The 68,539-nt window shown below is 40.9% G+C and overlaps 1 protein-coding gene across 2 annotated transcripts; it reads left to right on the top strand.

Moving 5' to 3' along the window:
* The first annotated feature begins 22,156 nt into the window (after nucleotides 1–22,156).
* olfm1b (olfactomedin 1b) lies at nucleotides 22,157–41,851 on the top strand. Of its 2 annotated transcripts, none has more exons than XM_067484523.1 (6): nucleotides 22,157–22,846; nucleotides 29,092–29,241; nucleotides 30,061–30,216; nucleotides 32,018–32,237; nucleotides 37,023–37,129; nucleotides 39,662–41,851. In XM_067484523.1, the coding sequence occupies exons 1-6, from the start codon at nucleotides 22,781–22,783 to the stop codon at nucleotides 40,334–40,336; spliced, it is 1,374 nt and encodes a 457-aa protein (XP_067340624.1). In that variant the 5' UTR covers nucleotides 22,157–22,780; the 3' UTR covers nucleotides 40,337–41,851. The 2 variants fall into 2 exon arrangements, with proteins under 2 accessions (XP_067340624.1, XP_067340623.1); XM_067484522.1 differs by lacking the exon at nucleotides 22,157–22,846 and adding an exon at nucleotides 26,813–27,713.
* Nucleotides 41,852–68,539: the final 26,688 nt, after the last annotated feature.

Here is a 68,539-nt window from a genome sequence, read left to right as displayed (position 1 = left end):
CAGTAATGTTAGTGACTTCTGTGCTTGTCATGATACAACCTCTCAGCCTGTTTTCTGTGAAGAGGCCTTGTGCGTGCTGAATATGAAACCATCTTTAACAAGCAGCCTCTGCTGTTCTGCTGGAATGACATCAGAGAGCTGCTGAGAGGATTTTGTGAGACTGGACTAGCTGGACTGTCAGGCTTGAGCTGTCCGGAGCCAGACTGACTGATCGGGAGAAGAATTCATCTAATAGTATTAAGCTGACACTGTCAACACTTATCTCCGCTGCTACCAGCAGCAGTCCAGTCCGCCAGCTCCTCCTGTCTTTATACACACTCCAACATCCATGTAAACAAGCACACTATATTTTTTCACAAATAACCCAGGAGACTTCTTTCCCTTGACAATCCAAGATCTCAAAACTGGTTTCCTTGTTTTTTCCCCACTCACTTTTATTCTGACGTACAGTAGCTACCTTTCCCCCTTGCAAAAGAACAAATCTACAAATCAACAAAAACACAACATCTTTTTTGGTCTCAAACTGAGTTCAGGCGCCTGACAACATCTCTACCTGTTGTGCCTCGGCGGCATGACTCTGATCACCCTTGATTCAGGCGAACAGATCCTGTTTAAAAGCTGACTTCACATTACTTTCGTCTGCACAAGGTGTCATCACCCGTTACCTAAAACGACAGGTGGATTAGGAAATGTCAAGCACGCAACGTTAGAAGTTCAACAAAGATGTTACAACATCAAACCCCTACTGGATCAAATGAGAGTGGGTGATACAAATTTAATGGTGCCTAGCAAGGCATCAGGAAGCATTAGCTTTTTAAGGAATAATCCTTACTCTGTTAGCTATGACACTGCTCCTATGAAGAGTGTTTCTATGGTGCAACCACCTCACCACATCTGCAACTGCTATTTTACTGAGAGAATTTCAAAAGTCCGTAGCAGAAGAAGTTTTCATTGGAATAAGAGCATAGAAATATAACAAGCTTGCCAATTAGTACACAGGTGTGCGTCTACCGTTGTTGTCATGCCCTTTGTTCAAAATGCAGTTTGTCTTGTTCTTATTGCATTGTCTACTGCTGCTACTATGTGTGAACAAACAGTGCCCATTACTTCTTCTCGTGAAATGCCTAGTGGTTATTCCATCCATCCATCCATGCATCAATCATAATGACGTTTTTGTGTGGGCAGACTAACCAGGGTTGCAGATTGCAGCTATCCTGTATGGCTTTCTAAAGCACCACCTCACTTGAGTCCTTTTGATCTTATAGTAAAGTATCACTCCATTGCTAAGAGGAAGGAAACTCATTTCAGCGGCTTTTATCTGGCGTTTCCATTCTATTAGTCACTGCACCGAATACCACTGACCACGTGGGTGAAGTTCCTCGAGTAGAGAGACCAGTGTATCGAGAGTTTCAGCTTCAGACTCCTTGTTCACAGTCCAGTGCAGTGCTCCTATTACTGCCGACACACTCACTAGCCTGTCGATCTTAGGATCTGATGCTCTGTCTTGTATTAGCCTTGGGGCAGCTGGGGCAGCAACGTTTTCGTCACACAGAGTGAACAGTTTGATATCATGCAAAATCAGTTTCCATTGAGGCCATCGCGCATAGAGCATTTTGGTCTCAAAAAGTAGCCTTGGCACCATAGAAATTCCGATTTGTGCTTACATGTGTCATATTTGTAAATTCATGCAAATTAGCCATTTGCATGCAGTTCATGTTCTGCTTGCAGGCTATTGTCATGATGAGAAATCATGTCTTGAACATTCACTCAGTCTAGAATCAAACAACAACTTGTGCCTGGATACATGAGGCACATATAATAAACTACTGTTTTTTGTTTTTATATACAAGGAAAATATGGCAAAGGCAGAAGCACGCATGCTGTTCAACTCGATGTACAACATTTGTCAAGGTAACAGTATGTTGTGACAAGCTGTTTAATGTATTTTTGAAAGCAATGCGAGTCTATGACTCCCTGCTGGTGAGACATAGCTGCAACAGACAGCAGCGTTGCACTGTGCTGAATTAATCATGCCTTTAAACTTTTTACATATATTAATGCTGATGGGAATACACCTGTGGCATACTTTGAGGTATTTAAGGGTATTTTGTCCTTCAGGTGTCAGATCCTAGATGGGTATCAGCTGGATATCAGTCTGGTGGGTTTAGAGGGAAGTAAGATAAAAGCACCTTAGCGCAGGTTGATTCAGATTCTTTAATGTGCTTCTTTGCACTAAATTGATTTGGTTTCATTTCCATTCCTCTTTCTGCTCAGTCTCTACTCTTACGATTAATCTATACCAGAATCTCCAATCTTCCTAACGCTGCTTTATTAATTAAGGTACATTTGTTTTACAAATAATTGCCTTTTTCTGTTTCTGTGTCTCTCTATTGCTTTTTTAGATTTAAAGAATACTTTTATTCTATAAAGGATAAATCAAGAAGATTGATTTCTTCCCCTTCTTTCTTTTCTGCTTTTTTTTTTTTTTTGCTCGATTGCAGAACACGAGCCCACACATACACCCTCAGAAATCTTCACTTGCTCTACTTTTTCGAGTGTAACTTCTTTATGAGATAAAAAGGGATACGTCTCATGAGCATATGCTTTTCCTTAACTAATTAAAGTGCTAAACATCTCGGCGGCCACTCGTTTGTCATGAAGTGGCAGATTGTCACCGAGACCCAGACACATCTCCGTGCCTCTCCACCCCTGTCACCAACTGCTAAATTCAGGCGTTTTTCAGAGAAGGATGCAGCCGCGCTTGTCTGACATGGAAATGCTACTGTGAGCCAGCACAGGTGTGAACTTGGCGTCTTTTGCATACACAAATTTGATTTCTCACCAGCCACTTCAAAAACACAAATGTGTTTCTTAATAACAATGCAACATGAAGTGGAGACTGTATTTGGGATTTGTGCATTATTGAGAAGACACTGTGTATTAAACCTTTCTGGAACAAGTGAAGTATCCTCAGAGGCCTCTGTGGACCAAAAAACAAAGCAGACAGTCTTCTGTGAATACTAATTATATTGTGGCCCAGTTTGGAGGAAAACCCGTGGACAAAATGTTAACCTACAAAAAAATGATAATGCTCTGTTTGCTAAGCTTCTAATCCCACTTTGCACAATCCCACCTGTTTGGCGATCATTAGTTAGTGTTAACAAACAGTCTGGATATGTAGCTTGGCATATTGTACATTCACAGCTGTCAGGCATCCTCTGTACCCCTTGTCCATCATCAGCAGGGGCATTCTGTATTAGCTTTGATGAGAGCAAAACCCTGCAGCAGTTGGGGGCATAATTATGGGAGCCACGTCTCCGGCAGTAGCTGGTAGCTACAGCCCTCACTGTGGTGCAGCTGCTGACAGGATGGAATTAAAGCCAGTTTGAGCTCTGAGAGCGAAGGCCGTGACCGTAAGAAATGTTTACACCGGGCTTTCAGACGTCACAGCGGTCTATCTTTGAGGTCAGTTCCCAGTAAAGCGTCCTGCATAGCATCCACGATCAAAGGAACGGGAGTCGCAAGAATTCGGGGAAAGTTGCAGAACATTTGGTGGAAAAATGTGATCAGTGATTTTACGTATGTGTTGACTTTTGTGGAAGCATGTGGACAGGTGTAGTAGTACTTTTAATTGACAACCTGTCTTATGAAGACAAAGGATTTGTTCCCGGTAAATGTACATTTTGAGTGTCAAATGTTTGGTGGCAAGTCACAAATTATTGCACCTGGCAGAGAGAGAGAGTCGTGGTATTTGTTTACCGCCGCTTCTAGTCTTTAAGCTAAGCTAAACTAACTGTTACATGGCTGCAGCATCATGTCAAAGTGTGGTATTAATCATCTCATCTTTGCAAGTAAGTGAAAAAGCTTCGTATCCTAAATTTGCTAATTGTCAGTTCATTGCAAGAAAGAGTTGTGATCAAACAAAGACCACGTCCATGTAGATAAAATGTGTATATCTGGATGTGTTAAATAGGCAAATAAATAATATCCCACTCAAAATAAATGTCAAAGTGTCGTCAGGTCAAGGGTGATTCATTCACCACTGCACTTGGAGTATGCAGCTATAATAAAAGCACAACAAGACTCTTGTGAAATGTATGCATGTCTCTGGAAATAGGCTTTTCCTTCAGCCATCTGTCTTTGTTTACTCATTTCACTTCTCCCATTGCATCCACTACTGTCTTTCCTCCGATGCCTCTCATTCGCTATTTCTCCTCCATGATGTCCACAGTGCTTGATGCAGTGTGCCGGCATCCACGCATTAATGCCAAAGTCAATGAGAAGACGAAGGGGGGTGAAATGATTTTCACAGGACTGTGGATTTGTACGAAGGCTGATAATGGCCGTGTGATTAGTTGCGCAGCAGTCTGATACCCTGGGGTTACATAAGGAGGAAACTGGATAGAGTGGGAATGAGAGTAGGCTGTGTGATGTCATTTATTTCTTATTTATTGATTGGTGGTGAGAGGTGGTGTATCGCTCATTCCGGAGAGCAGTTAGCGGCCGAGCTACCGTGCAACACGACAACTGGCTGCAGGAGCCGTAAACTCCAACAGGGTCGTATATGTAGGTGGCAGTAAGTAACGGAGTGTGCTGTGTGGGCGTGAATTACTGCCAAAAGTAAGAATCATCTGCATTGAAGACAGGCTTGGACAAAGTCGAGACAGTCCTCGTATTGTTGTCAGCATCAGTATTCCCGCTGCCGTTGCCTGTGTGACCTCTTTTATTTTAGGATATTTATTATGTCGTGTAATCCTGTGAAGGCAGCAGCAGTAGGCAGAGAAAACATGGAAGGCTGATAATGACTCTGTGGTCAACAAAAAGAAAATCAGTGTGACACCCAAAAATAAATTCTGCTCTGTGGCACATGGTTTTCTTAGTCAGTGCATTATTAATGCTGTGGCTGTGATAACACTGTAAGGATCCAATAGCCTGGGACGCACACAAACAAACAAACAAACAAACAAAAAAAATTACAGTATTTGGCACTAAGATGCTCAGACAACAAGGCTTATTAGTGATGTCATCAACCCTGCCTCCCAAAAACTATGTTTCCAAATGCAATTGTGTTTTTTTATAATAGTCTCCCTTATTGCACTGTGTATAATAATTTTCACACATGTACATAACCTTCTCAAAACACGATATTAATACCATTGTATACAATAATCCCATTGTATATAACCGATTTTCTGCGTACTGATTATTTAGACTATTGACTTATTATTCATACCCATCTACATGTGTAAAGAATTATGTACTAATGAACTGCTTAGATGCTGACAGTATAACATGTGCAATGACAATAATGTTGAATCTGATCTAATGTGTTTCAAAGTTTTGTGTAAAATCACAGCAGCCTCGAGCTACCTGAACACAACCACAAAGTGCTTTAATAACCCTGTACTCACACAAACTGGGCATTGCACTGCAGGATCGTATAATACCGGGGGAAAAGACACCTGCAAGATTGTATATTTTGTTGGACAAAAACATGTTGCCTTGTAACATTCTATTGATATGTTCGATATCAAGGTATTTGCAGCTCGTTCATTTAGGTTACATGCCAACATATTCTTATTATGTTCACAGGAAACGTAACACGGTTGAAATCAAGATTCTAAAGGAGACAAGTTTGATATTGTGTTATTGTTGAATAGCTTCTCAGTCTTCACTGAGCACCAATGTGTCTACATTTTGGTTATTTTTGGATGAACATGCATGGTACAAATTAAAACAGATGCAAATAAGATTTTGATGCAGCAGACAATGATCAGTTATCAGAATTATCATTCGGAACCGCATCTTAGTTCCAGGTTTCAAATTACACCTGTGCAGCTCAGCGCCAGTAACCTTGCTGTTTGAATTGGGCTTATTTTGGTCTAAACTGGCCTCAGAGAAAGATTGAGGCTGGGGAACATGGAATTAGCTGGAAGCCAAGTCACAAAGCATTCAGCACCTGATTTTCAGCTAGGACAGATGGCGGAATTGCAGCATGATGGCACAAACATGCACGGAGACAGAGAGGAAGTGGAAGGAGCAACACACACACACACACACACACACACACACACACACACAGCCATGTCTCAGTGTTCCCTTAGGCGTGCGGCCAAGAAACTCAATGTTTCATAAGGATTAAAATCTCTCTAAGAAACCTATGACTGAACATGAGACATTGGATCAGGAGACATTGCCAAAACAGCTGTTGGGGGCTAGTCATGATACCGGCAGTGAGTCACTGTTCTGTCCACAGGCCATTTTTTGTCATAATATGAGGCTGCAAAAGGGATTTTTTAAATTCAGCGACCATCACGCTTTGCCCACCATGTTCTAAATCCTCCTCCACCCAAATGTCATAGCTGAGCTGTTAGACTTCCTGTCCCAGAGCTGGTTACTGTAGTTTGAGGATCACGACAGCTTCCTTATCACGCCCCAAATTTGTGCACCGGTATTAAGTGTACCCTGCTTAAGCTCCGCAGTTTCCCTGGGGCGGTGTTAATCCATCAATACTTAGATCTGCAACCCCCCCCCCCCCCTCACACACACACACACACACACATGCCCTTCCATGATCCAAAATGATGGGCAGAGCTAATAAAAGCATGGGCAGACAGAAGCTGGGGATAACACATTATCCTCACCATCTAATCCCAATTCTAATTAGAGACACTGACTTAGACTGAGAAAAAAAAAAAAACACAACAAACCACGGAAAACTGAAGAGAGACAGCGCCACACGCGCAGCACGTTGGTTTGTTGTTGAGCTTGTCAAGTAAAGGGCCACTTTGTAAGTATCTTTCCCAAAGAGCACAAGTTCAAAGATTGATTTCATCTCCTCAAGGCAGCCGTTTGTTTCATTTTAGTCCTTTTGTAAAACCTCGTTAACTCACAGTGAAAATTAAAAATGTCACGTAATGGGTAATCCATCAGAGTGAACTTTGTTTTTGGAAAAAGGCCGTACAGATGCTTCTGAATGCATTTATGCCCTTTTTCTTCTTGCACATTTTACTGCATTGTAAATGTGTTTTTAAGTTAATTTAATTTTTGTATTCGAAAATTTTAACTTTTTACAAAATTATTCACAAGTAAATTCAATTTTCTCTGGCTCTCAAACTTGAGTCCATCTGTAGCAGATGTAATAGTTGAGACATGTTTTAGTGAGACATATGCCTTTATATATAGTTCACACTTTGTGTTTGGACAAAAACCAGGCCACGTAGTCCATGAAACTATGTGTAGACCACCACCATAACATTTTGTGCTGAAGCACACATCCATCGGGGCAAAGGTATAAAATAACGCCTTAAGTGAAGAAGTGAAAAAATGTGGCTCATTCAGTTATGGGAAACGATGACGAAAAGAACAATATGAGGATAATAAAGAGCAATAACATTAGATATTGACTGACAGACCACTTGCATCATCTCTATTATTTTTTGACAAACCTGATAAGGAGATTACTTTTCATATCTGTCCTTTACTCATTTGGTTTAACTCCATCCAACCTTTCTGCGGCTCCTATTTTGCCTTTCAGGGAACAGTTATTGTTGTTATGAATTGAACCCCCCCCACCCCACCCCCACCCCCTTTCTTTTTGACTTTTTATTTACTTTCCCTAGTTGTAGCTTTTCTTTTTTTTTCTTTTTTTTTACAGCAACCACCAATTTTCTCTCGCTCCTCTTTTGTGTTCCATCACTCGCTGTGATTTCCGACCGCTTCTCATCCCTCCTTACTTCCGTCGTCGGACATCATTGCTGTCCTTGCCTCTCTGTTTGTTAGGGCAAGTGAGCTGTGGTAGGAATTCTTATCTCTAAGCCGGGCGAGATCTTAACGATGGTTTAATAAGTTTGTAGGTCACGAGGACTAAAAGAGAGAGACAACACGGCGGTAAAAAAAAAATAAATAAAAATGTCTCTTTTTGAACAATCTGAAAATTGTTTGCTAATTAATCCCGTTTGCCACATGAACTGAGGAGACATAACAGGGGGGGAAAAAAAATAACTGAGCTACAATAAATTACAGTTTTGTGACCTGGAAAAGCGTGACAAGCATGGCAGTTATGTTTCACAAAGAAGCTACTCTGGGAGTTTCAGAAGTTAACTTGCTCAAGCTGCTGATGTTGTTCAGACTTTGCTGAGAAAGGAGAATAAACTGGGGATAGTAGTTGACCTACTGAAGGCCTTTTAAAGTTTTACTCCCTTTTCGAGCAAGTGTTTGCTCTCGCTTCACTGGAGACATTGAATCACATATACCTCTGGACAACTCCTTCTCAAACTCTGGCCAACGCCCAGTGTCAAGAGTTGTAAAAGCTTCGGAGAGCTATGAAGCGAGTGATCTCTAATTGGCTCTGCACGCGTGGCAGTAAAGTCCCTTTAAACAAGTTGTATAACTTATGGATAGTAAGAAACACAGATCAGAGATGTGAAAACAAAAGACAGATTGCAGGAACGATGTGCTCTAAGCAGCATCCATTAACGCAGATTTGGTATTTTTATATCATCCATATTTTCAAGATTCCTGGAATCAGACACAAGAACAAGACGACTCACCATTTGTTTATTACCGTTTGTTCTTCATGGGGTTGGTGAGAAAATGAGTCAAGCCCCAGAGGGTGTCGGTGTCAGACCCATCATCCTCTACTGATACACAGTTTTACAACTCAGCCGACTGCAGGTACAGCAGTTTAATCCCAAACACCTCGTGGGCAGAAAAGCGGGAAATCGTCTGTGTCGGCTATGACAGCATTCTGTGTGAGCTCTTTGCCTGTGAAATGTAACGTGCACATATTATCGAGCTGAGAGCAGCATTAGCAGACAATAGAGCTTAATGAAGGTCGTGGGTTCTCTTTCAGGGAAAACATACAGTACCTTCCCAGGCCATTTGGCTGAAAGCTACATCATCTACAGCAGAGTAAAGTGAAAAATCTCAAGTTACCCCGAGGCACAGCCAACCTACTCTCAAGCAAATCAACTCCTGTCTTCCCCCCATCAAATGCCCCATTGTCTGGCTAAAGGAAAGGTTGATGTCTTGTTCATGTCTCTTCTCACTCTGTCAGTGTCTCTGTGTGTCTTTGTGTGTGTGTGTGGGAGAAACAGTTGTAAAGTAAAGGGACGAATGGGAAGCATGTTGAATATTTAACAGTAAGTAAGAACTGTTAGTTTTGCAGAGAATTATTAAAATAATTTACTTAATAATTTACTTAAGGTAACAACATAATAATATGTGTCTCCCACAGCCAATGTTACTGCGACAAGCTCCAAAAATAACTGTACGTGGCTGGAAATTAAAAAATTTAAACTAATAAACTATTAAACTATTAAAATGAAGGTGACACATAAAAATGTCATGACTACAAGCTCCAGAAAATAAAATAAAATAAATGCTCCATGTGTGGCAAAGTCGATATCAAGAAAACATAACCAAGACTAACAAATGACTTGCAAGTGAAATGATGCACTTAGATGCTGATTAATTGATTTGATACACTATTAACCTGCTTGGGTAGACAGAAGTTTCAACAGGCAAAATGAACCAAAAACAAAGTGTGCTTTGACTATTACCGTCGTCAATCAGTTTACTGCAGTAAACCTGCCACTGTTATTACTGTAAACTGCTTATGGGCTGTGCTGCAGTGGAAGCCTTCGAAGATGTAGCAACAGTAGCTAAGAGCAGTGGAGCTGGACAAAGGGTCACAAACAGGCAATGAGTGTCACTTTAATGTATTTACTGTATGGAGTATTTTAGAGACTGAAAGGAAAGAAAAGTCATTTAGATTATAGCAGACGTTGCTGCATCTTCTCTGGGCTGCACATTTTCAGAGGAAAGTCGCAACTTCTCTCATAAAAAAATTAAAAAGAGCAACACTTTCACTGTCCAGAGATTTGTAAAAGCTGCTAATGATGCCCAGTGTGATGCAAATTACTCATTCATAGTCAGGGCCTGGCTTTGCCAAGAATAGATGTGGGGAAAATTCAGACCTAATGATGTTTGGATGGAATCTCTGTTCTGCATTAGGGCTCAAATTCATTTGCAAACACAGTATCTTTTCTTGCACCATTGCAACTAAATCAAACACAGAACGGAATCCCATTGATGCCGGGGGATGCTTGTTCAAATTACATTAGAAATTCTATTTTAAAATGAGCAGTCTTCAGTGCCTAGACTGCTCTGATAATTTACCTCCCTCGGCCAGTTTGAGAAGCCGAAGAAGCTGAGCATATGGTGTCAAATCCATTCAGAAAAGTGTTGTTTAATGGTTAATACTTTGGGCATCGGGTCAGTTTATTTTGGTTGCATGCGCATCAAAACAGTGCAATCAAAATCAATTCTACACTGGCTTGATCTCAAACATATCACGTGCACAATAACATAAAAAGGAGATTGTCTTTTGGCAGAATAAAATCGGATTCATTTACTCGGTGTCCAGCTGAAACAAATGAAATTAAAAACATCTATCTGCTCCTTGCCAGCTACACATCAGCCCACACTTACATGATGCAGATCTGTCAACCCAGATCTAACTCAGGGAAGCACTCCATTTACAGGCAGCACTGATATATGGAGATGTCAGTAAGAGACCCACAACTTCCTGCTGTAAAATTGAAAAGAAAAAAAATAAAAGTCTTTTCAGAAGGCAGCTCTGCAGGGTTAGGTTGAATTACTAGCTTCAACTCCACAGCCGTCTGAAATAATGCAGGGCAGTGACTTTATAGCACGTTTGATGCCTGAAGCTAGATGACAGTATATCAGTCGCCACACGGTGCAAATGCTAAATTAAGTCCCCAGTATTTTCTTTAAATGAGGGTTTAACAAACCCCACTGATTTACGGAATGCAACCGTAAGTGTGAAGCGGCCTAGTGTGATCATCAGTAAATCACAGTATCGCCACGTGCAAAAAACGTGAGGAGCTGCTGTGCTAAGAAATCACTCAAAAATAGACCCTTTCTCTGTTCAAATGAAGCCAAAATGAAGTAGGGTTTTCTCTTTATGTGGCCAATTCACATTGTAACTTCATTGATGCTTTTTTTCAGATTTCAGAGCCTATGTTGTATCACTGATAACTGAAAATCCCTCAAACTTGCATGGACGATGCAGAAAGAGTCCTTTCTTTGTCTAAATAAATAATTTAGTTTATTGTTTATTACATATTATACTTGCTTATAACTTCATGGCATGTATTGTTGTAGATTAAAGGAAAACCACAAGGTGGAGATTTGCTGTCTGTGTCTAATAAATATTAATTTTACTCGTGGTTGTTTATTATCACAAAAAATAATATAGCAACATCAATGACAAAGGTTTATTAGGTTTTTAATATATTTCTACCCTGGTACAACTGGAACTTATTAGTTGGGTTAGGGTCAGCCATCATGTCATCATGTCATCAAAGCCATCATGTCATCATGTCAGCTTTGTACTGACAATAAGAGCAACTTTCTATGGGTGCTTATGACAAAATGTTCAAACAAATCAAGTGAGACTGAAGTTTACGTCAATTCGCTGAAATGAAGCCGACATAGATTTATACTAGCTACCTAATAAACTAACAAAATCTAAATCAACTAAACTAAACCAATAGTTTACACAACAAGATCCACATTTAATCGTGATTAACATTTAGTTTGTTAGGGTTGGGGAACATATTACATTTTATTTTTTTTAGATCACCCACAATTCTGAGGCAGCTCAAATTATATTTTACAGCGTAGAGATACATTATCTAGCTTGCCAATACTTTTTATGCAAAGATTGTGGTGTTGAGGTAATGTTCACTGCTACTGAATGAGAAATGTTTGTTTCTTGGCTACAGCATCATTGTGTACAGAGGACAGCTGCACGTCTGGGGGAGGGGTCAGAGTGACCTGAGGCGATGAGGTTGTGTCTCAACTGTACGGGAGAATTTGGGTCTCTCTCTTTCTCTTTTTGTCTTGTTCTGTCTTCCTCTCTGTCAAAGTGCTCGTGCTCAAATTATTAGGGGGGGGGGGGGTTAATGCTCCTGTGTGCATGCCAACTAGCAAGATGGATGCTTGCTGCCACACAGGTGTAATTGGATCATGCACCAGCCTCTGGTACGGTCATTGATCTCTTCCCCTGTGGAGCACAATATTTAGGGAGTGAGAAATGGCGGAGAGGAGGTGGTGTAGCTCAGATCCTATCTGTTTGGCAGCACCTTGAAGTCCTGAATCTGATCAAATTCTAAATATATGTCTAATTTCTAAAATGCCTCTGCTGTTCTTCCCATAGTTTCTCCTTTGGGCAGGGGGATCTGATACCGGGCTATATAAATAAAACCTCAAACTGATCCTGAGTCTTTGGACAGATGTGATCAGCACCAGTCTGTGTTCCTGAATGATGAACGGTCTAGCAGAGACTCAGGCATTTTTCTCCAAAAAGTCTTCACTCAGTGAGACATTCATAGATGCATTCAAGGGGCTCCACTGTTGATGCGGAATCAATGACACAGTGCTGAAACTCAGGGTGATTAGCTCAAGCTGGAGCTGAAGAACAATCATGCAACAGACTGAATGAAAACAGAATAGCAGTTTGTATCCTGGTGCGTGTGTTTTTGTTGTTGCTGTTGTTGTTTTTTTACAAAGGGAACCTGAATTTAAACTCAGGCTATGGGATGAATCATAATGTACATGTGAACACGTTTGTCTGTGGTGACTCTGTGGTGAGTTTGAGAAATACAGTTTGTTAACATTTAACCACCAATGTCACTTTCCGTCATTAGACTGCAGGCTGTGCGGCGTCTCTCCACTTATGCCATCACAAATTATGAATAACTATGTGCTGGGAGAAAGCATTGGGCATTGCATTCATATTATTATCACGAGCATATTAGCAACATCCAGGCAAACTAGCAGAAAGTATGATTTCTCCACAATAAACAACCAGTAACAGCCATTAAAAGCAAGCGCAGTAATAAATATTGTACATTTTATCTAATCTTGCCACACAATGATACACATTATGACGTTAATGCCACCCCAGTGAACTAATTCAACCGTGCACGTCTTGACATCTGTTTCCTGGTTGTATTTTTAATGCATTTATAAGCAGAAACACCCATTCAGGCAGTAACTGGACTTTTAAGGGGGGTGGGGTCATTAGCATTATTATCCTCCACACGGCCAGTCAGACAAATTTTATTCGTGCCATAAAAGGTGACAAACATGTTGAAGGAAATTATATTTAGATAGGAAAGAAGCTGGCTGTGTATATGTCCGTAGTCCACCTGTGTGTCTATAACATGCTTTTACATATTTGTGGTGAACATGTGTAATATATCAGGGGTATTTTTCCCAGTATTCCTCAACAGCCACGTCTTTCATATCCAGGAGTTCACCCAAATGCTGCCTGATTTCATGCTTTTCGATGATGCTTTTGGACCAGACACTGCCTTAGGCACCCGCAGCAGAAATATTACAACCGTAATGAATATCCCAAAAATGCAGTGTGGGGTTTTTAACAAGCGCTTATACACAATATATTAGGATGATGAATTCCCCTGCCTGGGCACCCTCCAGATACGGCACCAAAAAAAAAAAGATGAAGACTATGTCACACACAGAAAAATAAGAGACAAGCGGGGAGAAAAAGGGGGACACATAAGGTTTTCAGCAAAGTGTCTGAACTTGATTAAAGATGCAATGTCTTTTAATAGTCTGCAATCCATTAGAAGAGCACAAACAGTCTGGAAAATTACAACAGATTCATCCACCTGTGTCTCTCAGTGAATACTGTAGGTGGATTGAGATCACACAGATGTCTGCCGTGTTGTAACCCTGCAGGTACTGTTGACATCATCTGTCAAAACCAGACAGCAAATTAGAAAGTAAGCAGAAGAAAACCGCATGCAGAAGAAAACTCTGGAAAGCTAATGCTCCTACAACTTACTGAGGTTGCTCAATGCCGTCTGAATTATGGTCCGTTGTTATTTCTACACACAGAGGTTTTTTTTTTTCTTCTTCTTCTTCTTCTTCTTTTGATTCCTGTGGCACCCCAGTGTTCGAGCCCGTGGAACCTGCAGTCACCACTTTGAAGTTGTAACACTCACACTGCGGTGTCTCGGAGTAGCAAATACATCACTACAATCCAAACGCTCCCTTTGATGGGCTTTGAAAAAATGTTTGAGCTGAACTCCAGTGTATAATGTTCCTGTATAGGAAAGCTGAGCCACATTCAAATCGCCGCTAAACTGAGGGGGCAGTTTTTGCACTCAAGAACAAATCACAGATATTTGCGTTCGTAAATCACAGCTAGCAGCTTGGCAGAGTTCCCAAGTACCAGCTGATAATGTTAAGTCACTTTTCTTGTCTACTCATCTTTTCCTTTGTTTTCATGTGTGTGTGTGTGTGTGTGTGTGTGTGTATGTGCTGTTTAACCAATTTCACTTGTGATGTCTAACTAGGCATTTTATTTATGAAACAGTTGCCCTGCTGCTATGGAACTCATTCATTCACGGTTAAAGAAGTTAGCAGGGTTCAACCTGTATAAAGTTAATTTTTGGCTACTCGGCGACAGTGGAAACTAGTTGACAAAAAACTTTCTTTACCTTGAATTATAGTAAATGCTGGTTATTCACAGATACAGAGAAACTTTCAGAGTGAGTTTGTTTTTCTGGCCACTTAATAAATTAGTCCAATATTTAAAAAAGGGTTTAGATTAGATTTTTCTTTATTATTCCCAATTAGCAAATCATCCATAACAACAAACATAAAACATTGCATAATAATAAAAAAAAAAACATCAAATTATTTCAAACAGCAAAGGCAGCAGTAACAAGCGAATTTTTATATCTCTTTGTCCCACATGTTGGCAGATTTATACCTGCACCCAGAAGGAGGCAAATTAAACAAGAGAGGCTAGAATCAGTCAAAACTCAAATGGGCCTTTTTAGTTTTCGCAGTTTTTTTGTTTTTGAGAGAAAGTGACGCATTTCAGAAAATGACGGAACAAGATTATAAGTGTTCTTACCATCAAAACTTTAAAGCTTACAATCAACGGACATTTGCTGGTGGGCTTTCACACAAACTTCCACGAGACATAAGACTCAGCTTGTTGTCAGTAACAATGCCAGGATATTAAAAGTGTTGCACAATCTTAACAGCCTGAGGACTGATCTCCACAGGAGAGATTACTGTTAGATTTGCACTGAAACCAACAATCATCTCTTTAATTAATTTCTGCCATGACAGGACCATGGTCAAAGTCATCACTGCTCAGCAGAGACACAGCGACAGACCCATCTGCTAATTTAATGATATGATGCTTCGCATGTATTGGCTCTGGAAAAATCTTAGAAGAGTTGGAAGGACACGCCCCTGTGGTGATCCAGTAAAAAAAGACAGGACGCCATTCACCTTCACACGTTGGGATGTTACAGTTACAAAATCTATACGCCCAGAGATCAGAGCACGGTCAATATTGTAAAAGCTGTTTAAACTGCTTGCTAAGACACGAGACACAATTAAAAGCTCAGGGGAAATCAACAAAAATCAGTCACACAAAAGTCTTTGCATCCTCTCAGTGTGTCAAGTTCAACTGGGTTCCATCGGCATCATTGACACCTCTTTCGGATCGATAGGCCCACTGGAACGGGTCCAAATGTGCCTGCACTTCCTTTAAAAGTGGATCTTTAACCTTTCATAATAAGAGAGGTGAGGGCCACAGGTCTGAAATCTTTTAATGAACTTGGCGCTTTGTGTTTTTGGCACATGTTTAATGGTAGAAGCCTTCCAAAGACCAGGAACCCTCTGAGGTTTAAGAGATGATATAAAAAGGAAATATGTCGACCGGTTGTCCAGCCAAGTATGTGACTGCCATCGCTGTCTGATTCTGGACTCCACTTTTACACCTCAGAAAAGTTGAACCGTCATGTCCCTGAACTTGCACACTGTTGATCTACTGATCGTGAACAAGCTTTTTAAAAACTGGTGACATCTCTTTAAAATCACAAACGGAGGTGAAGATCCTTCTTTTTCACCAGCTAGTTGCTCACTTTGCCTGTCTGCTGCCCGTTACTGGATAAGTTGCCTAGAGTAGGTTTATTTAGAGCATTTTCTCTGAAACCAATCTAGTAACACCACTGCGAGTGGTAGCAGTGAGAATAAACCCAAACTGTAAAGTTGCTTCCTTCAAGCTCTTTGAAAAAAAAAAAAAAATAATAATGCCGTTAAAAGAGCAGAGTGGAACTGTAGGGTGATAATTAACTGTGAGCTGCAAGCAACACCTTTCACAAATCCGTGGCACGTTGTTCCATCGTAAATCTACAACTATCGATAATAGTAGCTTTTATCACCACATAACTAGTAATGAAATTAACAGCAACCCCAAAGTACAGACAATAATCAGGCACAGAAAGTAGCTTGACCTTTCGTCTTTGCTTCGTTCTGGAGTTTTTATTTGGCAAACAAAAGGAACCAGCATCCGCTCTACACGACCCCAGTAACAAGCATTCAGATACAATTACTAAATTACACAGCCATGACCTTCGAGGCGACTACAGCAGAGAATTCTGGAGCCTTAGCGACGCTATTATTTGAGGACATGCAGAAGGTGAGGCGCTGCTGCAAGCTTATACAACATAATTAAGACGTTCACAAATCTGGCAACTCAGTAGGGTGGAAAACACATTGCTGGGATGCGGCTCTGTCATCAAACTACTGATCTGGCAACTGGCAGCATCGTCCTGTAATTAGCTCTGACATGAATACAAGAGCCACACAGAAATGCTTTGTGTGACGAGCAAACAAAAGATGGTACAACAGTATATGGCAGAAATACCAAAATGGAGAACAACTGTGAGCTCTACTTGTCCTTCTCCCTTATGTTCTACTCTCTCCATTGTCTTGGTTTGCTTGTCCACCAGCGCATCTCCTGCTGCACTTTTCCTCACTATTTTATTTTTCGTCCTCTGTTTTTCCATGATAGCTCCACTCTGCTCAGCCGCTCCCTGTCTCCCATTGTCTGTCAGTGTCCCTCTGTGTGTGTCTGCGGCATCATTTCGGCCTGACCTACATAACCTCCGGTCATCAATTTTGTATACGGCTGATGCATTATGATGCATGGATCTCTGCGGCAGAGAGGTCTACCCCAGGGTTGTGAACAGTGGCATGTCACTTGCACACACGCATGCGCACGCTCACGCTCAAGCATAAATCAGAACTGTAGCAGTCGCTGGCTGACATGAGCCCCCCAGCAACAACACACACTAAAAGCACTGCAGCCTATTCGGGGGCAGAGAAACACGAGGAATGACAGCACAGTCTGAGTGGGGACGATAATCTCTCAGCACAGATGCAGCATGTAGTGAATAAAGAAATAAATGGCACAGATAATTAAGAGATGAAAGGAGGAATACACAGACCTTGGGTTTAATAGAGGGTTGAAGCAACTAACTGAACTGAAAGCACACAAATGTACTGTCACTCAGCTTTAAAGATGTTTGACAGTGTGGTTATGAGCAGCACATACAGTACCATCAGACTGGAAGCACTAAATAAAAGAGCATCTCCAGCAAGCGTGTTGCACAGTTAATGTGCGGGTCTTTGTGCAATGATTACATTCGTGGCAGAAGTTGTGGGACGCAGTTTGGTAATTTGGGATCTGGTGTTGTCGCTGTAACTATCTCCATTTGTCAAATCACAGTGCTTAGTCAGCAAATCAAAGGCAGGGCCTGAGGGCTGGCCTGTAGGCTTCACCGTCCTTGGGTGCAGAGTTGGCTGTGTTTAGTGTAAGTGGGTGGGTTCAGCAAGATTCACTGCAGCCTGAACCGCCTACAGAACCTCATCGGCTCGTGTAAACATCTCCATCATCTGCATTATTTTGTCTTTTGTTTTGTTTTGTTTTTGTCGTTGCTTTGGCTCATTTCTTGAAACTTCACCATTATTTTCCCAGCTTCGTGTTCATTTGTCATGACAGCTCCTACATGCAGCACAGCACCACAGCTCATGAGCTAAAGGACACACTTCACCCAAAGCCTTTAGCTCACATTCCAAAAGAAAATCCTTGTGTCAGTGTTAAAGAAGGAGCAGTTGCACTGCATGTGGAGACGATTATGTTGCAATACAGAAACTCGACACAGTACCACTCAGCAACACTGTAAAGCAGAGAGGAAACAAACTGCACACGTCCTCAGCACCGCCCAGTTTGCCGTCCATAATGTCCAACATAGCAGCACAAAAGCACAGTGCTGGATAACTTCATCTGAACGCTTGTTAATTTGGTTGTGTAGAGCGGATGCTGTTTCCTTTTATTTGCCGCAGATTTTCATCCACTTCACACCTGATGTTCTCGCTGCCAGTACAGCAGGGGAAGGAATCATCTGGCGTGCTGTATCCATCCCTGCATGCTTCTGCTACGCCGATTTGGACACACGCAGCATTCATGGCATCAAGCGTTGTCATTTGGTCTAAGAAATGCCTCAATTGACGCTTGACTGAAGTTTTGAAATAAAATTTCCTAATACCTTTACAGTGAAATGTGCGAAAAGTGAAGACGTGTGGATATTTTAAAAGGCAGCTGTTTATATGTATTTAATAACAGCAAAGAACTTGATGTATTTTGACAAACGCATTTACTACTGTGCATGTGACAACGTGAAAAGTGGAGTCATTCTTAAGGTCTTCTTAAGGTATTGCCAATCCCCACTCTCAACCAGTTTTTTCTCCGCTGTCACTTCCTCCAGCTGCAATGTCAACAGTTACTAGGACATTTTATCATAGCTTTTTTTTTTTTATAGCTAGCTACTGCGGAAAGATATTTATTGTTAGCTTTATTATTACATCCGTTCATTCATTTTCAGTGATTCTGAACCTCCCATTTAGCTTTAATTGTCTTTAGAAGTGGTGATTGGGGAGAGCATATCCAGTAATGTGTCTGCATCCCTCCATCAGGGAGACTGCTCGTGAATTGCTCCAGCAGAGTGTCTAGTGACATTACCATCTTGTAGCATGGGAGCACTGTGAAGGAAAAAGTATTTGCCTGCTGTAAACACAGCCTTATATCCCTCAGCTGGTATACAATCATGTAGAGCAATCATTGGATCCAATGTTTCACAGGAGATGGCTGGCTGTCTCACTCCACAGCTAAAACCACGTTTAAAAATCTGCCAACTGACACCAAACATCAAATGCCTTTTTTTTACCCAGTCACAAATCTGTCCACACAGAGATAACAGAGAGAAAAATGACTCATCAGACCACACACTTTTTTTTGTTTTGTTTTTACCATTGCAAGAAGTCCGTCTGAATTTGTGCTCAGTGCTTAATAATTATCAGAGACAGTTGTTAGTTGTATTCAGTGGTAATATTTAAAGTTTAATATTTAATGTCAGATCCTCTTGAAATATGATACCTTTACTGGGCGTCATTTGTCCTTGTAGATGGGTAGATACGAAGACAGATTCATTTAGGATCAAGACACAGGGACAATAAAGACATAGTTTTCAAGGAGCGCTCCTTGTAAGGGCAGAACTTATCAAAGTCCTCACCTGGTTTGGGGCAAACAACATGAAAAGAGCATATCTGAGAAATAACAGAAATACAAAACTTGTGTCTAATAGTTCTGCAGCATTGAGCCTGAAGAGCACAGGGAGAGGTGGTGATGAAAGGGGAAGCAATGGCAGTGTGCCCGGGAGAAAAGACACAATTTCTATTTGGACCTAAATTTAAACTGGAGCTCTTTTACCCCGTTTCTTTGCTCCCTCTTTCTTTCACACAAGCACGCACACCGCTTGCAAAACCCGAAGAGAAGAAATAAAGTCAACTGATAAAAGACCTCTCAAATGAATACAAATGTTGGAAGGTTTTTCTGTTCAACTTGGATAACTACAGCAAAACTCCGATTTTAGTGAATTCTGTGAATTAAAAAAGAAGTGAAGAGAATTGTAGAAACAGTGTGTGTGTGTGTGTGCGTATGTGTGTCTGCGGAGGGTCTCAGTCATCCTCAAAATTCAATGCATTTGCACAGCACATGCATTTTTGCATCTGAGAGTGACTTCCCCTCCAATGCACCTGCGATGGAGACATTTTACATATATCAGTATGCAACCAAGACAATGCCGCATTCTGAGCTCAATGTGCAGAAAATAAAGCCTGACTGGAAATATTCTAGCAGCCACTTTAAATCAACATCCCAGGTCAGCATTGCTCTGTATGAACCGTTTTCCCCCCCCCCTCTCTTTCTTTCAAATCAGAGTGGTGCTACATCATTTTCTATTTCCGGTTTTGACTTGAAGAATCTTTTCCATTTTTTTTCCATTCATAATTTGTTCACCTCTTTTTGGCTTTTTTTTTTTTTTTTTTTATCATGACTAGATTTAAAAATAGGAAAACACACAATATAATTGTGTTCTCCCTTCACACTAACTTACCTGCAAAAAATAATTAAACCTTTGACTATAATTGGTTTATTATTTTTGGCAAAAACTGAAAATATGCCATGGACTGCTAATTAATTTAAATGGGTGTCTGATCTCGTACACAAGTTCCAAACATCAAAAGACAAACACACGTGCGCAGTGTGCTTCCAATTCATTGCAACTTGCTTCAACATTGCCTCATATTAACAAACATTTCATCGACTGTGATTAAAGGTTCTGCTGTTCTTAGTGGTTTTCCACTGCGACTTCATGCTTTCAAGACGAACTTAAGCACTGGCCAAACAAGCAGTGAGATGTGTCTCCTGCTGTCCAGCGTGTGGGCTGTGTACCACCACGCAGGGGAGGCTCCTGCAGACGAACAAATGTTCATCTTAATGACTGGAACATTCCACTTTCATTACACACAGATCTTATTCCCCTGCCCCATAATCAAATCCTTGTTGAGTGAGCTAAATTATATTTACTAGAACTGCTTGTAGCCTGCAAAAATTCATGCATTCATGCGCATGGGTCTGCACAAGATGCAAGTGTTGTGTATTTGTGCATTATCCTGCTATTAAAATGTGATTCTACGTAAATCCTCAGTCTGACCTTGTATTACTTCTCTCAGGTGTGCGGCCAATATCTGCTAGTAGACAAATGAGAGCCATCATTACAGAATACAGATATGAACTTGCCCTGACTTCATTACTGAGGTGATTTATGCATCTTAGTGCCACCAAAAGAGAATTTGTTCCAGCTGAGTCTATCCACAGGCCACTGAGCTATTAGTGAGTGATGTGGTTCACATGGTCACAGGCAGACTGCAGCAGCACAGCTTCAGAACCACATGGCCACACAATTAAGAGCCTATTGTTGACATTCACAATGGATAGAGTACTGTACTGCCAACACACACACACACACACACACCTGCACGAGCACTGGCAGGTGCAATAAAGTTAACAGGAGAGTCAGAAAGATGTCAATCAATACTTAGGTAAAAAATACATTTAAAAAATGTAAAGTGTGTGAGCTTTTTAATGCTATATAGCCTTAGCTCTGGGCAGGAGCTCAGTGTCTATTACATGTTTTATCAAACTGGGGTAAGCTATAAAAATTGGACATTTTTTTAAATACATTTTTAAAGAATTATGTGAAACAATTGTAAAAATTCAATAATCAGGAGTTGACAAGGAGCCAGTGCCTATCCATGTCATACATTACAATACACCAAATGCTCTTTGGGGAACTTTGCCGAACAAGCAGAAATCTGAGGGGGGTACACATTTTTTATTGGCTTGGCCACACTCAAAATAGGGTGCTACCTTTTGATAACAATTTAAAGGGTTTTAAACATCATATTTTTAAAAAATAATAAACTCCAATACAATTATTAGGGTGATAGTTTGTTTATTAAGTGTTTGTTTAGTGTCAGAAATGTCGATTATTATTACTCTTTTAATTTTAAATAGAAATTATAAAAGAATGTGAAATTATAAAAGTCATCACTGAATAGATACAATATGAAATCACATGATCAAAAATGGCGGCTTCTTGTTGTTTGTTTGGCTCTCTCAGTGTCACCCTTTCCGTCGTGTCTTTGTGCAGTTTTGCTTGCTTGCCCCGTCTTCCCGCTCACCTGTTCCACAACAGGTGTTTGTGGGTGGGGCTAAGCAATAATCAATTAGCGCCCCACCCACAAACACCTGTCCCCGTCCATCAGTTGGCGTTGCTTTATTGTTTCAGGCCCAGTGTGAACTCAGACTTGCTCAGCCCGTTTCTCTGCCCAATTGCTGGATATTCTCCCTGGACTATTACACCTGTCTGTTTTGCTAAACGCACTTCCTATTTCCGGTTCCTGGTGGGTCTGAAACGCTGACCTTGAAAGGCTCTGTTTTCCCCCTCTCGCGTGCCAGTTGCCAGTTTAAATTTCCCTCTCTCGGCGATGCAACTTCCGCTTTCAGCACCATGTACAGCGCCGTCACTCTCATTTTTCATCGAGAGCTTATACGGCAGCTTTGACGCGGGGAGGTAAACTTTTGCCAAAACCGGAGTGGAGGTTTTTTAGCCGCCTATACGACAGGGTTTGCGCGCCTTCAGCCCAATGTCCATCACAGTACGTCGCAAGGATAAATAAGTGCGTCCGCGACAACCACGGAGGGGAGAGGCACCGAAGATAGGCTTCCGATATGAGATGAATATGCACAGAGACGATTCCGTTACACTGATCTGTCGCTTTGTGCCACGGGCTTGCTAAGGGATAGAAATAAGAACAAAAAGAACGGGGGAAAAAAAATCGAGCCACTTGCAACGCAGAAAGAGCCGGGAGGAACGGACTGCTCTGCGGGGGGACGCACAGGGACTCGATCTGTATGTGAGACCGCTGGTCCACACACCGGAGGCAAGAGATGCAGCCTGCGAGCAAGCTCCTTACTCTGATTCTCCTCATCTTCATGGGCACAGAACTCACTCAAGTAGGTTTTTTTTTTTTTTTTTTTTTTTTTTTTTTTGTTAATTCCTAACGCCATTTTCCACCTCCTGTATTAAAAAAAAAGCTAAAGCCCGCTGTTAATTACCCTGTTGCCTGGTATAAAGAGCTCCGGTGAATTAGCCCTGTGCCCCGCTTAAACAGATTAACGGGTGGGATTACATGATGTGAATACACGGTGCTTGACGGTAGATCCAGCAGAGCCCCACTCAGTACTATCTCCTCCGCCGGGGCTGACAAACGGGCCACAAATTGGTGGTGGAAATATCGCATTCATCTGTCGATTTCCTCTTTTGTAGTGGGCCAAATTAATCAGAGATTTAAAGAAATATATATATAATTTTTAATCAACACGTTGCATGCAGTTACTGATTCCAGCGTAAGGGGAAGGGGACATTTAGTCCGACTGTGGGAAAAACCACCCTGCTCAGTAGTAAACACAATCACTGATCAATGAAATCCATCCCTGCGATTCTTTACTGGAAGTAGTCTTCACTTCCTGTTATCTGAAATGCCGTTTGCAGCAATGCACAAAGTGGTGTTGCATAAAACTGTTGCCTTTACAAGTTCTCACGGGATTAGGATGGGGAGAGTGTGAGGGAGTGCATTTATTTATTTATTGCCAGGCCCTGCAGCCACTGGTTTCACAGAATCTGATGATTTAATTGCCTTTGCTTGAACAGAGAGTCATGTTTTATGGGCCTCACTGAAGTGCAAATCCAATTGTGACAAACAAACAAAAAAAAATCTGCCATTGAGGTACTGTTAGTAAATTATTGTGTGTTTTTACTTTACCTCAAATGTGTAGTGGGAGAAGATGCTGTAAAAGTGGCCTTTATAACTGCTATGTTAGGACAATATTGATGTAATGTTGCCTTGACAGAAATATGCCATCAATTATTTCGCCAAATTTACGAGAAATGTCACTGTGCTGTGAGCAGGTTAGATGAATTTTTTATTTTTTTTTATTCACGAGGCATAAAGCAACATCTTGGCTTTGACATTCTTGTAGAATTTGATCCACGCTATAACCTTACACACGGTAATGGCTGTTTTGTGTTTGTTTGTTATTTAAAATGTCCCTACACTGTGAAGCAGCAGTTGTGTTGGCCTATAATCTGATCTGGACATGCAGTACATCAGCAGAGTGCACAAAAATGCTGACACTGTGGAACAATGGGGCTATTTGCACTGATTGATGAAAGCCATCAGTCAGAGGGAAGAGGGGGTATAAAAAAAGGAGGGGGGGCGTGTTTTCCTTTGGATTTCATGACGGCTGGCTTGGGGTCTTGCACGGTTGCAGGTCAGGGCCCATGTTACAGTGGCAGTCTTTCTGTGATGGAGTGCGTGTTATCTGCTTGAAGGTAAGTCGATAATGGTCCACCGCCTTGAGAGTCTACTCCCTCCTATACGCTCAGTGTCTATTTTTACTGTTCTAGAAACCTACAGCACATTTCACTGTAGGAAGGCCAGGCCTCTCCACATCTCTCTGCCGTTTGAAGACAGATAAAGAAAGAGGTGTGTGTGGAGATGGAGCCTTTTAATGCCATATTACTCATCATAAAAAAAAAAAATAAAAATATTCCATGCAGGCGATATGGCCTTGACCTTTCGTGCCAAACACCAACACCCTCTTAATGGTCACATTAACCACCTTGCTTCAAAAGCCTCACACTGTTTCAGACAGTGTGGGGCAGCTGCTGCTCTTTTCTTAACATCTGGCCGAGGGAGCAGGGAAATGGATGCCTGATTAGTAGCTCGCTCTCCTCTTTAATTCCGCCCGCATTCATTCACCTCCCCTGTAGGATTTGGCGACTGCCTGGTGTTCACACAGAGAAGAATAGTAAGCAGCATCTGTTCCTCACCTAGTGGCTCCCCCATGGCTGCAGGCCCACATCCTTAAAGCATCTCACTGACACCTGACAAAACAGATGGCGCTGCTGTTAGCCACCCAACACCATGCAACTTATATTCTTACAGCTCATTGAAGAAAACCCCATCGTGCAAGGAGTTTCCGTAAAGCGTCTGCACACGTTGGGGTTTAGATGTGCATACAAGTACAGTGGAGGAGGCATTTCTGTCTTTGTTTTTTAAATTTTTTTTTTAACATTAGATTATAAATTGTACATAAAACAACTACATGTACTATGCTGCCACCTGTGTTTCTCAAGTGAGGAGGCATTAAAAGTTCAGGATTTTGAATGTAAGTTGGGGGGGAATCAATCTGATTTTTTTTTTAGGAGAGAAACTGAGAGTTGAGCTGAATTGCAATATGCGTGGTGCGATTGGCAGCTGGGGTTGGAGCTATTTATTATTCAGTATGGTTGGTTGAGCAACGAAGAAAGACGGGGACAGAGAGAGAGCGAACAGAAGAGGAGTAGGTGGGAATGCGGTGCATTTTGTAGTGCACTTGCCGGCTAGAAGTGTGTGTGTGTGTGTGTGTTTTGTGTTTTCGCTACTTTATGAACACTTATTACCTTGTACGCTGTGGTTGCCAGCCTTCAGGATCCAAACACCTGTTCACTGTAATACAATACAACACAATCCAATAGTCCGGCCAGAAATCCTGCCTTAAAGATTTAATCTTATATACTTATTTACTTTTGCCCATTTCCCATTTTTGTTAATGTTGTAAGATGTAACTGCTTGTTTGTCCCCTCAGGTATATCTAAACCTTTGACCTACACCTGAAAGTGTTATTTGTTTCTCACATTACAGAGTGGGAGGGAGTGGAGGGGGGGAGCGTTGATATCTATGAAGCATCAAAAGCTGCACTTTTTCAAAGTAACAATAAAATGTGATCATCTCCCACAGACTCGTATGTAATCACAGCTATTGCAACAAACCGAATATCTTTATACTCTCCAGCTGTTTTACTACACATTTGACAGATGACACAAAGCATGATTCAGTCTTTAAACAATCAAGCGTGGTAGTGCTATTCTAATCAAAGGTTTTTATGTGTGACGTCTTAAGTCAGTCTGGATTGACAAAACAAAAGCCTGATTGATGACTAATTGATTTGTTCACCGAGTCAGTCATCTTTTATGAGTGAGTCTGTGTTGTCTCTCTGCAGTTACTGGTGGGTTAAATACACACCACCTAAACTGTCAATCATTCCTTTCAGCTTGTAGGGAAAACCGAACGAGATCCGGACCCACAAGGCATAGCATAGTACACATGGTAAATGAGAGAGCCTCTCTGCCCCGAGATGTAGCGACAGACACAAGCCAAGCTCACTGGACAGCAGCACAGGCGTTGAGCTGGCCCCTGCCAAACTTGCACAGTAATCGCTCCATCACCACCGTGAGCTCGCACCTCCAAAAGGACGTAAAGACGTGGGAGAGATAAAAGAGGCAAGAGTGGGACACGGGTGTAGTGAGTGCAAACTTTGATTCCCGCCTTCAGGTTACCAGAAAAATGCATTAAGGAGACAACAGGAATAGCTGTGGATGCAGAGCCACTTTTGCTATTCCGGGGACCTCATGTTTCATGCACTACTGCAGTTTTACCCATGAAGTGAAGCATTAGCCAGCAGACCTGTCCACGTGGACACATTAGTGATGAGCACTGACCATATATAGTCTGTTAAAATGATCATAGTGCAAAAGATGCCATTAAAAAAACCAAACCAATTAACTGCACTTGGGAATTTTGTTTTATTCCCAACATCCACCTATAGTCGGTGGGTAAACATGGAATATAGTAGCAAATCACTCACGGTTGCTGGGCTTTTGTGTTATATCGGTTTCTTTTGTGGGATGAAAGCCCATGTCTCATGAGTTCAGCAACGCCACATTCGGCTACACGATGGCGCCAGAGTCCCACGAATCAAAAGCTCGTTCTCTCTGAGCTGAAAGCGTCCACTATCCCATGCACGAAACCGATGCCGAGTCCCGGCGCCCCGCTGTCATTGCAATGCGACATTTTTGCAAGTGTTTGGTGCGTATTGTGACATATTTAGTGTGTAGCCCTCCACGGCGGTGGGTGTTTTAGTTGAGCCAGTTTTTCCATGAATGATCCGAGGAGCTTCGCCTCTATATGACAGAATGCACACTCTCCTTTTGGAGCAGCCGATAAAGAAATGTCACTGTCCGCTATAAATAAACCCCAGGCATCACCGTCGGCCGCACTGCTCATTGTCATTCCCTCAGGGGACAGTAAGTGTCGGCCAACAATCCCAGATATTAGCATGAACGGACCCCAACCTGGCTGACATCATTGCATCTTGCTATATAGATGGTACCTCCTCTTTCCTCCTCTCCACCACTTGGAGCAGCCCATGTGTGTAGCCTGTGGCACTTAATCACAGAGCGCACCGAGGCAGGAGGCGGACCGACGGGCGTGAACGAAATAGTAACGGTGAGCTGGAGCGGCAGCAGTGTGCGGGACAGCGCGGAGCGAGGAGCTATACGGAGGACGTTTCCAGTGCCCGCATCCTTTTTATTAACAATTTTCTCCATCCTCCGCCTGGTCAAGTGTTGCAGTTTTATCAGCGTCCTGACCTTCCCGTTTCGGTTGTATCCTCTTTCCCGTCCAACTCGCCAGGGCTTCAGTCGGAGATGTCCAGAAAAAGACCAGGCGAACCGGAGTCCCGGGTGAAACAGCCAGCTTCTCTTGGGCAGCATGACTCGCCTCGCTTGTTTCTCACCGGAGTCTGTAGAATGAAGACGGCTTAAAGAAAGTAAAGGCAGAGCGCGAAGATGTCGGTGCCTTTGCTGAAGATCGGTGTCGTGCTCAGCACCATGGCGATGATCACCAACTGGATGTCGCAGACCCTTCCCTCTCTGGTGGGGCTCAATACTACGAAGCTTACGGCGGCACAGGGAGGGTACCCTGACCGGAGCACAGGAGTAAGTGCGCAAGTTTCGCTTATTTCCTGCGGCTTGTTGGCGTTGCACGCAATGATTTTCGACGGTTGCAGTTAAGGATAGAGATGAGCAACAGCCGTGCGCCTTTGGCTCATATTTAAGAGGATGAAACGCTGTTCTGCTTTGCGCTCGCAGGGCGCATGCAACAGTAAAAGAGACTTGGAGAGACATCATAGGTGTCTTCGTCTTGCGTGACTGATGTTGTGCCAGCTTCCACTGGGCTCCTCTTATTGGCACCAGTTGTGTATATGCAGTTACTTGTCTTTTTTTTTTTTTTTCTTCTGGAATGTATTTATATCAATGAGCGCTACATTGGCGGGAAATTAACAGATTGACGTGACAAATTCCAAAGCGGCGTTATTTATTTATTTATTTTTTTACCTTGCTACACAGCGGGAGTCCTCATTCTTCCTTTTATTGTCTGTGAATGAGAGACGCGCTCAGCGCCAAGGTTCTGCTACAGAGTCGAGATAAAGCGGTTCTTTGTCCCTCTGTCAGACTCCTGGCAGGTTCTGAGCTGCCTCTGTGCCAGGATAACATTGTGATGTAGAACAATGGCTGTTGAAAGGAATTTAATATATAATTGTTGATAGCAGAATGTTGTGAATTGCTGTTTACTGAGGCTTCCTCAGATTTTTCTTTACATCTGTAGGATGACATGTGAGATTCCATGTCTTAATGTCTGCCAGTGACCTGTAGCATACTAATGGTCAGGTAGGGATTGTGTTGTCAGCATATTCTTTGGTAAGCAGATTGGCAGTTGCTGTAATTGCACCTCCAGGATTTTGTAAAGTCAAATTCTTCTCGCTAATTGAATCAATCAGCAGGTCTGTCCAGTGATGGTTAGTTCTTTTTTTTTTTCTTTTGTTTTCTTTTTTTTTTCAAGTCACTCCTTCAGCTTTATCTGATCAGCAGGTCAGTAACTGGAGTTACCCCTCTGAGAAGGAAAAACAGGTTTTTGACGTCATACAAATCACACTTTACGCTTCAAGCTTTCTCACGCGCACACACACGCGCCCCCACCCACGGAATAATGGGAGTAGCTCCAGATCTCTCAATTGGCTGCATCCTTCTTCTATGTGGCTTTAATATATACAGAATGATGGTGCAAAACGGGTGGAGCCTTGTGGTTTGTGGTTCTTGGATGGTGATAATGGAGCATCAAGAAGGCAAATTAGACTCTGTGGGGAAATCGCAGTGAAGCTTTCTCTTCAGTTGTGTCTCATTGACCTTAAAGGTGCCATGGAAAAACACAGGGATGTGTTTGTGCAGTAGAGTGTCAACCTATTCCCGTGTCTTCGTCTGACCTCTGGCATTCTCGTTCAACCGCCCTATTTCCCTGTTTATGCTTCGTCTTCAGGTGTTGCCAGCAAACCCAGAGGAATCGTGGCAGGTGTACAGCTCAGCCCAGGATAGCGAGGGAAGGTGTGTCTGTACTGTGGTGGCACCCCAGCAGTCCATGTGCTCACGGGATGCCCGCACCAAACAACTGAGGCAGCTGCTAGAGAAGGTAATTACCTCTAAAACCCTCCGCAACACATGGTCCCAGCAGTTAAAGTCAGACCTCTTTCTGTTTTCGTCACGAACACACATTGTGCATGTAGACATGTTTTGTGGTCTTCAAATCACCTTTTTGCCCAGAGGATAAGAATAGGAATCATGCTCTAATGAGCTCCCTGGAAACCCATCAGGCATCATAGGAGGCAGCTACAGTATACACTGATGCTTTAAGTCTCAGGTGCACTGCCTTTATCCATAGGAACAACTCTAATGATGCAACCCAGCTCAATACTTACTAAAGTGAAGACTATACAATGGAACATATATATATATATATATATATATATATATATATATATATATATATATATATATATATATATATATATATATATATATATATATATATATATATATATATATATATATATATATATAAAAAATTAAGATGAATATATTTCCCAATGAATGCAGACTGGCTAGCTGATGCACATAAGCTGGCCAAATAAGCAGACATCAACAGATTTCTTCTAAATACATAGAAGATGAGCCAAGTGTCGGGTGTTTCTAGGCCACAACACTTTTAGAGAAACCAAATGTCCTTTAACAGTATGCATTCTGCACTAGCACCATGTGTCTGAGGCTCCTGAGTAGTTGGCCTGATGTCAGAGTTTGTGAATCGTTGCAAGAAGAATGCCAAACCAAAACAACATATTGAAATATTGTCTGTTGCATTTTCTCTACATCCCATGCTCATTGCTCTAATTACCGTATGAGAATTAAGTACTTATTTAATTACTTGGACCAATGTGTTCATCTGGCACCTCAGGTGCAGAACATGACCCAGTCCATCCAGGTTCTGGACCAGCGAACCCAGCGGGACCTGCAGTACGTTGAGAAGATGGAGGTCCAGCTCCGTGGTTTGGAGACAAAGTTCAGGCAGGTGGAGGAGAACCACAAGCAGAATATCGCCAAGCAATACAAGGTACAAGCCTGACCTCAAGCCATTGATCCAACTGCCATTGTATCATAGCTGCTCTGTAGTCCATTATGTTTTCCACTGTGGAGAAGATTCAGCATGGCCTAAACCACCATACTGCACACCAGGAAATCCATAAGGCATAAACGGTATAATAAGGGTTTACACACTTTAAGTGGATCCATAAAGTCAGCTGCAAGAATTAATTCTCTTATTTCAAGTCTCTTTTTATAAAACCACGTGATGGAAACCTAAGATTAAATAACAGGTCTTATGATTATCACAATGACCAGGTGAAATGTTGTGCACACACTATAGTGAACAAGATAGCTGCACATCTCATGCACACAGAAACTAAACCCACCAGAGAGTGGCCAGTTAATCTTCTAATGCAAAAATGCAATGGCTGAGTATTGAGCAAATTTCTCCTTTTTACCCAATGACACATTTTTCTCATCTAACCAATGCTGCAAATTATGATTATGATTTATAGTTTAGCCTCTAAAATGTCAAAGTTTTGGAATATAAAAAAAAAAAAAAGTTAAGAATAATATTTTACCTGGCTGAATTGGATTCAGAAGCTAGAGCTGAGGGATTTCATGTGTTTCCTTTTTTTTTTTTTTTTTTTTTTGATCTATTATTTATTGTAAGTAATGGGTTCATGTTTTAGGTGCAACTTGCTATTCAACATGGAACCAAAAAAGGACGTGCATTCAATACCCAGCCTCCTTTTGCAGTTAATAATCATTTGTGTGTACTGTGTACTCTGAATCAAAGGCAGCTTCCGTGTTTGTATCATCTAACCTGCACAGTTGTGTGATGCTGTCATCTATGCATGCTCAAAAACTCCCATGCAACCCATTCCACGTTCAGTGTACGTGTGCAATATTTTGTAACATGTCTTAAGTGCTTATGCAAAGTGTGTTTGCATTTGTTTGTGTGTCTGTTAGATAGGTTAGCAAGCTCTAGCCCCCTGTCAACAGTTTGTCATTTTCTTGCTTGCAGGGCTAACTTTAAGACATGTAAAGAGAGCCACAGGGAAGAAGAGGCAGGTCAATTCCAGATTCCACTGAACTGGGCCACAGTACTGAGAGCATTTGGGCGTCAAACAGTTAATTTACCTTTAGCACCATTAAGACTAAGAAACCCCACCCGTCTCCTAAACCAACCCACCACTGAGCTCCTCCTGCATGTTACTGCTGTCAAAGATTTCCATCTAAAAGCTTTCTTCAAACGTAATTACATTATTATTATTATTATTATTATTATTATTAATTGCTGTTATTCATTTTATTTTCCTTTGGCTTTTGTCTATGCATATTTGGTTACTCAACAAATCTATACGTAAAACTATAGACGTAAAATTCGAGACACTTTGTTGTGTGTGACATGTAAAAGCATGTAACCCTTAATACGATGTTGCATTTTAAACGATGATGACCAATAAAGAGCTTTCCCAATTGTTGTCGGTGTACCGAGGGCTTGCTTTTAAAACGGCTGGTCACTGCCAGGACGGCACCACCTGCTCTGCTCGTCCAGCGAGTGGGGAATAATTTCTGGGTTTGTTTGCTCAGACACACACCTGCACAGACAAAAACACAGCTCCTCACACACAAACACTGAACGTGGAGCTGAAGATTCATGTCAGTGAAGTGGCAGGATAGAGTTAGAGTAGTCAGGTTCAGACAGGTGTTTATTTTTTCTTTCCTTTTTTTTTTTTTTTTCTTTTTTCCTTTTGTTTCATGGACAGCGGGTCTCCTTTTTTGTCACGCATGACACTCAACCGAGCTTATTCTAATCCTTTCAGGCCATAAAAGCGAAAATGGAGGAACTTAGACCGTTGATACCAGTGTTGGAGGAGTACAAAGCCGATGCCAAATTGGTATTGCAGTTTAAGGAGGAGGTCCAGAATCTGACGTCAGTTCTAAGCGAACTTCAGGAGGAGATGGGGGCCTATGACTACGAGGAGCTCCACAACAGAGTGTCAAATCTTGAGGAGAGACTCCGAGCATGCATGCAAAAATTAGGTAGGCACAGAAAGTTGTTGGCACACATTTTGCTTTAAACACATGCATGCACAAACACAAACACGGTGTCGGAGTGGTTAGACAGAGATCCTCAGGCATATTTACATGACGCCGAACATCCCAGGACCATTATGGCTACGATGCTCAACACCTGCAAGGTAAATTACAGCCCTATGTCATATTTCTATGGTTAGCGCATAGTGCTTTCCCACTTCCAGAATTTGCTGATGGTTTGCTCTCGTGTTGTCTGACAGGGCTACTCAGAGGTGGTACAGAGACTTAGGCCTCAACTCACAGTGCAAGTATTTACCTAAATGCTAGCAACAAGTTGATATAGCGCTTCAAATTCATCATCCAAATTGTGACACTACAAAAGTAAAAGTACTCCGCTATGAAAGCAATGCAAAAGTGCTTTATTTTAAAAGCATTGAAGCTCATACATTATTAACACGTCTAAATGTGAAATTTATGGGAGACTTTAGATCTGTTACCTGTAAAACTGTGGAACTCAAACATCAGCTGGTAAATATGGAGCTCATTTGAACCACTTTGGTTAATCCATAATACTACATCAGCATCTATTAGTTCATACGTTTTTTAAAAAAAATATATATAAGAATCTAAACCTAAAAAAATACAGCATCTGTAATATAAATGGAGTAAAAGCCAAATAATTTAAAAAAGTAACATAAAATGGAAAACCCTCAGTAAACTATACAGAACGTGAGTAAATGTACTTACAGTATCTGGGGTTTGTTCATAGAACTTTAGTTACATCCCAGTAAGTTTATCTTCAATACATTCTTTCAACAAATATTCATGAAAACCAGTGCTGAACCCATTGGCCAATTAAGAGAAGGTCAGTCAACGCAAACTCAATTATGTCATGTTGCAATCAAACGTTTTCTGGGTTCCAGGTCCACATACTTATACATGGGCTACTTTACTGGTAGGTTATTGTAACTGAACCCTGATTGGATGAACCAGGCTACAGGCAAATGCAGCTTCAGACTCTGCAAAACTTTGAGCTTTTTTACTATTTTCTGACATCTTATAGAATAAATCATCAGTCTAACTTTGTAGTATTGCATGAAAAGTAGTATGCTATAAACTAGAAAAATATTTTACTTGGCGCACGTACACACACATACACGAAGGGAAACCATACACTGCAGAAGAAGCGAGCTACTGTACTGACAGCATCCTCAACTTGCAAGTTCTCATCTCACTCTTCTCTTTGCTTTTAGCCCCTGCCTCAGTCTCTTCACACCTCTGTCACAGCCCACAGTGCTAATAGATGCGCTCCCACACCACAGTGACTAAGATATATTACAAGAGCAGAGACACTTACATGCCGCACATCACGGGTATATTGTGTCCCTGTTTCATATTATTCACTGTGCGAGATGACAGAATAAAATTGGGAAAAGCTTTTTGTTACAATACCTACTGTTCTTTTTTGGAAGGCTGGTGGAGACAGTGATTATATTTGAATAGGAAATATAGTAGAAAAAGCAGACGCGTAATATCATATGTGGAGTTCTGTCTTTTGTTTTTTTGAATCAATGCATAAAAAGTGATTTGTTTACTGACTACCTCGGCTCTCACGACTCCTACAGTGTGGTAGAGTGTGTGTGTGTGTGTGTGTGTGTGTGTGTGTGTGAGTGACCACTCTCCTGACATCTATGGTCAAACTGTCAATGATAGCAGAGCACAGAGAACTGCAAGAGTCACTACAGTGTGTATGTGTGCAAGATCAGAGGAGATAAAGGCGAGGTCACCCAGCGAGGGACTGGCTCAGAAGGAGCAGGGGTGGCTATTCCTTTCATCTTCACACGATTGAAGAGGCACTGATGCATAGTGCGCACAAACACACTCCGATATACGCTATTCCCATTATTGAGATTAAAGTTAACGAAGGTCACTATCCATATTTCTGCAGAACAACAACAACAGAAAAAGCCAGACAAAACTATATAGAGGGCATGAGAAATTTGAGTCCTGAATAATAAATCGAGCAACAGGAGGAATTGAAGGTGGTAAGGGGAAGGAGAAAAGTGATAAAGTGAAGGCAAGCAGGAAAAGTGAAAGAGAGTAACTAGGGTCCCCGCAGAGCTGTCCTTCAAGCTGTTTTGTGCCGAAGAGACTAACAGCTCAGCGGCTGCTGGGACACAATGGCCATCGATCAAGAGGACATGCCAGCTTGCTGGGCAGTAATCAAATAAATAAATCACCCTGTGTCGTGCCCCAACAACGTGGAGGCAGAGAGAGCTTCAGGCAAATCCAGAGCCTTTGTGCTGAAATACTGATGAATGGAGCAGCAGGGTCATACCAGCACATAAAGCCTTCTGCTTCTTGCTCTGCTGCCATTGTTCTCACCTTCAGTTTCCTCAGTAGAGAATGTAATTACCAGGCATATTATAGCCAGGTCCATTTACCACAGGATCAATATTTCTCTCTTCACAAATAACCTCAGCCTCTTGTTTTTATTCTTCCCTCTCCTCAGTCATTATCAAAGAACAATTGCTCAACTTTTACAACTATTCCAAATTAAATTTAAATTTTTCGAGTTTGTGCTATATTGCTGCCCTAACAGAGGACATTAGCTAATACAACAAGGTTTAAAACCTTTTAAAAACCTATTTTTAACTCATCAGTTATGCAACTAAACAAGCTAATATTGTTAAAATGTCTTTGGGTTTTATTTATGAAATGTTTCCTGTTCAAACAATAAGCGTCTGCTTCATGAGGACTGTCGGTACAGTTGGATCAGATAGGACTGATAATGACGGAGCCACACGTCAATGGCCACCAAAACCAAAAATGTCTGATGCGACTAGGGATGGGAATTGATACAAATGCCGTTATCAATTTTCAAAACTCTCAGTGATGCCTTATAAATTTTTCGTGTGGGGTAAAAACATACAGTAAGCCTACACAGCTTTATTTGTCAGTAATCTTTGAGCCTGAGCACTCTTCCTCTCCGCCATGACTCCTACTCGATGCAAGTTTCCAGCTAATTGAGGTCATTACGTGTGAGTTTTTGCATCGTGTCAGCATCTGTAAAATGAACTGATGTCCTCAGAGGCAGACAATTCAGGTGGGTTGGACATTTTGGTACCAATCTTCAGCTCTTGACTCCAATTCCCACATGTGCAAACACGTGTTCTAACGTTGGCAGTGTGTTCTCGTAGGATAACGTTACTCATGAGAAGTTTTCCCTGCCGTAAAACAAAACCCCAGGATAAGATAAAGGCAATAGAAATTGTGAACAAATGGCAACTGGCTTTGTAATTATGCAAACTGACGGTTGCAAACATCCACCAAGGTTTGCAGGTCAGCACAGTGGTTCAAACTTTACTTTCATAATCGTCATGTTTCTGTGCAATTGACTACAGCTGCAATAGTTAGTCAGTCAATGGATTAGTTATCCATCAGAATGGATTTATAAAAAAATAAATCATAGCCAACAACAGCACCCATGTTCTAGTAAGTCTAAATGATTCCCTCCTCCTCTGGAATTGAGCATTCGTTCTGTATCTAAACCCTCATAATTCATGGTAAATGCTGATTTTGTTCAGCTACAGTTTCTATTAGGTTTTTCATTGTCTCTGCCCTCTACTTTGACCCAGGCAAATTTAGGCCAAAAGGGGATTAGACCCTGTGTGCATCTCCAGAATGTCCATCCATCAGCGGGCTCCCCAGCCGCTTGCAATAGTAGTGTCATCTAAAGATAGGGCCGTGATTTGATAAAATAAATAAGTCCATAGCCAGGGTATTACTATGGTCCCTAATCCCACTGAGGATTACGTAAGGGACTCAACCCCCACTAGAAATAGTAGATGCTGCTCATGTGACCATGTGTTTGTCTCTCAGCCACCACCGAGGTGCGATGCCCACACATGCTCACAGGCACAACATATGTTGCACCCAGAGACACACGACACATGCCTTTGCGTATGCTGCAACACGTACGCAAAGGCAGTTTCATTATGTAAGTTAAAGAACTATGGAGAGATGAGAAGAGACACGGAACTGAATGAGACGAGCTAAATTTATCTTTCACAACAGGGATGAAAAACAAAAGACGGCCGGGACGGTTAATGGATGCAATGCTTCACCGAGAAAGATGTTAATGAGAACTTAAAATGAGCCATCGCCAATGTCCCACTCTTTAAATTAGCGTGTCAGCTTCTTAAATTCGTAGGATAAAATCAACTAACCAAAATCTTTTGATTGACCTGCAACGGCTAAATGACTGGGGGTCGGACCCGGAGTGATCGGACCTATTGTCATTTGGTAAAATCTGTCATGTTTTTTTTTTTGTGCTAATTAGAAAGGGTACATAAGAATGACCAGGCTCCCAGTCGCGAGGGACACAGAGCCCACTGTTAGTTTTGTCAAATTCACATTAACACCTCACTCAACTCTAATTAACAGTACAGCAGCTTACAAGCAGCACACAGGGCCAGAGTATACTGAGGCTCCCCCTTTCCTATTCCCTCTTCCTCACTTTTTCACACATCCACACAGAGGGAGTAAAACAGGCATTGGCATGTGTGAACTGAATAATAAGCACCTCTAGTACAGTACATCATGCAAAGAGGAAGGCAGAGACATAGCAACAGGCGGGACATCAATTCCCTCATCCTTCAGGAGAAACTCATTTGGTTTTGAAGTAACTGAAAGTCAATATCTCGTAATAGGTTTGGGATGAGTCTGAATGCTCTGATGGGTGTTGCTCTAGATGTTCCCATTTCACCTTTTTTTTTTTTTTTTTTGCAGCATGCGGCAAACTGACAGGCATCAGTGATCCCATCACCATCAAGACGTCTGGATCCAGGTTTGGTTCCTGGATGACTGACCCTCTGGCACCTGAAGGAGACACACGGGTATGTATTGGTTGGATGGCAATCATCTCCTAATGTGGTACGGCATTCATTTTGATGTGCAGCTGGGCTTGGTTCTTGGTCAGATTTGTGCACTGCCTCACTTTTTATGTGATCAGGTAACTCGTGAAATTAAAAAGCCTATTTATTATTTAGTTTTATTTAGACTTTATTTCGTTTTTTACAAATTTATTGTGGCTTGTTTATGGACATTTGACAATTGGGAGTTAGCTTTGTTTTTGTTCATTGTTCATTTCTAAAATGACCCATTCCTATTGTTATAGCAAAAAACACTGCTTTCAAGAATTGTGAGGAAATTATGAAAATACAGCAAGCAACTGGTTAGCTACAATTTAAACACCTACTCCCCCAAATGTCCAAATGTAAAACTCTCTTTAAGGTAACCTTACAGTATCTGTATTCTGATATACCTGTAGCTATTTCGGAGATTCTGAGCTACTTGTGTGGGTGAGAATAACTGTCAGTTCCCCTGAGGAAACTTTTACGGCTGCCCACCCCAAAATTGTGATTCTCATTTCAGCCTTATTTTAGTTTCTGTTTTGTCTGATATGTTCCTCCTGAATTTCCTGAGGAAGGAGCCATAACTGATCTTTGTTTTCTATGTTTGAGAAAGAAAACAAGCAATTTTCCTTTCCAAGAGAAAAAGAAGAAGAAAAATGCAACACTCCATTGAACAACATTGAAATCCTCATGAATGGATTTATTACACAAAATTTTATTCACATTAGTTGCTGTACTATTGCGCTTCTCCAAAGTAAAAAAAAAGGCGGCCATCTCCTTTGTAATTTTCTTTTTCATCTCAAGGATGATTCATGTTTCACCTGTTTGTCCTAGAGAAATTAGGACAAACATATCAAAAACAGAAACATCAGACTAAAAAGAAAATATAAAATTAGGCTAAAATGAGACTCACAACTCTGTTTTCAAGCTGTGGAAGAGCAGTAAAAAATTTCTCCTGGCTTTCTCCATCTTTGACTTTGCTTTATGTCCTGTTATGCCCTTCACGCCTGCTGGTTCATGCTAACATGACAGCAGTGGCTTTTTACATCCCAGCACTCTAGCAGTGTAAACTTATTGCTTCACACTATATGCCTCAAATATATGCAGGAATATTTGTGATATAGAACATTGTCACCTAAAAACAAATTTGAATTCATCAGTCTACTATTGATGCAATCGAAAAGTTTAAAAGAATGACATACACAAGGGCAGCGTGGTAGTGGAGGCTCCAGCCCCTATGCAATCCTTAAAAGGATAAGCAGTTACAGATAATGACTAGATGGATGAACTTACACAAAGTGAGGTGGAGAGCGAATAAAATCACACCCTCTCTCCTTGTGTCATTGGTCAAGAGATAAGTGCCAGAGAACCTGCTACACAAATAGTTTACCTGACTTTAAAGCTGATCGTGACCTCCCCCTGTGATTAAGGTCAGCATTTGCTATGGAACATAAAACAGTGTGTTAGTTGGGCACTGTGCTGTCATCAGGTGCTTGCACATGACTTCCTTTAGAAGAGCGTGGGCTTCTGTTGGCTCAATAAATAGATCTGTCCTCTTTCATTAATGAAACACATTAAAATCAAAGGCTGGGAATAAATCTATACGGTGTGAAGAGCAGTAAAGAATGAAGATGGAAAAAAAGTTTGTCTGCAAAACCTTAGGATCCTCTTAATAAGAGACAGAACTCTCCGTGTCACAACTTGGGAAGAACCAGCAGCATGTAGTAGATTAGCGTGGAGCTAGTTATCGTGACAACACAGACTACATATTGTGTGTAGTTTAAAAATTCTTAGCATCGAGGCTGAGGTGAACTGCTGACTGAGATTATATTTAGCATACTGTAAAGACAACTTTTTGTAGAAACTAATACATTTTGAACAGAACACATGAAAGATGAGCCACGTTATCAAAGGGCAGAATAAGAAGAATGAGTGTAATTGACGGGAGCAGATAGGCTTTCTCCATTTCCTTTCATCTCCTGGTTTCCTTACCTTGGTGTTTTTTTTTTCTGGGCCTGTGGAGACCTGGCTCCTTGATGTGAATCGTTTTTTAAGTCAACCACACTAGCACATGGAAGCAGATAGAAAAAGGGCTTCAGGTGTCTCGGTCCTACCGAGAATGAGGAAGTGTTTAAGCCTCCAGTGGCTCTGGAATGAGAGCTCTCTGCCCACCACCACAGGGGCCAGCAGGAAGCTGGCTCCAAGCAGCTGAGACAAGCCTTTTATGTGGAATGATGAGCACTTTCCCTGTGGAGCCCGGCTCATGCCACCCTGCGGCTGTCATCCTGACTGTTTGCATTCAGAAGCCGCCCAATCAGAGCTTCGTCTGCTCCTTGAGGGACGCTAACTTAATTGGGATTCTTGTTGACTATGTGATTTGATTTATTCTGTGTGTGATATGCGTACGGGATTCGGATATTCACACACTCACAGGAGGTGGAAGGTGGCAGGGGTTTCTAGTGCTGCCATGTTTGATGTTAATTGTTCTTTATCTCTCTTGTTGTGATGTTTAAGGTCTGGTACATGGACGGTTACCATAACAACCGCTTTGTGCGGGAGTACAAGTCAATGCAGGACTTCATGACGTCAGACAACTTCACGTCTCACCGGCTGCCCCACCCATGGTCAGGAACAGGCCAGGTGGTCTACAATGGCTCCATCTACTTCAACAAATTCCAGAGCCACGTCATCATCAAGTTCGACTTCCGCACCTCGTCCATCAGCAAGTCCCGGCAGCTCGACTACGCTGGCTTCAATAACGCTTATCACTATGCCTGGGGTGGCCATTCCGACATTGACCTGATGGTGGATGAGGGAGGCCTGTGGGCTGTCTACGCCACCAACCAGAACGCCGGAAACATTGTCATCAGCAAGCTGAATCCCAACACGCTGCAGATAATCAAGAGCTGGACCACCAACCACCCCAAAAGGAGTGCCGGCGAATCTTTTATGATCTGCGGTACGCTCTATGTCACCAATGGCTACTCAGGAGGCACCAAGGTCTACTACGCCTACTCCACCAACTCCTCTACTTATGAGTACATTGACATCGACTTTCAGAATAAGTACTCCCATATTTCCATGCTGGACTACAACCCACGTGACCGCGCCCTCTATGCTTGGAACAATGGCCACCAGGTCCTCTACAATGTCACACTGTTCCATGTTATCCGCTCAGAAGAACTGTAACCACGGGAAAATGGATTACATACATAAATACATATTGTCTGTGTAGAGATCTCCCTATATACGAAACTATATCTGCGACAGAAAAAGACTATGGAAGGACCGTTCTGTTAATAATATCACGTTTACTGAGAGACTGCATCAGCAGTGAATGCAAAATGGATTGAATGTGCATATAAATGACACTGAAAAGAAAACTGAAAATGACGGGTTTCATTCCAAAATGCGATATTTGTTACGAAAAAAAAAAAAAAAGATTTATCAGGTAATATTAAAAAACATATGATTATTAGAAAAACAGAAGTTTTGTAAATAAAGGTCTACGTACGACTTCTAATGTCAGCAGTTACCCATAGTAGACTTTATTTCGATAGCTGCCATAATTTTGTTAAAGGTATTTTATTTTGGAATGAAACTCTTGGTTGCCACATAGATAATGATTGTAAAAGTAAAACTATATATCAGATGTAAAAGAATAAGAACAGATGCCAAAAAAATAACATCGCGCCTTTTTTTTATTATATAATAATATCAACTATAAGCTCCAGTTCTTCTGCAGAAATCCTCCCAGCTGAACTTTTCTTTCGGTCATTGGGGGTCCTGAAACAAAGACTGTTGATAATAAACTGTTGGATCCCCAGGTCCCAAAGAAGACACGACAGAGAAGCGGGGAGGTCAGTCTAGCCAGAAGACTTGCTAGCTTAATGGGTGCAGTCCGTCATCTTGTTTTTACCAAGTAGCAACTCAGAAGTCTGTAGAGAAACAGCAGACAACAATAAAAACATCCACTAAAAGACCTGAAGGCACTGACTGTTGACAGCACCGTTGTTTGAGATGAGTTTTCCGTGTTAGTGACTATGTGTGAAAAAGGCTTTCTTTGCATGAGTGTTTTCTATCACTCCGGTTTGCTCTTCTGAATGTCTTTTGCTGTATGAAATAACTAAATAAATGAATAAACAAGCAGGAGGAAGGGTGAGGGTGGGTAGGTGGGAGTGGGGTGGACATGGAGATATGAGGGTTTGCAAGGATATTTACTCCCCCCAACCCAGCCCCCCCCTCTGCTTCTTTCTATTTAGTTCTTGTTTTCTTTATTTCTTTTGCCATGATTTTTCTTTTTTCTCAAATGTGCGTGTATCACTGTAACTGTTGGCACCTATTTTTCCCTCTCTGTATTTGTTTACTTGGACTGTGTGGGAGAAATCTATCTAGCTCACATCTCTGAAGAAAAACATAAAACAAATAACAGAATGTATCAAGCATTGCATCTTTGGAACCTGGTCCTCCTCTATGTTCAATTCACATCGTGCACCTCTAGTTTTTTTCTTTGTTTTTTTTTTTCAGGAAAAATCCCTGTCTCATGCCATGTATTCCCTCTGCTGCTAGTGAAGGATAATGCTGTTTAAATGTATACCCTTGCTGAGAACAAAAGCTTTTCACTCTTTTTGCGCTTTGCTGGACATGTGTTGTATCTGAGATGAGATAGTTAATGATTCGTGTCAATAAAACAGAGAAATCTGATGCTCTGATTGGTGCTTTAAAGCTCCGAGCTGTCACGTTACAGCACATTCAGGCCTGGAGGTTCGTGTGGACTTGCTGTCTTTTGGTTTCTCCTTCATTAGGACTACACACAACGGTCTTCTCTAGTTAGCGTGTTGGCTAAGATTAATTAGGATTTACCTGCCCTGTCATGCTTTTAGAGGTCTTAAACAACTTTCTCTTATAGATGAAAAAGTTAATTCATATATAATAAAACGCACCCGTGCTCAAGCTCTGTAAAATTAGGAGTCTTGCTGCTACAGTATTCATTGCTCTTGTAGCAGACAGAGGCATGTTGGCTGAAGTTAATAACCTTTATTTTGATTGTCCATTGTTTTATGTATCTTAAATGGATTCGCTTGAGGAAACAGGATCCAACCGCATGCTATTTAGGAAATATTACAGGTTTTATTTTTACTCTTTGCCTCAGACACCTTCAAGATCACATTGGCAGCATCATGATCACCAGACATTAAAATGCATATCAGCATTTGCTGATGTGCCTTTGACAAACTGCAATAATTTTATTTATCACAGTTCAACAGTGTTATCAACTAAAATATATCTATTTGTGTTTTGTTTTTCCATCACTTGACATTTCTTTTATTTGTATGTTGTGATGTCTTATAAGAGCAAAAGTTTCCCCTTTTTGTTCACTCAATGGTTCCCTCTCCTCCTTTGATCTCCACTCCATTTCACTTACCCCCCCCCCCCCCCCCCCCCCGAAAACCTCATCCCACCCCTCTTTTTCTTGCAACCAGTCTATCTTTCCCGCTCTTTGTTGCTCCCACTCCCTCGCTGCCTCTTAGTCCTCTGATGTTTCAATCGATGAATAAATGATTGCTTCTATTTTCACTCCAAGTGCTTGGCCAACACAAGCTGCTTTGCTCCCCAGGAAGAGTTTGAGATATTTGGGAGAGAGTTGAGAGAAAAAAAAAAACACGCAGAGAGAGAGAGAGACAGAGGCAGAAACATGTTTGGTGGAAGGTCTCGCAGCGTATGACACGATGAGCTGTCAGTCAGAAGCTGAATTTATTTGCATCTTTAAGCGTGATTGACGCATCAAGGGACAGCGCAGCACCCCTCTACTCCCAGCTCCTCCACAACCAACATCATTACACATGCGTCTGCCTGTGAACCTGACAGTTGCATTTAATTTCATCATTTTGTGCACAGCCTCGCTCTTCGTATTTCTGCGTCGGTGTCTTGTTTACGCCAGACTTAAATAGGTGCAGTAGGCTAATTGCATTGTGCACACTTTGCCCTCTAAATGCTGAGACTACTGCAGCAGCACCTCTGGGACTAAAGGACAGACACAGTGAGAGCTTTGACCTTGCTGGGGCCAGCTGTAAGGCACATCATTCCCCCCAAGGACAAAACCACTAATCAGTGATAAAAAGCTAGTGTGTACGGCAAAAAATGTTGCATCGCGCCGCAGTGACTTTAGTGTGCTGCACATAGTTATGTGACAGCTTGTCACGATTGTAGACTTTCCCCCATGTGCATTATATAATTTATCTTTGCAACCTACTCGAAGGCAGTATCTCTTTGGGCTCTTTTGTCATCTGAAGGTTGAGCTCTGTAGCCTTGAAAACTCATGACTTCCGATGTTATTAAAGTTGACACAAACCACTATGCGATAATCAGACTCACATGACTCATTTTTGCAGCTGCCTTTTTAACTTGGGAAGTGACAGAAGGTGCTGCAAATCCATGTAAAAGTATGTGTGACTGTAATAATGAATGATGAGACAATGAGGAACGGGGATCATACAATTTTGCAATTATCCACGCCGTGCAATTATGCTTCACTTTCACTAGTTCATTTGTCTGCTCATGGGGTATCGGCTGACTATTACCATATTCATACAGGTGGCCAGCAGCACTACTACAACCCAGCACTAGCTATTAGGCCTATAGTCCACAGATACATGGGTGTTTCTTTAACAAATGACAAAAATATAAAGTCAGACTTTCAGCCAGGTGTCTGCAACATGAATTGAGGATTCAGTGATGCAGCTGCATTAAGTGACTACAGAGAAAAACCTGCATCTAGATGTAAAGCCAAGTGTAAATAAAATTCAGACCAAAATATTGTTGAATTTCAATGGCACTATGATGATATTAAACCATCATGAGCTTCTAGTTTAGATTATTCAAACATAAAGTGGCGTTTTATTTAATGACACGGACGAAATCACGCACACCTGACCCTCTTAAGTTCTGCAATACACTGTATAGTTAAAGTTTCGTTCAAGTTATAAAAACCTGATTAATCTCCAACTGTCAGGAGAATCAAAGCAGTAATAACATTTCCATGGCCTAGGACCTGCCCTGCACTCAAGCAATTACAGTGAGCCCTTTCAAATTTAATGCAAGATGACACATACCCACAGTTTCTAAAACACACTTTTTTTCTTTAACTGTTCCATTGAGATTCATCACACTGGCAGAAAAACAAAACACAAATAAAGCCTAGGTCTCATGTTTTCATTGAGCTGGAAACAATCTCTGTGCTAAAACTGAAGTCTGGTGTGGGTTGAAAGAACAGCCAATAATAAATCAATGGAGCCATAAAGAATAGGACTGCGAAGGCAAAACAACGGTAATAAAGACAATTCATTTTAATTATGGAGCAATAAAAAGGCAAAGTAATTCAGACGTCCCTTTTGCGATTCTCAGTGCACTGATTTTGTTTACAGTTGTGTCCTTGTCAGCAATCCAAACACCTGCTCTGAAACAAAATGTCTCCTTAATTACCATTTTCTTTAATGCACTGTTCTCACATGGTGTGCACACAAACACACACACAGACGCACACACAGAGCTGCATTCATCACCTTTAGACACTAAACAACCACACCAAGACAAGACTATTTGCTTTACAAAAAACCTTTTGGAGAAAACACTGATGCTCCTCGGGTCACATTCACTTGCAGCATGTTTTATTTCTATATTTTCCAAGAAGTTTGCAAAAAACCAAAACAATGAGCTGAAAGGCACTAAAACGATCTGAGAGGAGCTGCAGAATCAGATCATTTTTGCGTTTATCACAGCATGTGAAAGGTGACCTCTACTGAAAAGTTTTTTGATTGAACTAAACAACTCTGGCTTCAGTGTGTTTAGAGCAGATACCGAACAGCATCCTCTATTCAACAATTCATAATGTGCTCTCAGTAGAAAAAGAAAAAAAAAAAGAAATTATTTCCCATCTCGCAGGCACTAAATTACAACTCTCCACTATCACAATTTGCATGTCATGTCTAAATAATCAGGCGGACTTTGAGCAGAAAATGAGTAAAATAAGGATGAAGAACAGTCTGTTCCAATTAAACTGCAGCTGAAAAAGAACTTTTTGAAGTTTATAGTGGATTACAGGGAAAATAAAAGTTGCCACTACCTCACTTTGTCCCACAACTCTTTGGTGTGATTCCCTGAGCAGATACAGACAGAATGGGCCTGCTGCAGGTCAGGATTAGGGGTAAAAATAAACTTTTATCCGGATCAAATTTTGCACTCGAAAACAAGCAAAATCAATTCAGCCACAAAAAAAAAGAAACTACAAACCATTCGAAGATGTTGTTTTTCCCTGGTTACTTGGAAAACTCATAGTGGTTCCAAACTTCTTCCATTTAACAATTACTAAGGCCTGCGTGAAGCACTCAAGCTTTAAAAATGGTTTTCTACCTTTAGCCTGATCTATGCCTCAGCACAAAATTTGATCAAGCAGCGAGTTCTTTGAATTTCATTGCTCGGTTTTTGTCCTGACCTGTGCCTTTCTAAACTACATCCAATCAATTCAATTTGGGTGAAAGTTCTAAATACACATCTCAAAGGAAAAGTAAAGAAAAGCTGGGTTTGTAACCTGTATATAGGTTTGTAATACAGAGATTTCAGTTTTAAAAGTACAGTATTTAATGTCCCATGGGTGAATTTGGATCAGGAGGCAGCGTGGGGGTCCACTAATTGCAATATAAGCAGTTCAATCCGCCACTCCTCCTTGCATCACCACCATCATCAAGCAACATTGTAAAGCACTTTGGGTAGTGATAAGGTAGAAACACATTACATGACTTCAGACAAACATTTGCCCCAAACCAATGACTGGCTCACACAGGACTAATGAGTTGTTCATTTCTTACACCATTTCTAAACATTAAGGCTTTAGGACAAGTGTGTGTTTCTGTATCCACGGTTCTGTATATACAGCATGTAAATGTCTTACGCTCATGTAATGTGTTGTGAAAGTAACCATAACTGTGCTCAACCAAGTACATAGTACAGTTGCTTTCACACATGTAACGATGGCACTTCAGCCACATACAAAATTTGGCCTTGACAATATGGGGGATCTTTTGCCGAGGTTCAAGCCTCATGCATGCATGTGTTCATGTGTACTTGCATCTGTATTTGTGTGTGGGTATGTGTTGGAACTAGCCGTGGCGACAAAATGCGTGCCATCTGTGCACACGGGAGATTTCACACTCATGTTCATGTTTGAGTTGTGCCAGCGTTCTCATCAGGGACGTTGGACGATCATCACAGGGAAGCAAAGATCAACAGGCTCCAGTCTGTTAGCCAGTCACGTGATAATATATGGTCACGCAGGAGAAGTGTTTGCTCCTGATACTTGTTAGTGTTAGATTCCATAAAAGCCCATTGGTTTGTAAAGTCTAACGGTTATGAATAATGGGATCGTTGGAGGTAATGTTTTTTTATGCTTTTCTTTTAATCAAAATGACCACAAAAAAAATGCAAAACAACTTAAGAAAATAATGAAAAGTGACCTGAAACCATCCAAAAATACATATAAAAGGTCAGAAAATATGTAAAGCAATGTCTAAAAAAGATAAAACTTCCAGAATCAAATATAACCATATGACAAATACACTCAAACGACCACAGAAAAGGACTCGGGCCTGATTCATCCATGATATCAACATGTCATAAATAATAAAGTGTGGCATTCCAGATGCATCTCTATGAACAAACGTAGGCTGTGACTTTGAGATTAGAATCTTCTTTAAATTAGTCTTTGGTGAGGTGTGATCATCTGGAGCGGCCCGAGAAAGGTGAGTCACAGCTTCTGATTCAGTAATCCCTGCTTCCAGATGATTTGAGGACAGGCTGTGACAGAACAATGAATTATTCACTATCAGCTGTTCACTTGGAACGAAACCAAGGGGCAAAATCAAAATCATGTGGGTGATTGAAATTAAAGAATGGGAATGACGAGAAAAAAAAAAAATCTCCTTCTTTACTATCTTCAGAGCCTATCGCTGAGACTCCATATTTTTAAATCCACCACCTGCCTCTAATATGGGACTTCAAATAGTGCCGCACAGATCCCTCACCTGTGAACAGACTCATTACAGCAGTGCAGTTTTTTTGGGTGTGTTTCTTGATTTGTGACGGCACCAAAAGATGTCAATATCCCAATTATTTTGTAAAGACCCGCTCACATCGCTCATCTAGTTATTGTCAAATATCTTCAATTTGGAAACTAATTCCGCACGGTGTTCATTCATTTCACTCGGGGGCTCTTCTGCCGGAGTCCTGTCAGTGTTTCCTGATTACTCCGTTTCACCTGAAACCTCAAGTCCGGAGAGCAGCAGTGGAAACAGCTTTACATGCAACCAGATCAATACCTCCTGGCAATTTGCACCGTTTGTACCATCAGTGCGTAATTATGTGCTCAACCTATCCACCTCAATCACATGTAGAGACTGTGACCTACACTCTAAAGGTTACATCATACGCACGAACACCTCAAGCTGCTCTTTCTCATCTCTCAGAGAACCATAATTGTGTTACTTGTCTCCGTTGTCGACTCCGTCACATTTTATCACTCGCTGTCTCTGTCTCAGTCATCAGGAATGCAAATTGTGAGTGACAGAGCAATTGTGAATTCCATCCTGGAGAGATGGAGTGAAACAGCTTGGCCGAGATCTATGAGAGAAAGAGAGAGAGTCGAGTGAGTGTTGGTGACTAAACCCTTTGGTATCTGTTGTGTGTCATTTTGTGTGCATGTTTGATGATGTCAACTCCAAATCTCTCTAAACGTGAATAACATGAATCTTACGTTATGATGCACAATGAACAGGGAACCAACCTGAAATTGGACATACAGAACAGTGCACCTTAATTCTCATGACTGCTGATGTCTGAACACCAATCAGCATTGACCAATGACTAATCCTAAACCAATACCACAATCCAGTCCAAATCCCTCTGATCCTTGCACATACATTTGTGCAAATGCACATGCTGAGATCGGGACATCCATGTGCACTTAAGCGTGCAATACGTTTTAAGATGCCGTGATGCGGTTTCGAAACATCCAGACATTGCCTAATGCAGCCCTGTACAGCTCTCCCCACTCCAATCTCTGCCCCCAGGTGCACTGAGGCTGAGAACAGAATGGAGCAGAGCCGTGTGTGGTGACAGTGACATCCATCGCATGCAATGAATAATCAATGAACACCATCTGGTGCATACAACAGGGGAGCGCAGCTCCAATCGCTTACTCCAGCATGACTCGCTCTCTCTCCACATCCCACACGCTGTCTCTTCCTTTGTCACTGTCTCTCTCACCTGCGCTCTCACCCTTCCTCTCTGTCTTTTCCCACACATTACATCTACACAGCTACTTTCCCACTTTCTCTCGTTGTCGCTTAGTCTTTTTCTCAGTCTATGCCGTGTTTCCCCCCTTCTGCTCCTCTGTGGCCTCTGTGGCAGGCTAGTCGTGGTATCCCTCATTCTAATTCAGCGCTACAATTCCCAGGCAGCTAATAAGGTGACCCGTTGCCCTTTAAAGGACATCTGCTTCTATGATTTATAGTAACAGAATAGCTTATTAGGGTGGTCTAAAAGTACTGTAAAACCACCATTACACTCAAAGGACATCTGGCAAAAGAAAACAATTTCTTTAACAGAATGTACAAAGGTCTAACCACAGGAGTTGTCCTTTTATTGCCCCTTCCCCGCGTTATATGTCTTCAGCAATAATACTAGAACTACAAGTCCAAGTGAGTTGGAAGATCTGCACTTTGCATTTGCATTACATACCGTCTGTGCATCTACGTGGTCACAACAAAATGCAGCTAATGAGTGTCTGAGCAGGTCTATAACTCATTTCAGAGTTGGCAAATGTAGTATATACCACTCAGTTAGTTTGAAATAGGTTGAATGTGTTGCAGATGCTTTTATCATTAGAACAAAACAACAGCTGCAAGAATGCCAACTATTTGCAACTGGATATTCACATTTTAATTAAAATTTCCACTTATCACCTTAGAAACTTTAACTAACACAATGCATACACACAAAAAACCCATGCATGTGGCTTTTTCCATACACATGAACTGGTATGTATAAAGACAGGATGTTTGAGAAAGAAAGTTTTTTTTTTTTTTGCTTAATTTTTAGGGATGAGGTAAAAGTGCCTAATGGCTTATGTTTATAAAATGCATTGCTCAAATGCACATTTGTAGGTAGAAAGAGTACCTGTAATTTACGCCTTTCCGCTCACCTGTCCATTTCCGCTTCCCCTGTTGCTCCTATTACGTCAGATCCCTACATCTTCCTTATAAGGAAGACGCTACAAATCGCACGCGCGATTCTCGCAGTAACTTTTGCCAGTCCTTTTACGGATTGATAGGACGTTAACGCTCAAGCAAGGTACGTGCAACTGTCCACTCTGTCTGAAAGTTGACTCCTGAACTGTCCCCCTGTGGAGCTATGAATGTCTTAAGTTCTAGAGTTCAAAGCAAGACATTGTTTCATCGTCCACAATCGAGCCTGGAAGATCGTCTTTAGGACAACATATAGTTAACTTAATTCATCGCTACCATTCGGACGCATCAATTAAATTCAAAATCAATTTCCACTTTCTTTTTCTGGCTTGTCTTTGCCGATTCCTGGTCATGAATTTTCTGTGCTGGTTATTGGCACTTTTATTTTAGGTGACAAATAAGTGGTTTATTTAGTTCGTCCGGTATTTCTGTGATTTCTGTCTAGGCTCAGCCTCTGCTTTATTAGAAAAGGTTATAGCACGAGCCAGGCCCTGGTTTGTGTTACATTTAAGTGTTTGTTTTTTAACTCTCATGCTTTGACTTCTTAATAAATTTGAGCTTATTTTTAGTGTGTGTATAATAGCTACTGCACATTGGTTTGGACTAATAGCGTGTGTATGTCTTTAGATGCACACGCAGCGCGAAAGTTTTGGATGGCAGCCACTACTTCCCATTGGTGTTTGGTGCTCACCATCAGAGTTTAGAAAATCATTCAGTGCGGTTTACAGCAACCTAATAATCTAACCTGTTGTTATGTCAGTACTGAAACTCTGTCTTAAAGCATTTTCTCTTGTAACATAATATATATATATATTTCTGCAAATTAAAAGTACTATCCTTATCTTGCTAGCTACAGTTGAATTTCACATCCAGTTTAGTTAAAACCCGACACGACCTTCCTAGACACAGGTAACTTTACCATGAGGAAGGTTGCACCTCTCGAAATGCTCAGTATTCTTGAGCGTGATACTGAAAATGCAGCATCACGTCTAAGATCAGTCAAATTGTTCGGTTCAATGTTCAATGCTTTCTGATGATCCCTTTTGTGTTGACTAAATCATTCTGATTGTTTGTGCGGAAACATTTCTACTGATGCACAGCGTGTAATTAATCTAACTTTGTTGACAGATACGTCTTTTTATTTGCATTTATTACATTTCCTCAGCATCACTTAATCAATTTTGTATCTGCTATAAACATAGTGCACATGCTGTTCTAATTATGTTTTGCCTTCGTAGATTTGCACAATAAACACTTATCCTTCTTTTGGTAAGTGATTTATCCTCTTGTGGGCATCTCAACATTTCATTTTAATTCAAATTTTGTTTTACAAGGTTTAATTATTAAAGCTTTATTCATTCAAGACAATCCAAAAAGCAGGAAGGGAAAGGTCCATATACAAACAAAATCCGAAAAGCAGAATTAGAGTCAGCCCGAGACCTCAGGCCAGGTGGAATGATCAGCCTCTCAATTTGAAAGATATGTAAAATGTGCAAAGGCAAGCAAAGGCTTCATTAGCCCCAGGATGGAAGGAACACTGTGCAACCTGGAGGAAAGTGCACTGAGAATTTTGTGAAGCCTCATCAAGTCAGCATGCATAAAAAAAGCCTTTCAGTTCATCCTAGTACAAAACATTTTTAAATTTGATTATATTTCATAAAAAAAAAAAATATTCAGGACCTGTCAGTGAAGACAATAAGAACCCTATTGGGCAGCTGAACATAAATGCATCTCAGTTGCACCCCCCCCCCCCTCCAGTTTTGTATTTATTTTTGCCACTGAAGCAAACCTCCATTCAGATTCAGCACCTTCTCCAGTGTTTTTATACTTGTGAAAAGAAACTGACAACTGACTTTTTTTAGTGCGGGGGGGTCCTGTTAAGTGTCTGCAAACTTTAGATGGACCCAAATTGGGGGGGAAAAAGACAATTCAGACCATTTCAAAAGAAATGGCCACATCAAAATGTCTGTTGCATATTATCCACCAGTTTAGCAGTAACAAAACAAATTCAATTAAATTCACTTCTGACAAATCATTTCCATTTACTATACAGACGCTTTAAGGAAGCACAAGATTTGTCTTTTACAACCCAAACATCCACTTTTTAAAAAACTAACCTTTCTTCCGATATCTAATTTATACATAAATGACCCCTAACTGCATTATGTTGGCACAAATTCCATTTCTTTAGTAACAAGAGGAAATCTTGTGTGGGTGTGTCACATTATCCAAGAAATGTTCCTCCCTTTCTTTTATGATAACCTTGCTGTCAACACTCATTATTTTATAGTATAATATAGGGTGTTTTTAGCTAAATGGGATATATGGGCAAGCTCTCCTTTGATTCTACTATTGAGAAAAGTCTGTTCTTTACCAATTTTATTTTAAGATGGAGCCAAAAAACTTAATACAATCTTTGCTGTTGCTCTCTAAAACAAAGGGGTCTCAGATGGTCAATGTAGCAGGTACTTTCTAGTTCTCCGATTGGCTGGCTGGTCTTGTTTAGCCCGTGTCATCTCTAACTGATGCACAGTCAGATGGTGATGATGAAGAAACGTGACGCTCCTATTTTTGTCACTCGTAAGAAGTAAGGGGGAAATCAAATGGAGTTTGAGATGGACAGAAGCACCCACAGTTCTTTTGTTTGAAAACTGGGAAATCCAATGATCAAGTTCTGTGATGTCAAAGTCAACGAGTTTGCTACCAGATCAAAAGGGGATTAGGGCTTTTTCTGTGTTCCTTGTCAAATTCTTTGCCTCAAATCTAGTCACATTGTTTCTGGATGCACTATAATATGACTATATAGATATAGATATAGATATAGATATATAGAGATAGATATAGATATAGATATAGATATAGATATATAGATCTATCTAGCTATCTAGCTATCTAGCTATCTATCTAGCTTCTTTCTTTTCTTTATATCTTCACATAACTTTTTTTTTTTTCTCCCCCATTCATGTTGATCAATAGGTTTCACAAGTCACTGTATGACTTACAACAAATGGGTGGGCTCGCAGCAGCATTTGACTAATGCACAGAACAAAGCTGTCGCTTTGTTTTATGAACAGCAGCTTCTGCGTGCTTGTCGTCTTTTGAGTGCCAGGTATTCTCCCGGAGAGACGAGGCTTTGCCTTTTTAATTAATTTCTTGTATAATTGAGCACAGTTTAATAGTCCCTCCCTAGGTGTCCAGTGGTGATAACGATGAAACCAGCCAAATGGTTTATAAAAACCACCCTGTACATTTTTTTTTTTTTTTTTTAGACACTACTACATAAAAGGAGATTCATTATAGCGATGGTCTTCAGATAAAATAACTTCAGTGTGTATTTACTATTTAAACGTAATATAGAGTATTAGCAAATCCAAATCTGGCTTGCAGTTAACTGTAAAGGACAAATCGTGTCTTTGTTGCTGCAGAAGAACCCTGATCGTCACCCTCTCTGGCCCATCCGAATGCTCTTTGTAAATGGGGGGGGGCTTGTCACCCTAAATTCACTGAGGTCAACCACTGAGGTGTGCCTCGGTTTGGGGTGTGCAAACTGATTTGGGTTGCAGCCCCTTTAAGGCTGGTTCAAAACAACCAGTTCTTTGTTTAGTTGATCCCAAATGTCCCATTGGTCTGAGAAGATTTCACCTCTAGGTTTCTGGTTTGGAATTATGTCCTCGCTTGACGTCTTCTCTCCATGGGTTCAAGCAATGCTGATGCCGCTAGCTACAGTATGCAACTGAAATTGGCCTTGAATTCCATCCACACGTTAACAAGACGATGACATTTTTATTGTAGTTAGAGAACCCTTCTACGGCTTAAAATCCAATTTAGACTAACCTTTTCTTTCCATTCAACATAAAATGAAGATATATGCTATCTTTTAACTTCCTGTTTCACATTCTCTCTCTCAGTTGGTGCACTTTTATCCTCCTTTAATTAAGGCAAGTTAAGGGACACCCCCCACTGCTACATGGGCTGAGAGCTGCCGCTGCTGCCGACCTCACTGTGTAAAGAGGAAAAAAAATGGCAACGTGATGGTAGGTTACTTTTAATTAGCTGGGTAGCACTAGGAATCACTATATATTTTTTAATCTTATTTATTTCCTGCTTGAAATGCTTTCAAGCTCAAGGTTGAAACCCTTCTTCTGTGGTATGTGGGGATTTCTATTTATTTATTTTAATGTTAAGAACTTAACTGCAGCAAACCAAAGTCCCCAACTGCTGCAGTTTGGCAAAGATGCACAGCCAGACAGCGGTTGCAGTTCAAGATGGAAATGTTTAACTGCGCTGTGCTGCTGTCCATTTTAAAATAAATGTCGGTATCAGAACCGAATTGTGAGCTGGATGATGAATGTAAGGTCAATGTTTTGCTGAAAATTAGGATCTACCAGCTAATGTAGACTTCTTTTGGCAGTCTGCCACTTCCTTTTGTCTGCAACCAGGTTCTCGTGAACACTCTTGATTCCTTCACAGTTGCACACTAACAGTTGTCTCTAATCTCTTCCTGTATACCACAAGATTAAAATTTCATTCATTGTTTGCCCTTCAGAATGACCTAAAAATCATTTAGACAACTGGTACAAGTATCTGCAAGATGGGGGCACAGAGTTTTCCAAAACCACTTACATCTGCCAAAATAAAACCTGTCTCTGGCCTTGGGGCTGTGACACACAAAGCCAACGCTCAGCCAACATCAGGCTGGTTTAGGTGTGTCTACACTGTTGGCCCTAGTTGGACCCCATCAGCGAACCTATTTATTTAACCAATTCAGAATGTTGCATTGGCATTTGGTGAGACCACTTGTTGTTGGCTGTCGGCACACAAGAATTTAGCAAATACTTTTCATATAAACAATCAATTAGAAGTACCTGTAAACTGTCTGTGGTGAGCGAGAGCAGTGTGGAAATGTGCCGGCAAATGCTGCCGGTTTTACAGTTTGTACATTTGTGGGCCCAGGTCTTTTCCTTTCTGCTCATACAAGCACTGAATGTGCACACTACATACTGTACCTATTGCCTGTTATTTTTAATTGCGTGTTCAAGTGCAGTCTCCTTGCACAGACCACCTATTTATTGTAATGCTTTCATGGAAAGACAGTGTGAGATGCTGTAATTTAAACAAAATATCTAGACTTAACAAAACTAAAAGAATGCAGAAAGGGATAAACTATTGATGTGAAATTGTCAAACGCTTCTCTTTCACAATGGTTAATGTGAATCGGTGTAAAATTTTGAAAATATACTTTGGGATATATTCCAGAAATCAAATTTCAGTTTACAATACTCCTGACAGTCCTGGACCCAGTATTATCTACAGCTCTGCACCACAGTTCTTCGGGAAAAGAGAAGCGCTAGTGAGGGTACAGAGCTGCAGACTGATCTGTGGAACTGAGACAACCCCCAGAGGACTTGTGCAGGAAATGAGCTGAAATGTTGTACTATAACTATTGTATGACTGCTTTTCGTTAACTTCATATTTTCAGCGAATGTTATAATGTCGAAATCTAATTGTAGAAGAGCAGTGAGTTTAGACTTTAATATATACCAGACTGAAAATTTTCCTGGAATTTTCTTTATTTTTTTTTTTCCATGTTCGTCTACTCTAATCTCCCTTTTTTTTTTTTTTTTTTTTTTTCCTTCTGATTTGTAAAAAAAACAGAATCTGGTCTTAGCACATTAATGTGTGACATAGCTGGAAGCCAAGAGCTCATTGTACAGTAAAACATAAACTGTATCTCCTTTGCATGTTTCAAAGCTTAATGTAGGACACTGAAAACAAAAGGCATTCATCTTTTTTAACACTTAGTAACAATTACTCTTGCTCGTAGTAAAACAATCACAATTTTTTTTCATTGCCCCATTACTTATCAGGAACAGGAAAATCCTAGAATCTACATTTCATCTCTCCATTAACCTGCAACAGCTCTGCTCTAGTTTGCAGTTCCATAACTAAGAACTGTATAATCTAAATTAATTTCTCAGTTCTTTAAGAGATTTCTCAAATGTTTTGGGTTCAGTTCAACATTTTGAAATGGGACTGGATGAAAATACAAGCTCTAGCTATTAACTATTGCTGTCATGCTTGTTGGTAAAAAGATTGTAGAACAAGCAACAACCAAACAAATCTTCAATATAACAGAAATCCCACCTCAAGATTTTTACTTTGTGGAGTCATATTGCTGCATCGTGTGTGTGCACACACAAAAGCAGCTGACAAACGGAGTGATGGCAAGACAAGGTCATGTTTTCTCTTCTCTCTACACACACATTCCTGGACATGGCTGTTTACACAGTCTAATCAGGAAGCCGGTGGCTTCCAATGGTGGCTGACTTTTACATGCACTTTATTTTACAGTGATAATCAAGGGCATGCGAGCAATACATTTAAAATTTAATTTGTTGCAGTGAGGAGAAGATCAAAGAGGGTTGTCCAAAAAAAAAAGCACAAACATCAAAGAAAAAAGTCCTAAAACCATAAAGCAGTAAGCCAAACATACTTTCCTTATAGAAAGCCTGTGCTGATCATAAAGACCCTAAACTTTTTCAAATATTTATCTACATCATTAAATGCTCTATATGAACAACAAAGCCAAAGTTTGGAAACATGCATAAAAACTCCCTTTGAGTGTGCTTGAATTATTAATCTTTTTAACAGAATTATTTTTATTTATACATTTGTAAAAATATATATATATATTTTTTAACCATGTACATGGAAGCTAATACAATTTTGAAAATAATGCTTCAGATTAATTCCTGTAATAATATTTCAAACAAATTTACATGGATCTATATATTTTAAATGTTTCCGCACTGTATATTCTGATATTCTAGGTTCAAAGAATAAAATGCAAAGTTTGGGGAATAAACCACTAACAAGTTGGGAACTGATTAGTGGAGGCCCAGACTGGAATTCAAGTGAGGATGTGTGAAATGACCTTGAGCCATTCATGCCAGACATCCTAAGAATATGATGGTGGGAATCAAACCCACGGCCGTCTGTATCCCGACCAATGCTCTACCATTGATCCACCAGGCCCCCGACTTATCATATAGACTACTAGTAGATAGAAATGTGTGGCAGATAGTAATTTTTGTCAGTCTAAGATGTGACTATGAGGTGAATGATTGTCTGTCTCTACGTCTGCAAACTTTGATGGTTGAGGCTTGTTTTAGGATGAGCCCCCCCCTCGTCTCTCCCCCCCTCCCCCTCCTTATTTTCTTAAACTTTGTATCTTGTTGTTTATTTACTATTCAGTTTATTTATGCCATGAGTCCCAGACTCTAATCTAAAAGGTTACTTATTTAATTTTTGGGGCAGTCACAATGGAAAAATAACAAAACATTCATCACCTGTCTTTTCAGAAGCAGATACTTAGGTACTCCAATCTCCAGTATAGTCAGAGAATATATTCCTTTTTTTTGAGGTGCTTTTACAGACAGACTTGTCATTCAGGTGAACTTACCCTTTTAAATTACATTCATCTCAACATCCTTTGCAAATTCTTACTTTAATCATGACCACTACCTGCCTGTCAATAGTCCAGCTCAAGCTGAACATGGCAAACGGTAGTGAAAGCTAATTCTTAAATTATGTTCTATGGTTAGACAGAGTTCCAGTGTGTTAATTGCACTCTTTGAAAAGTCTGGGTCAGCGCAGCTTGTGGTGGTTTTTCAGCATTTCTGGAATGTAAAACTAATCTACAGTAGATGTTATGCTTCTTTCACTAATCAGACTGTTTGCTGGTTTGGGGAGTAATATTAAACATGTTAGTGCAACTGATGTAGCACCATATCTGCTAATTAATCAGGTCATACATTTTATCCCCGAATCAATTATGAATTTCTCGCTTTCCTACAAAAACAAAACACACAAAGCACACTGAGAGCCTGGGAACATAGAGGATATGTACTTTAACACCCTGCCTGCATCAGAAATGTCATTTCATGGGGGATTACAAAGGGAGGTCAGCACATCCAATCTTATTTGTTGGTTTTGCTTCATTTTCAGAGAGGTGCATGTCCTTCCCACATCAGCTGGGAAATGGGAGGCAGCAGGAGAGCAAGAGGTGGTGGCTGCTGGGGATCTGATCAAAAGCAGTTTCATCATCTCTTGATTGTCTTCGGACACCTCGTATAGATCAACGGCTTTCGGCTCGTCCCTTTAGGGCTCTGGCATTGGTTTTCTTTTTTTCTTTACAGATACCATGTCTGCCGCAACCCTCCCATTTGTATCTGGGGTTGGGACCAGCATCAAGGTTGCCCTTGGTGGCTGGGCGGGGCCACACCTGGTGGGCTGTGATTCGAACCTGCGTCATTCCGCATCCCAACCCACACTCTACCACTGAGCCACCAGGCCCCCTTCTGACACTGTGTGTACAATGAATTGATGATGATTGAAATAAGCTCATAGAAATGTTGATTCTCTTGCTGATCTTCAGCAGTCATTAATTTTACATGGCTGTTGTTTCATGTAACTGTACTTATAATAGATTTGATTGTAGGATGTTGGATCTTCTTTTCCCACATAAGCACAGAAGTGATATGAGAATAGTATTGCATATCCAAAACATTGTGATAAATAAATATTATATAGACACGCACTGGGGGATATGACTAATAGTTGAATCCCAATTACCAAAACTGAGCAGCCGCAAAAGGGGTCTGGAAATCAGAACCTTGTTATGCGAGTGTTCAAAGCAAAATCAGACGGGAAACCCTCAAAAGACGCCAATTATCTGTGGCCAAATTGCAGCTGCATTTAAATGAAGACCTTGACTGGTGTACTGTGCTATAAGTTTGTGTACTCTTGCCACTCCTACCTACGCAGGGCAGCTGCTCCTCTGTTCATCTATAATTCACTCCCTTCACTATGTTTAACTATGGCTACCCACACAATAACATAACATCACTGCCATAGTCGCTGTCAAGGTACAAATACTGCTTCTTTTCCTTCTCTTCTTTAAGATAAATCTTTATTTTAATATTTATAAAGGACCTTAGTTACCAATAATTTACAAGCACAAATGTTACACCAGCTAACGTGTTATTAAAAATTATTTAGCACTTTTTTAAAGCTGAACAAACATTTGAATATTGCCATTTATGTATAAAATAAATGATCAGAAGAGACAATTCGAAATATCACAGAGGGTCAACAAGTGCATATTACTGTTTGGAGACATCTAACACCTGTAGTGATTGCATGACTGTCACATAGTATTTAGACAATAAGAAACGTAAGATTTTCACACAGAAGACGGGACTTTGAGCTCAATATGAGCCCGTTGTCGCCATTGCCATCAGTAAAGTGATGCACATTATGTAACACGGCTTCACGTTAAAGAAGTGCTGCTTTCTAAATGTTTAGAGCAAAAATGAGTGTAAAACCGATCCCTCACTCCCTACGTGGTGTGGCTCGTTCAACAAATGGCTCATTGGGTCGTATGAGAGGGTAGGGGCCTACTGTATAGCGGCATTAGGGCTGGAGGGCATTTTTGTTCAACAAAATACTCAAGTTTTAGTAGTACATTACTACAAGGGTATTTTGTTACAGTTGAGGTTTACTATAGTCCAGTATCTATTGTGCTTTTTTTTAACAAAATTTTGAAATTAATGGTGTTGTATGACGTACTGCAGTCAGATCAAATACTCAAGTAGCTTAAGTATCAGTACTAAATTGTAAAGGTAGTTACTGTTGAGATAAGTCATACAATATTACTTAAGGATAATCTTAGTATATTGTCACCAAACCCATACAGAATTGTTTCTATTCACAGGGGATCTCTGTCTGCAGCCTGGATTAGCTTTTCTCAGCTCCAGCTTCAGCTCTGTGACCTGTTGTTCAAGAACGCATCAGCCAGACGCAAAGCTCCACTCTGTGACGTGTTTCTATATTTCAGTGCAGGTAATAATATGTTGTGCTAAATTGCTGTTACATTATACAAAAGTTTTAACAAAAAAATACTTGAAATACAAAGTATTCTTTTTACGCTGATGGTGTTAAAGAAATATTATAGATTATACAGCTTGAAGAATGATGTCTTCCCACTTCAGTGCTGCAATTGGTAAAGTTGGACCTTATTTTAACACACTATGCACTATTTTGGTTAGATGTTCATAAAAATAAAGTATTATAAGTACGATGTATTGCATAATTTATCAGATTTTGAAAACTACACATTTGTCTCTGGAATGTAGTGACGAAGGATGAAGTAGCAGATGATGTAAATATTCGTGTAAACTTGAATTGTAGCTCGAATCATTCTCCACCACAAAAACTAGGTAAAAATTGCAGAGGAGGGGGTAATTCCCACCCCCATGTGATCTGCAGTGGCTTTTCAAATGAGTAATCCACCATGAAATGTGTACAATGTCAGAAGGTGAGCCAAGACCACAGTTTGGCACTTTTCCATCATCGCTGCAGCCAGAGCAACAGCCTCCGAACGTACAGGCATTCCCTAAGCTGTAGTTGGAAACACTGCAGAGTAATAAGTTAGCAGTGTCCGCTGACCCAAACCGAGAAAAGTGGCAATTTATAACCTGGCAGGCTTCTTGCGCCTGCATTACTTGCTTCACAGTGGTAAGAACTTTTTGACAACCCTTTGACATTTTGGCCACATAATCTGCCCTGGTACATCACTCACTCAGTCCATGCATTTCTCAAAGCGGAGCCGCATTCTGCACAGGGGGAACATTGCTGGTTGACAATAACTGAGCATACCCAGAAAAGCCTGCATTTCGTTGTAGTTTAAGCCTCATGCCTCTTGCATGGACATGAAATGAAGCCAGATTGTTTAGGGCACATTCTAAAATTCACACAATCAACTTTTGGCAAACAAGATTACAATTTTCCCAGGGATGCTCTATATGCCCACGCTCAGCCAGCGTTTGCAGCAATACAACAAATCAGTCACACATGAGTCAGCAGATGTTGATCCAATTAACAGATCATCACAGTTTTGTACAAGCACTTAGCCACCGGGGACAGGTTTGTCTTCACTGTAGCTACTCAAACCACAGGTGAATCAATAGATCTATGTACACTGCTTTCCATAGCTGTGACCTGTGTGGGTATCTGGATGGAACTGAATGCTAAACAAACCACTGTACTGCCATATCTCATATGTCATGACTAGCTATATAAAGTATTTTCGTCTTATCTGGCACGGCTTAGATGTATAAACAACGTCCAACCAAGGCTTTCTCTCTATACTGACATGTAGAATCTGGTCTATGGACTATATTGAAATGGTATTGGTATGGAAAAGTAGAGAGGGCATACTACACAGGGAGAAGATAATTTACCAATGTCTGGAAAGTATGTATGTATGGCCCAAGAAGAAATAGGAGAAAATTTAAATTTGGAGGTCAGTAAATAGCTTGCAATTTGGACAGAGAAATGTTCTCAAAAGATCCAAAGACAATCTATGAGCTGAACAAGAACCAAAGTTGCATGGTTTTCCTATTCAGTGTGTTTATTAAACTGTCAGCGAAACATCATTCGGCACCTTCTCCTTGCATGCAGATTAAAAAAATTACCACTAGGCGCGTGAGCAATAGATTTTTTTTTTTTGTTTATGGGAGACGGACTGGCCCAGGTGTCCAGCTATATTTCATGACTGATGGCTACCAATTACCTAAATCATACTCAAGGTTTCTCTGAAGCTGTGTGTATTAATCTATGCAGCATTCCTCGTAGGGATCCCATTCTGTTGGTCGGTGTTCATCATACTGGGATGTGCTTTAGTTTGCTTCCTACTGCTAAAACTGAGGCAGCTGTAAATCCGAGACCTATTCAACCCAATGCCCCCATTTCCCATAACTATAATATTAATCCTTCTCTTACCTCAACAGTACTGTACTTGTATTCTGCTTAATTGTTAGTAGTTGTCAGTGGATAGAAGCTCTGTTGTTTCATAAAGGAGATGGATGGGGAACTAAGACATACACTGGTAATTGTACCTGCTGGCTATAGAGCAGTTATTTCATGAAATACCCTTGGACACAAAAGGGGGCCCTTACATGACCTTACTCAATCTCCATAGGTCCAGGTTTCCTACACTTCCCGTGATGCAAGGCAACAGCATATTTCATTACATTTTCCTAAATTTGTTCCTCCGCTTAACACCTTCTTACAGGGTAATATACTTTTCTCTTCATTATATGTATTGGACAGCTTTAGTTCCTATTTCCTCCAGACATTTTTACACAAAAGGATGATTGGCTCACCCAATTACAATGATCAGCCACAATATTAAAACCAGGTAAGGTGAATAACATTATCACATTACACATTAATGTGTTGGAAGCAGGAAAAATTGTCAAAGTTGCAGAGATGCGTATATTTTTCAAGGGCCAAAGTGATGGCTAGGACAGCTGAGTCATAGGATCTACAAAATGTCTGGTCTTGCCACTACCTTTTTTTTTTTTTTTTTTAATTTAAATTGCTCCTAGGTCGAATGCTGAACTGATGAGAGGCTCATGCATGAGGAATGAATCCCATCCAAATGCTGAAAAATGTAATACGATTATTGCACATCAGAACATACAGTTTACTGCAGCTTGCTGCGTTTCAGGATACGTAGCCACACAGTGCCCCTGCTGGTTTTACAGTTTACAATGCACTATATATTATACAGTATAACCTCTGCCAACTCCACTAACCACAACAGTAAGATGCTACTTACACTTTAATGTATTCACAAGATATTGGCAGTCCAGGGGGTACTTGTCTGGAATATGAGTAGTCTATTACTTTTTCAAATGTCATTAGTTGTCCGCTGATTTAAATGTGTATTTAATTGTGGCCTTTAAAGTGCAATAGAGCCTGAAGTTGACATCACCCGTGTTTAGTGTTGGCAGACGCAGGCACCACCTTGTGTTACATGGGAGAGAGTTCCCCTGTCTTTTTTGCTGGTGAGTTGGAGGCTGTGTGTTGACTCTCTTGCACGACTGTGCGAAGCCTCATCACAGTGGGTCAGTAGACAAATGCCACCTTACTTTTGTGAGTTTGACTGTACTCTGATCAGCAAGCAACACCAACAGCAATTAGTCATTTTTCCTGGGTTTTATTTCATTCTTTCCAACTCCGTCTTTATTTCAAAGATTTTAAACACATTTAGAGCCAAACGAGATGAAGGCACAAGTAGACAGACCACATAGGGCATGGCTGCCATCTTGTCACCTAAATGGTGGTGATGTCACATTCTCTTCACTAGGGTTTACCTCAAGTGCTCCTGCCCTGCTTTTTTCCCAACCTACCCACTGCTGATTACCTGGATCAGGTGTGTTCTGTCAGTTATTAGACACGCTGTCAATATATGGTTATTGGGTTAGGAAATGGAGAAGAATCTTAAATGTTTTTTTTCTCTCAGTTAATGAATAATTTAGAGGCCTTGCCAGTGTGCTGATTTAGGCTATACAGCAGGCAGACAATGATGGGAGGAGGGGAGACTAGGGGAAGGCAAAATACTGTCAAATAGTGAGGGAGAGGAGAAGAAGAGTCGGGTATTTGGCAAGACGGCTGTGAGAAGAAGCAAGGAGAGCGGGGGGGAGAGGAGACCAGAAAATACAGGCATATCAAGAATGATAGAAAGAAAAATAGTTTCAGTCTGTCATGATTAGAAGATGTATGTGAGTTGAAGGGAAAGGGGGCTGACTCTTCCCACAGACATTCTTCCTTTTGTCTTCTTTGAACTTGGGATGTGTCGGCAGGCTAAGGGAGTTCAGTTAAACCCAAAGAATCGCAGATACGAGGTGCTGCTTGGTCTTTGAATTAGTGGGTCTCAGAACACACTCGGAGGGGAAGTAAGGCGATCGGAGACGGAGGGTAGAAAGGGGAAGGTGGAGAGAGAGCGGGGGCACGAGGGAATGAAGGGTGGTTAAAGGAGACGGTTGAAAACAGAACGGTCAAGTCGGATTGATAGATGCATGGATAGAGGTGGGGGTGGGTGGGACAAAGAGGCTTTTACTGGAAGATCATAAAGCACTTTCCCATGATCCTCTTTTCCTACTCCTGCGGCTCAGATTTTTTATTTTTTTTTCTTCTACATTCTGGTGCCGTCATTAACTAAGTCCACAGAAAAGTGCCGATGAAATGCCAATGCTCTTGAAATGCTTAAATGGCCTCTGCGAGTTTACAATTTATGTGCTGCTGCTCGGCTCTTACGCCAGACGTTTAGAGGATTTTCCACGCACCCCCTCCTCTTCTTCTTGTCTTCTGCAGTAGCTTTGTGTTCATGCTCTGTTCCACAGCTCAGCACATATACTGTAAAATACAGAGCATCCAGACCATGACATATCACAATGTATCCTCCTTTCTCTGTGTGTATCCCTGAATATTTCATAAATGACACACACTAGATGTTGCTGTAAAACGCATCAATATTTGATGCACTTTCTGTCTCCCGCTCTGATATTTTGTATTCCAGTGACATTGGTGACGGCGTCTTTGTTGGCGTATAACCGCCACTGGGGTTTTGTCTATTATGAAACATTAGGTTTGAGCCGTGTTCTGCTTGGTGGTTAATGGAGAAAACAAGCCACAATATTGTAGAAATGATAGCAGGGTGATCGGTGCATCTGTTTTCAGGTGGCTAATTAGCAAGGTTTTTTTTTTTTTTTTTTCTTACCCCTAATCCCTCTTTCCAGCATGCTATAATTCTCAATGAGTGTCTTAACTACACCCTAGCAGTGCTGATTAATTTCATCAGACATTACAGTGGAGGTTGCTAGGAAAGCACTTGCATAATACATAAATTGTAGAGCGTCTTTTGAGTCACCCAGATGAATGGATTCAAGTTGGCAGAATGACTGCCTATGAATGAACATGAGGTACGATTGAAACATATTTCCAAATGTCAAACTATTCAGATTTTTTTTTTTCCAGCCTGTCTGGGCATAATGCATAAACTATATTTGTTAACACTAGCACATATGCCCTGCCATGTTCTTATGCCACACTCTGCTGGTTTTGGATTAATACAGATTAGAAAAAGGGGAGAGGGGGGAAAAAAAAAATCCCAATATAATCTGGATTACCAGAAGCCTCTTCCCCTTTGGCTGTGGCAATTCCCTGGAGAGTGAAAAGCCTGTGTGCAATGGCATTTTCTTTGACCCATTTGCAGCAGTGGTGCTATTGTGGAATGGAATATGAATGAGTGCCTCCTCCCCTAGGAGCTTCCATTAGAGATCACTTAAGGGGCCCTGGTCCATTATTGAGAGGTTGCAAGGGGTGTGAAGCTGCTCTCTTTGAAATCAGAAGTGCTGGTGAAGTGTGTGCATTAGCTGAAGTTTGGTGTGGCATTTCTGCAGCATTGTGATGAATGTGTGTCTAAAAATGGGAATGGCTTGCAACAACTAATATTTACTAATGGTTACTTACGTTAAATTGAATTTGACATGTTGGTAGACAGATGAATGAATGATTAGAGATACTGTAGATGCGTGGGGGTCTGTGGGACAGGTGAGCTTTTACTGGAAGATAATGATGCACTAATCCTCTGCTAGACACAGATCAAGATCGATGTAAAATAAACGCTCGTTTTATCGCTAATTGCAAGATTCTGCGTGGGGAAAAACCAGCAATACTGATATGTACAACCCTGTTCTGAACCCATACTTGCCTCCATTCCCCCACCCATGAGCCAAACTGCTGCCATTTTTGCCTTTTTCTCATGGGAGGATCTGTTTTTCAGAACCAAAGACGTTATTAAGACCATGTCAGGGAGGAATAATGAGAGTGAAAAGATGAGCAGCAGGCAGCAGCGAAAATGGGCTCTGTTTACAGACTGTTCTTCATAGTTCAGCACATCTAGCTTTAGGTGCGTGCTGGTCCAGAGTAGTTGTAACCAATAACAACCAGTAGTTTGTGGTGTGTCAGCGTGTATGTGGATACGTGACTGATTTGTGTTTGTTTGGGGGGAAAAAAAGGGATTTCTGCTTTGAATTTGATTTCCATTCCTGCGATCATCACATTTTCTTGTTGGTGGGGATCAGCCTAATCCCTCCTCTTGGTGCACATTTCATTTTGTCACAATGAGTATAATACTTTAGTTTTCATTTATCTCACAGTAGAGGGCGCAAGCTACGTCTAAGGTCCTGCTACGGTATAGAGTTTCTCTCCAGCTCTGCCGAGTTACTAGTACAACGAGGGGAAAAGTACGTTTTTAAATGTCAGCCCTTCTGATTCCGAGTTGAAATAAATGTCAAACAATAGCGAATTACAATCAAAATGACAAATTATTTTGGTCTGTGCTGACAGGTGTTTCTCAGTGAAAGAGGGAAATTACTTTGTTTACCTGTGCGTACAAACAGCCCTCGTTTCAGTCCTACAATTATGAGTTGCACATGAGCCAGAAACATTTCGTTTTCATCCCCAATCTACAATAATTGCCCAAAAAAAAACCAAAAAAAACAATGCAGACAAGAGACAAGTAATCTTTGACCCTGAATGCCCCCTGAACCCTTAGTCTCATCATCTTGCATCCAGCCCCAGATGGATCCTTGATCTGTAACAAAGCTTACTTCAGGAGGAGAGTGATACACTGTGCTATCATAGCCCTCAGCAAACTCTCTCAATAAGACTACAGCAGTTTTATAATGAGCTTATGTCTCTAATGCCAATATGTCTGTGTGTAGCTATATAATCTTAAGACCCTGGTGTACTTTTAAAGTTTCTGCATCTACAGATGTCTTTAAATCCAGTCTGTAGTATAAAGGAATAGTTTGAAATATGTAGGAAATAATATGAAATAAGGGAGTTGGATTTAAAAAATAAAAGTCAATGTTTCTCTCCATGAAATATGAAGCTGCAGGCAGGATTTCTTGGCTGGAAGCATCTTGGAGAATTTACCTGGTTAACTCGGCTGTTTCCTCCTGCCTCCAGTCCTCCTGCTAAACTGAGCTAACCAGCGCTTGGCTTTCACTGCAGCACCTGCTGATCATGGACATGTGGGTGCTTTCAATCTTCTCTTCTAACTTTCAGCCAGCAAGCAAATAAGTGCAGCAAATGAAGCTGTCACTCCTGGTAACCAGGCAAACCCCAGGTTGTCAAGTTCTAGAACGTGTTGCCATATGTGATCACAGGCTCCAAACATGTTATTTTTGAGGCGTGTTAAAACCTCTTTGGAGGCTGACCCCAATAACGGCTACTATAAAAGTTACCAGCCAATAAGCCCTCCAGGTAACATTTGTATGCTGTATACTCTCATCATTCCGTTTACCTGTTATTTGACATGTGTGGACCTGTACTACTTCTCAGTTGAAGCAGTTTAGATTGACATTGGCTCTGGCCCTGGATTTCTGTCCACCCTGTACAGCTGTGTTCACCTCTTGGTAACAAAACCCTGCTTTCGACTGTGATCCATCGTTTCCCTCTGTATATAATTATACTTGGTTTCTCTAAGATGGGTTTGACTTGCCATGATGTTTCCAAATTATTTTCTCATTAACTGTAACTCATGAACAGGTTAGCTGGGCTGTTGCCTGTCAAATCCATCATAATCAATTATAATAAAAACAACAATAATAATGATAATAAGCTACGTTTGCAGATTAAAAATCTAACCTTTCTCTGAAGTAAAATGAGTAGCCGCAATATATATCTCATTTATGAATGCGCAATCTGTCAATAGTTTCATTTAGTCTCCCTTCCCTTTAATATGCAAGCTTGATTTCTGTAAGAGCATTCACTAAGGATAAATACACCACAACACTAATATGGGGGGAGTCGTGAAAAATGTGTTACTTTGTTATGATCAAATGAAGCATGTTGTCATTTTCCATTTTATGTTTACACTCTTGTCATTTTTAAATTGACAAATAATAAAACGAGATTTGACAGAAGAACATTAAATTAAAAAATTAAAAAAAAGAATTCCATCCGAAGCAGCCTGAAGATAATTAATTTTAACAATATTTATGGTAATGAACTCGCGCCTATGTATAATTCAGTGTGATTTAGTTTTTAAATAGAGGTCCAGCATTGTCCTGATGACCTTAGCACACACCAGTCAGTGGGCACTGTGACGAATTTTCATCAGTGTCTCAAAGGAGCTCACTTCAGTGCCAATGAGCATGATCCAGTTCATCATCACTGCAACATGACTGTGAGTTTGACGCAGAGTTTCTGACCTTTTAAACTCTGCGTCTGGTTGTTTGTGCCACTTTGAGGAAGTTGGGAAATCAGCAATCAATTTGTCACTGGAGCTACCAGCTGGAGGTAAATAAAGCTAGTAGCTGATGGTCTCTTTTTTTTACTAACACATTAGTCTCACTGCGCAGGCAAACAGCATTCAAATGCAAAGCTAATCGACAAGAAATCCACCAACCACATCTAATCATTATATGTACATGACAAATTTAGAGTAAGCACAGCAGCTTCTTTCTCTAAAACTTCATTTAAAAAAAAAAAAAAACCTCATTCGCACTTGCATAATGCTCTTTTTCTCACTTCCTCCTCTGAGTCCAAAACTGCTAATTAAATAGAGCATTTGCCAAGCAACCATGAGAATGCATTGCTATAGTGAGCATGCTGACAAAGTAATTGTGTTATTAAAAGGGGGGAGGGTGGGGGGCATCCAGTGATGGAAGCTGAAATGAAAATTTATTATTTATCTCAAGGCCCAATTTGAACATATGGAATTTAGCTAAAGAGATGGCTCCTGTAGTGATGTACAACATATACAGACCCTGCGATTAGACACACACACACACACACACACACACACACACACACAATCTACAAGACGTTCCATTTAATGTAGTTCCTGACATTTATTAGTATTTCAAATCAATATACCGTCTGCTTGCATCTTACGTTTGGTATAAAAAAATAACTGCCAACAGACAATGTGACTTTGAACAATAAATATTTTTATGCCTCAATGTTTAGCATCTGCAAAAGCGAGTTCTAATAGTTACGGGCGACTGTGGCGCAGGAGTTGGAGAGGTGGTCCACCAATCACACAGTTGGTGGTTCAATCCCCGACTCCTAAGGTCACACGTGAACATTCACTCTCCCGGTGAGTGTTGGCCGGCTGCATAGCAGCTCCCCCATTGGCATGTGATTGTGAATGAGAAAGCAGTGTAAGCAGTCA

The sequence above is a fragment of the Channa argus genome, chromosome 18, assembly GCF_033026475.1.
Source record: "Channa argus isolate prfri chromosome 18, Channa argus male v1.0, whole genome shotgun sequence".
Classification (NCBI taxonomy): domain Eukaryota; kingdom Metazoa; phylum Chordata; class Actinopteri; order Anabantiformes; family Channidae; genus Channa; species Channa argus.
This window is presented reverse-complemented; position numbering and strand designations above follow the sequence as displayed.

Excerpts from the sequence above, each read along its gene's own strand:
- olfm1b (XM_067484522.1), top strand. The coding sequence starts at position 27,564 with ATGTCGGTGCCTTTGCTGAAGATCGGTGTCGTGCTCAGCACCATGGCG. Across the intron at positions 29,242-30,060 it reads TGAGGCAGCTGCTAGAGAAG|GTGCAGAACATGACCCAGTC; the intron begins GTAATTACCTCT and ends CTGGCACCTCAG. Across the intron at positions 30,217-32,017 it reads ATATCGCCAAGCAATACAAG|GCCATAAAAGCGAAAATGGA; the intron begins GTACAAGCCTGA and ends TAATCCTTTCAG.